The 72089-nt window shown below is 44.6% G+C and overlaps 3 protein-coding genes and 1 pseudogene across 4 annotated transcripts in view; all 4 read right to left on the bottom strand.

Moving 5' to 3' along the window:
* Positions 1-18814: 18814 nt before the first annotated feature.
* On the bottom strand, positions 18815-22536 carry LOC133897840 (PHD finger protein PERSISTENT TAPETAL CELL 1). Its single transcript, XM_062338669.1, has 3 exons — positions 21050-22536; positions 20396-20678; positions 18815-20306 (listed from the first exon to the last, which is right to left on the bottom strand). Exons 1-3 carry the CDS (start codon positions 21354-21356, stop codon positions 18896-18898), a joined length of 2001 nt encoding a protein of 666 aa, XP_062194653.1. The 5' UTR covers positions 21357-22536; the 3' UTR covers positions 18815-18895.
* On the bottom strand, positions 22521-25921 carry LOC133896980 (uncharacterized; annotated as a pseudogene).
* Positions 25922-50226: 24305 nt separating this feature from the next.
* Positions 50227-52323, bottom strand: LOC133896615 (uncharacterized). Of its 2 annotated transcripts, none has more exons than XM_062337213.1 (5): positions 51972-52323; positions 51776-51879; positions 51521-51653; positions 50802-51035; positions 50227-50697 (listed from the first exon to the last, which is right to left on the bottom strand). In XM_062337213.1, exons 1-5 carry the CDS (start codon positions 52174-52176, stop codon positions 50381-50383), a joined length of 993 nt encoding a protein of 330 aa, XP_062193197.1. In that variant the 5' UTR covers positions 52177-52323; the 3' UTR covers positions 50227-50380. The 2 variants fall into 2 exon arrangements, with proteins under 2 accessions (XP_062193197.1, XP_062193198.1); XM_062337214.1 differs by having other exon boundaries at positions 50227-50694; positions 51972-52319.
* Positions 52324-67962: 15639 nt separating this feature from the next.
* The window catches only part of LOC133897870 (probable potassium transporter 17), a 12577-nt gene continuing 8450 nt past the window's right edge, over positions 67963-72089 (bottom strand). Inside the window, 2 exon segments of the mRNA XM_062338698.1 lie at positions 67963-68371; positions 68373-68417. Coding sequence (XP_062194682.1) covers positions 67963-68371; positions 68373-68417 — 454 coding nt within the window.

The following is a 72089-nucleotide window of genomic DNA, read 5'->3' as shown; positions in this document are numbered from 1 at the left end:
CCCTCACGCCTGCACACACCATCCTCGCCAACTCCCTCGTCCACCTCTATGCATCATGCGGCCTCCCCGCCGATGCGCTCGCCATATTCTGATAGCCGGGAACGGGGACCACCTGGGCGCACTCGACCTATTTCGTAGATGCAGCATGACTAGGCTGACCTACCCCCTGACGCCTACACTAACTTGGGTGTGCTCGACCTGCTCAATGCCTACACAGGTGCCGAAGAGCTCTCGCTAGGGGGCTCCGTAGTGTAGGAGGCGGCGATGGTGGTGCCACGGAGGAGGAAGACTGTGGTGGCCGAGGCGAGTGCAAAGAGGAGGGAGTGGTCAAGTGGTCGAAGGTGTGGTCAAGGGAGCTGTCAAGTGGTCAGAGGAACATGTGCAGAAACTGGAGGAGAGGTTGGATGAGGTAGAGAGATAGAGAGAGGAGGGGAAGAGATAAGATAGAGAGAGCGGAGAGGAAGAATAGATAAGATGGAGCATATGACTTATAACATGTATCAACTGACAGAACAGAGCGGACGCGAGGATTGGCTAAAATCCCATTGAATGAAAATTTTGGGTCTAATCTACTTTAGCAATCATTAGTGTCAGTTCTTAGCGGCTCCATCATGGTTTGGGTGCAGGAAATTAAGAATCGACAATGATACATTTGAACTGCCGGTTCTTGCACAACTGGCGGTGATGAGCCACCATCTATGGTTGGTTCTGTAGTAGTGTGTTCAGCTTGGTCAGGAGATAAGAGATAGAAAAGTCAAGTTATGCCCATACAGGATGCATGGTTGCACTGAGGTGGCTTAGCATAACGGCGTAATGATTCGATACTTATACGGCCAGGGCAGGCATCTTCTAACAATGAATACCACATAGGTAACGCAAGCTCCAAGAGCATCCTTGACCAGAGGACTACTCTACTTGCCTGCATCAAAACAGTTTTCACCCATTTTATACACCACCCGCCATATCACGTATGACATCAAGGATTCCACGATCATCAAAGATTCATGGCATATGAGTTGAAAAGATTTAAACAGTGAAGCGACATCTCTGAGGAGATGTATTCCATCCTAAGAATACTAGATATCATAGCATCATCTGATATGAATATAGATAACGATAGGTTAATCCTAGAGTGATATGTATTCTGGATAAGATAATAAGCCATGGCAGTTGTTTGATAGGATTTAACTACTACAACAATTGAAATAGCGCAATACATAGAGCATGTGATAGTAAGTCAAGTTTTTAAGTTGATCAATTAGATTATTGCAAAACATAGGTGCAAAATAATTCAAGGAGATAGGACTTGCCTTCTTCAAAGCCTTCTCCTAACCCCTGGTTGAAGTCAGGATCCTCCGGGTTCTCCGTGAAACCTTCTGGATCTGCATACGTGTTTACAATCAATAACAACCTCTACCAGTGAAGAATCAAATAATGTTAAAAGAAAAACCAAATGAGACCTAATGGATATCACACTATAATAGAAAGGTTGATCTCGAATTTAGCTGAATTTAGGCAAAAGAACCACCAAAATAGGGATAAGAACGGAAAAGTTATGACTCCAGGAAGATTTAATCTAAAATTAAATTAGAAAAAATATAAAATAACACTATTCATAATTGGGGCCCACTGAACAGAACTGTAAGAACCAGTGAACAGTGTGTTGGTGGGTCCACTGCATAGTATTGGGTTAACCTAGGCCTGGACTTGGGCCTGGGCCAGGCTGCAGAGTAGTCGATTCACTAAAGTCGGGCCGACTGGTGCCGTGGGCTACGGCAGCTAGGCCAGCCCACTGGGGCATGACCCCCAACTGTTGGGGTTAGCCTAGCAGGTTGGTGATGCGCGGAACAAGCCATGGTCTACTCAACCGGGCTCCACAGGTGAGGCTGGGGACTAGCCACGTGTGCGTGTGCGTGTGGGCTTGCCGGCAAGGCGAAGGGGGAGCAGTAGCAAGAAAATGTAGCGGAACCTGCGCCAAAAAGCTCGTTGGTGTTGCATTATGGTTGTGGCTCGGGTCAAGGTATTGGGGCCGGTGGTTTACGCGAGCATGTGGATCCATTTGGGGGTTGATGACGTCAAGCGGCCACCGGAGCGGGCCATAGCCAATTTGGTGGCGGCAACCAATGTGGGACCCCTCTCAAGATCGGCTATAGAAGGCTATGGTGGCGGCAATTTGGTCGTCGATGGAGGAAAGGAAAGGGAAGGGGAATCAGCTGGCTAAGAGCTACTACAAGTGTGGCATGATGCGTGGAGTCTAGCTAGGGGGTCAAGGGCTGATGGCCTAGCTGTGACCCAGCAGGTGGCGTGATGTCACTGTGGAGAGGTGCGCTGACGTCGGACCAAAGGAAAAGTCATGCTCGCAAAAGAAGGAGAAGGGTGAGGGAAGCTCACTGAGGCTAGAAAGGGCGAGAAGGTGGTCGGAGTTAAAGAAGGGGTGGCGGTCAGTGATGGGACGATGGCTCGGCGTTGGTGTCCTCCACTTCGGGCTCCGCAGCAGGTCGATGTAGAGGCAATGGTGGCTTTGGGCGGCCTTCATGCTCCTTGCTCCTCGAATCCCGGCGTCATGAGGGGTGGCTCACAGTGGTGGTGGCAGAATTAGACGGTGTTAGATTTGGGAGGAAAAGAGGGGAAAATGACAATCGGCTCCTTGTTTTATAGAAGGGGGGAGGGAAAGAGCAGAGAGGTGGTGCGGCACTTGTGGGGTCGTGCTGTCCTCGGTGAGTAGGATGGTCGGTGAGGTGGCACCCACCTTAAACCGCACGGCATGGCCTCTCTGCATCAGCCATGCACGTGCGGCGGACAGTGAAGTCACAGGGTGTCAGGTGGCTTGGGCTGCATGTGAGGGAACTGGGAGAGGGGAAAGAGAGCAAGAGCACGGAGGGATGATGAAGATTGGTGGCAGCTTAAAGTTACTGGGATGGGCAGCGACCAGGAGCAGTGCGGCAGTGTCATGCTAGAGGAGGGAGACGATGGTCGGCTGCTACCTACGTGGCACATGGGGGAGAGAGAGAGAGGCATTGGCGACCCGGTGCACCGGACTGCTCAGGCGCATGTGGCCCACATGCGGTGGGTGCAGCGGGGCTAGGGTGTACTAGGCCGATGGATGGGCTACGTAGAGGGGAGAAGGGACAATGGCCCGAGAAGAAAAAGAGAAAGAAAAAATAGTTTGGGTTTGAATTCAATTGGGGGAGTTGGAATTGGATTTAGTTTTGGCATAAATTCAATTAAGAATATTTGAATTATGGATTTGAATGTGAAGTTCTGACTTTGGGAGAGGGTTTGGATTAAAAAAGAATTAAATTCACTAGATAGTGAATTCAAATAGGAGGTCACGTAATCCTTTTTTGAAGCACCATGATCAAGGCTCTTTTCACCGGATAGTGTCCAATGGATGTCACCCCCGGAGGCACCATATAGCTTCCAAGGCAACAACGGGCAATGGAACCTCTCCGGTCACGAAAACTGGATGGCGACCCTGGAGCTCCATAACAAGATCATATTACATAGCTGGGATGACATATGGTACATCCTAACAGGAGCAAGGGACTTTGCAGGCCTTTGCAGAGGCTGCATTCACTTCCTCAAATGGCTCAATGGCCAAGGCGGAGTCCAATATTATGTATGGCAATGGGACGTTGCGGCGAATGCCCTAGCCATCGGCCAGGCCATCCTTGTAGCACATCAGTGGGCACCGGCACTTGGTTCATCCCAAATCTGGAATATGCTACCTCGCCAGAGGAGGAGGAGCATCAGCCTTCGCGCCAGGCATGGATATATTGTATAGGTCACGCAGAAGTCATATCTGAAAGCCCATTAGCAAGTACTCGAAGGGTTGACGCCATCAAGTGATTAATATATTTTCTTTCTTTTTCCACCGCATGATTTATCTAAATATATATATACAATATTTTTGTGACCTCTGTTTTATAACAGGCTAAGTCGTGTCGTTTTGGGGAATTGACTTCTGCCGACTGAAAGGGGGAGACCGAGGCTAAGGTACCACCCCACCGTCTAAAGATTCTCAACTTCAGCCCCCCAAAATCAGAACCAAAACTATGAAGGGGCCATTGTTGGAGGAATGGTACCACGTGGGCCCCCGTTTGTTGACTTCGGTCACAATGGTCAAATCCCAAAAACTAAAATAGAGAGATTGACGTCAAGGTAGGGACAGTTCCCTTCATGTTTTGCAGGAATTAGGCTCGATAAGGTGCAGCAACCCAAGGAACAAAGCTCGGAGGCGAAGAGATCGAAGGGGTGCAATGAACTCCGAAGGGTGAAGAGCGTAGCAAATCCCTGATGTCGAAGGGGTGCAACAAAGCCTGAAGGATAAATAATATAGCGAAGGAGTTAGGCTCGATAAGGTGCAGCAACCCAAGGGATGAAGCTCGGAGCCAAATCCCAAGAGACTGAAGGGGTGCGACAAACTCCAAAGGGTGAAGAGCGTAGTGAAGCCCCGAGGTCGAAGGGGTGCAACGAAGCCCGAAGGATAAAGAATATAGCGAAGCCTCAAGCCTGAAGGGTTGCGACGAAGCTCAAAGGAAGAAGGATCTGGCACAGGTCCTGAGATCGAAGGGAGGCGATACGAGACCCTTCGGTAATAGAGCGAAGACTAGTTTAGATAGAGACCCGCAAGCCAGCCAGAACGCGATGAGGGGGTACCTCAAGGGAAGATCACTAGCAGTCCTGGCGCTAAGGGTCCAATGTGGGACCCCTCAAGACACGTGTTAAGATTCTGTTACTTAGGGCAATGTATGTACATAATGACTATAACGTCATTGAGGATACCTGGAATATTCCTTACTATTATTAGGAATATTCCTGTGAATAAAGGGGAAATGTGTAATGATAACAATAGTTGTTAAGATATGCCTATAAATACCCTCACTCATCCATGTAAAAATTAGGGACAATTATTACATCAACGATTATTATATTGTTCCCTGTGTTGTGATTACAACCTTAACACTCGTTCATTAGCTAACATGTTGCGTTGGGAACTCGTATCAGTGTTTTTTCTTTCTGCGAATACTCATGGTAGCTGATTTTTTTAGATAATGGAAAACAGGTTTCTTGTCTCTGCACTAGACAAATGGACACAACCTAAGTCGAAATTACATCCAGCTACTCATGTTAGCTGATGAGGCTAGACTGACTTATATTTAGAATCGAATGGAGTGGAGTAGCTTTCTAGCAGCATTAGGACACCCATACGTGATACAAGCGAAGGGTGATCATGGATCATGATAGATAGGTAACTGTTGCAGAGCTGTCAGTTGTCAACACACCAGAAGGGTCCATGATTTTTAATCATTTGATGAGCTTTCCATAGATGGCTCCATGACCTGGACAGATGAACGAAAAGTTTCATCACCTCTACCGTACCAGATTTTGCTAAAGGCCAACCTAAAACGTTCAGAAAAGAATCCTCGGTCCAAAGGGAGCAAACGAACGTGCAAATGCATGCAGATCCTACTCTCTTCCAAGATGTCCTTCCCTCCTCACTTCCGCATTTCATTTCTCCTCCCTATCTTTAGTTCATCACTGACCAGTGAGCCAGTGACCACGCACAGACGGCCAGTTGCTGCTTGCTCTCCTTTCCTTTTGGTTGATGAGTCCCTTTTCAGCCGAGCGCCACCGGAGCATGTGCCCCCCATCGCCCTCACACCATAGTGGTGGCTCAGCTCGGCATGTCAGGACCGGGACACAGATTAATGAAACAAAAAGAGACAGGGAAAAGATGGAGATGGCCATGCATGGTGGCAGGAAAGAGAAGTGGCATCTCAGCTCAGGGTGAAAGAACCCTACAGGGGTCCTCGCCTCCCGTTGCAATACAAAAGAACAGAAAGCAGGAAAGAGAAAAGGCTAGCTGGGTTGTCTCACTAGGGACACAGGACAAATGGGGTTCCTCTTGGAGAGAGAGAAAGCGAGGCAGCTTTCTTTTAACCTTTTCATTTGCTTCAATGATAAGTCATTTGTTTGCTACTATTTCTTCTCCTCTTTTTCCCCAACCTAAGAGCTACTATCTCTTTGCTGTATTGATCCAGTTAATAGTGCATTAGCAATATTTTCACACCATTCTCACATGGGTATATATGTTACAGGTTTTGTGTATCTGAATTCTGCCTTGTACACTAATATAGTGGGTAAGTTGAAAAAAAAAACCAAATCTGAATTTCTGCCCTTTACTGCATAAGATGGTGTCGCCCCTGTTGGTGAAAGAGTTGAATGGAAAAGGATTTGCTCCTCAGAGAACAAAATATTTGAAATATTTCAAGCCTCCGTCAAAAGTGAGTCTGATGCATTGGTTCATTGGTTCAGTGAACTTTTGTGTTGGTGGGCTGATGCATGTTTCTTCCCATGAAAGTTACGCCCGAATCATTCAAGAGGTTAGTTGGGTCCTCCCAAGTCCCAACCCGGTTCTGTTTGGCCAAGCTACAGCTACTGCTGATCTTCTTCTCCCCTGGGCACACAAATGGAGTAGGGACTAGCTAGTGTGTATAGGAGAGAGCCCTTTCCCAAAAGGACTTCCATGAGAGATGATCGAGATGAGATGAGACCACCGGGTGGTGGTGGCCCTTGAAACAGGCCATGTGAGTGCCTCATCACTAGCTGTAGTGCCGTAAGGTCAAAACAATGGCGATGTGTAGGCTGATTTCGGCCTCCTTTTCCTCCCCCGGTCTAGATAGAAAGGGAGTCCCACCCTCTGCAGGTGGTCACTTGCCAGTTCAGTACTACAACTCTACTCGTAGTAGTTTACTTTTACTTATCGTTTGGTGCAGCTTTAGTGGCCAGTGAGTTGATCTGCTGACATGAACTCACTTCGAAAATCTTATGTATGATGGGGAGATTCTAAGGTAAATTTACGATCCTATGCAAGTTTCGATAGCTTTTGTTGTTTCTTTTGAAGGCAAAGTCCCTTGCGGAAGCAGATTACTTTGATTCCAGCTATTATGCAATGCAGGAAGGAACTATTTTTCCAGTGTTTCTAACACCATATATAGTTATGAATCCATGTTTAGTCTTTTTTCCTTTTCGTGAGAGATGAATCCGGTGTTTCTTACGATGGCATGATCTGGCTGCTTAAAAAAATCGCGAAATCTTTCGAACATGCTCACAAGGTTTTTGTTTCATTTTTCTGAACAACCAAAAAATTTCTCCATATTTTCCAGAGTCTTCCTGATTTCTGGGGTAATTCTTTTTCAAATTGAAAGAATCCTCTTGTGCAAACCAGTTCACTCCTCCAGTCCTAAGTCCTAACCGCTTGCCGGGATGGGTTTTATTTAATGGTAGTAGAAATTTAAAATGAGTCATCGATAAATGAAAATTTTGAATTTATCAGAATTATATCGGTGTTAGATAAAAATTTTCAATCAAAATTTAGAAAAAGGGACTCAGCTTCTTAGAAAATAACACCAATGGTCTTCAACCCATTTAACATAAAAATACACATAATAATATATAAATGAGAGAGTATCACTAATCCAGATACAATAGTAATGGTGTATTGGTATGCTGCTAGACAAAAATTAAAAAAACAAAAAAATTAGACAGTAAAGAAATTTACCAGACCTAACCATAAAACGGAAATATATAATGCCGATAAAAATTTTCCCCGCCATCGCGCTCGCGCTCCAGTGTTCAGTCCTGCCGGCCCAGCTCTTGCGTTACGCCTGTGCGCTTCAGCGCCTAGGGCTCGGGCCTGCTCCATAGCCCGCTCAACCGCCTAGGCCGCCACCCGCGTACCCCGGTCCAGCACTCCAACTGCCTCGTACCCACTGCCGCATCCCACAGGCCTGTGGTCGGTTAATCAGGAGCTCATCAGCGGCAGCATTCGTGCTACGGGGAGGCGTTACATGATGCCTAGGTTGCATTCCACAACTGCAGCACCTCGCACTGGCACCGCCATCCATCGCCGCCAGGGGTGGGTCCACGTGAGGTTATATGTGTATATGTACACTAAATTTTTGTGCAATTTATATATATATATACACTAATATGTATTAAGTATTAGATAATAAACAAAATAGCAAGCCCACGTGGCTAAATATGACCTAGCGTCTCAGCTGCCCACGCCTCACCAAGCCACCCATCGTCCCACACTCTCATCTGACGGCCCAAGCCCACGTCGGCTCCCTAGCTAGTCCTCACGCGATCACACCCACATGAATAGCTCCACATCTCATGAAACCTAGAACTAAAATCGATATGATGGGCGCGAGTGGCGGAAGCGGGCACGGCGGGGGCGGTGGCGGAGGCGAGCACGGACTATGCGGAGGCAGGCACGGCGTCGACGGCGCACACTATATGAAAAACAGATAAATGAGACATGAAATTAGTGATGGATCATAACATGATCCTCACTGATGATAATAGTAGCGGATCATAGTTATGACCTATCACTAATAATGACTCATCAGTGACGTGTCATTCTAGGCTCATCATTAGTGACAGATCAAGTTGGGACTCATCACTAACGACGACTCATCAGTAACGGATCATCCTAAACTAATTATTAGTGATGAGTCGTCCTAGACCAGCCATTAGTGACAAGTCAATTTGTGACCAATCACTAATGATGGTATTTTTCTTTTATTTTTCTTGCGCAACATCAATTACTTCATTTGTGATGAGTCACTATTACGACATGTCACCAATAACTTCATTGATGACAGATCACTATTACAACACGTCACTAATAACTGATGGATGAAATAGGAGGAAAGCATGAAAGCTCAATCTTGATGAGAATACAAATGTGACAAATGAGTATTTAATTGTAACAAAATATGAAGGTATTTGAGCCGATCATAGTCAACAAGTTTTTAATCCTAGTTCGTGAAATATAAGAATTTATCCACATATAAGCATAATCAATAACATAACAACGAAAAAAGAGAAAAAAAATTGTGATGGGAGAGATATATTATTAAATCGTTTGGGGTCTTTATGTGATTGCTCGTAAAAACTGCCTGAGAAATGGACTACATATTGCAATATAATGAGAGTATTTAACAATTTCAAAGTAAATAGTTTTAACTTCAATAGAATCACCACAAGATTTTCTAGAGGAAATAGCTAGCCAAGTTATTCTATATTCATTAATGACCAATCAAATGGATATAACTTTTTTTATAGATATCCGTAGAGTTAAAAAAAATATTAAAATCGAAGTCTGTATGCAAAAGTTATACCTGTTTACTGAAGGCACTCCGAGTCACCTATCAAATTGCTATCGTTTGGATGAGATATTCAGAAATTCATAAAATATGTACAAATTTAGATGAAGAAAAAAATTAGATGTAAATTATAACCCTCGATGAAATTTGATAAAACCAGTCATCAGTAACAAATTAAAATTACAATCCATCACTAAATTTTGGTCATTAGCGACGAGTCATGATTCTGACCCATTATTTATGACCTTCGGCAAAGAACCTGAAGGTTAAAAGGATAAAATCTCCGATATTTATCACAATTATGTGATAGGTGAAGTGGTAAGCGAGCTATACGCGTGAGGGGAGATCACGAGTTCAAGGCCTATAAAATGCAAACTAAAAAATAATTTGAAAAATCTTATGACTTATAAGGTATATATGATAGGCTCCTATGTTTGCATGGCTTGGGCGAAAAATATATTTTTTCAACTTTTTTTTTGTCTAAAATATGAAATTTTTCATCAATCTTAAATGACGGATCGTGTTTATCTATTACTAATGATAATTTATTAGTGATATATTCGACACCACGGATACAAGTTATCACCTATCATTGAAACCCTTTTCACGTAGTGGCGGGCGCCAGTAGCGGAGGCAAGCACATCGGCCGCGGCAGAGGAGGGCACGTCGGCCATGGCGGAGGAGGGCACAGCATCGGTGGCAGACTGGGCGGAGATGGGCACGGCGTCTGCGGTGGAATGGGCGGAGGCAGGCACGGCGTCGACGGCGTGGGCGCCAGCGACAGAGGCGGGCACGGCGTCGGCAGTAGAGGAGGGCACAGCGTCGAGCCCGTCACAGAGGCTACGACTTCTTCACAATCGTGCGCGTCTCTGAAGCAAAGCTCAGCACGCGGCCTCCATCAGATTGCTGCCTCCGGTGGCCAGGTAGGATCTTCCGAAACAATACACGGGTTTTGATTTATGATCACATCAATTTATTTGCTTCCTCTTCTCCCTTGCTCTCTCCGTACAGGCGAAGCTCTCAGTGTGTTTATTCTCCCCGGACTGGGCCAAAATGGAAATCCAATTTTCCATTGTTCGATTCCGTTAAAACAATTAATGTTTCCTTTTGTTCTGCATGAGGACTCATAAGCCGATCTTTCTATTAAACTTGTTAAAATAAAGAAGAGCGACACTTTTAAAGTTATTTATAAGTTTTTTAAATTGATGTTAATTCTTTCTGTAGCAATAGCTAATGTTGATAGAGTGCTTTCTTCAATAACTTATGTGAAGAATAAGCTAATAAATAAAATAGGGAGTCAATACATGAATGATTGTTCGGTCACATTTATTGAGCGGGATTTCTTTTTGCAAGTTGAGAATGATGTCATCGTAGCTGCGTTTCAAAAGATGAGGAACCATAATTAAATTGTAATTTTGATTTTTTTAGTTCTTTTATATTATCTTAGATGTTGTCATTATTACGAACAATTTCTACTTTGAAGTTTGGATCTTGACATTGTTTAATATTTATGGTTATCAAAAAAAGCTCAGCTATATATAATATCGTATGTACACTCAAATTAAAAAACTAGGCTTGTTGCTCGTCGTCAATCCCACTCCACCCCCCACCCCCCTCCATCGGGATCCTTTCCTCGTCCTTATTGCTCCTGCTTGTCTAACGCCGGCTATGGGGAGCACGCCATGGTGAGAGAGGAAGAGGGGTACACCTCCACCCCCGCCTTCGCCAGAGCTGGTGCAACGCCCAAAGGCCGCACCAAACTAAGAAACCAAATTAAAATGTGTCTTAACTTATATGTGATGAGTGATTGGCATTGGAATTTATTTGGTTTGATAATCTTCGATTTTGCATGAGCTTTGATATGCGGATTCTGGTGAACCTGGAACTTTCGGTCCAAACTCGGAACTTCCAGTTGAATATCCAATGTTCAGAGTTTTTGTCTCATCGGAGCTTCCGGTGTTCAGTTTCAGCAGCCAACTCAAAACTTCTGGTCCAAAACTGGAACTTCTGGTGTCATGGAAAAACTGAAACGAGCCCATGTCCGGATTGAACTGGAACTTTCGGGTACCCAAGTTAAAGTTTAGATATCCGGTGTTCATGATTCTTTTTTGATATGATTTCAACTGAGAATTTTGATTTTAGACTAACTAGAGATGGAGTTAGAGAAATGTGTTTGCTTACCTCATGATGTGTAGGTAATGAATATAACTTGGTGGTCAACAGCGGGATGATAGGGACTAAGCGGGGTGCTTAGTGTCGGACGATCAAAGAGGTCAGGTAGAGTCAAGGGTGATCCTAGCTATACACGTGGAGGTCAAGCAAAGCATGGAAGATGGATGGAGATGGTATGTTGACAAAGTTAAGCGAAAGAGATGCTAGTGCAAGTGACAAGACGGCCCAAAGGATCGGGAGCAGGAAAGACTTGCCGGCGGTCAAAATCATAAGACGAAGTACACACATCAACATCGGAGCACTTGCTTATGGTGTGAGCAAGTGGTGGTGAGTCAAGCTTTGAGGAGCGTGCAAGGGGTTTCACGGTTTGATCTCAAAACTGTGGGAATGATGAAAGTGTATATGGCATCATTGCGAAACTTACATCAAGGCGAAGCTAAGCCATGAAAGCACCACGACCGTTTGATGGATGAAGGAGAAAATAGATGAAAATACCCTCGATGGTAGGTAGGAATGTATTGAAGAGTGGTAGGTAGGAGGGGTACTTTGGGAACAAGAAAACTTGGCATCCAAGTAAGTTCCCTAGGCCTATAAATAGAGGGGTAGGGTTGCATGAGAGCTTTGATCTAGCCACTTGAGTTTGTATGCTAAGATTTTAGAGGAGAGCTTAACCTTTGTAATAGGTGAGAGCTTTTTTTGATGAAAATCTTTGTATTCTGCCTAAAATAGGGTTAATCTCTGCAAGCAATGGAATTTATGTTTCCTTTTGTGACTGTATTAACCTCCTTCTAGTTTTCTTCTCTTGGCTCTCTTACTTTGTTGCAAGTTTTCGGTGTTTTGTTGCGATTTTTGTTTTTGGTTAAAAGCTGATTTTTTTTTACCTTCTGAACTTTTTCTTTTTGTTACTAGAGATATAAAATTCACATACAAATATATACAAGTATGTCTTAAATTCTCTTGCCTCTAGATCATCAACTTGGAGGATTTCCTCACCCGGTGTTCTTGGTTCATTTTTGTGTTCTTGGCCAAATCTACGAAATCAATGGTGAAATCTTGATCTTCTTGAAAAGATCTTTTGGGGCAAAGATTCATCATGGACGTGCTAAGCTATGGCTAAAATGTTGTTGGATTTGGACCACGTCTGGTTGGATTTTGAATTTGAATTTTGGGTTCTCGTGCTACAGTTTTTCCTCTAGAACTACTCAACCCGAAACTTCTAGATCCTTACCGAAATTTCCGGATTATTTCAAATTTCCATCCTAAGGCTCTTCTTCCGATCTCAATCTGGAACTTTCGATAGGCCAAAACTTCCAAATCCAACTCAAAACTTCCGGGTTCATCTGTTTCCGTTGTGTTTTTGCTTTTGCATTGCACTTTGTTGTAATCTATTTTTGAGGTGTGTTGGGTGATAAAATAGAAGAAAGCCATCTTGTGAAAAGAAATTGTTGAGGCGCCTATTCACCCCCCCTCTAGTCGTTGTTCTCGGTCCTACACAAACACAGGCCTCTCGCCCGCTCGCCCCATGAACCACTGTAGAAGACATTGAGAGTTGCCTGCCATTGCCGATTTGTCACAGACGAGGTCGTGCCCACTATCGTCGACGCTGCCATTGCAGCCGCTTCCCTCGTGCAGGTGGATTGATACAATCTGGTGTCTCCTAAGTTTTCTCTGCTCGCGGTGAATGGTAGAGAACAAAGGATTGGACTTTGGAACTAAATGGTCACCATTTTCGAAGGAGCCCGAGGAAATCGTTGTCTGAGCCGCGGAAGCCAACGATCCTGTGGAGGAGAAGGAGATCACAATTTTTACCCATTCTTGGAGAGTGATAGGTTTTATTTTTCCATACCGTAATAGAAGAGCTCAGAAGAAGCACACAGCCGGGAATAAGAATAATCCGAAAGTCGCTAGATTAGGAAAGCATAGGATCGAAGTCTTTCACGGCCAGCAGAACTGTCTCTGAAATGTTTGCAACTGCACAAGCCAGAGAGGCCTTGCAACTGGATCCACAAGTTGGCACACACGGTTTTAGAGCATGTATAATACGAGTGCTCACAAAAAAATGGTTTATTATTTTTATGACTTCATATAGGATGGGTGTTTATAGAAATGAATGAGTGCTTAACTTTGCTTCCAGGTGCTTAAGGTGGGTAACAAGGTGGTTAGACCTATTTAAGTATCTAATAGTTGAATACCGTGCGTTACAATGAGAACTAAAAATTTACACACGATAACATTGTTAACTCCTCTAAAACTAGCCACCAACTCCGAGTAAAAAGAAATCGGTTGAAAAGTATTGTTAATAAAAAACTTTTAGTTACAAGTTATCATCATATTGTGGCGCTCGTCCTCTAAAAAGATAGTAGTGCTAGCACCTCACTTGGCACCTTGGTCGAGCAACTAGCAGATGTAGAAATGAAAGGATTTCTATTTCAAATTACATGCAACATGGATATAGTTAATGTAAGACCCCAGCTACCGGGATCTCCTGTGCCTCCAGTATCAGTCCCTAGATTACGTAGCTAATACACACAATATAATAGTCATAGTATCACAGTCAAATTTCGATAAATCATAGAGAGGTTCAGTATTCAAAGGGTTACAATCCGTATTACAATTTACAAGCTTGGCCCAGCGGCCGTCAAAATACACAGCGGAACAAAAGCCCAAGCCACAAGCAGCGAGGTTGCGGACGCAACTTTTAGAGACTACTCTTCACTCCTGGTTTCACCTTCGGCGAAAAAGGCATCGGCTTCTTCATCTGAATGACAGTAAGAGTGAGTACAGAAGGTACTCAGCAAGCCCTATATTACTTCAAAATGTTGATAGGTGCATAAAGGGGTATTTCAAGGGCAAGGCGATATGGTTTTAGTTTTTCTTTGCGTAAAGCCGTTTTATGTAGGTGATCAGTGGTATCGTCATCTAATGACTTTAAAATAGTTAAAAAGTTTGTAATCCAGTAACAAGCTATATCTGGGGTGTCTTGGTCCTGGGATGGGCTATACCTCACTCTGCAGTCCCTTTTATCACATCTGGTGTACCTTTAGTACCACACAGCTTCTGGTAGATTGAGCTAGGAACCACATCACACGAACTTCTAGTCCACACACTCACTCATCAAAACACACACAGCCTGAGTCTAGTCAAATGGGGTCATGCTTCGCATGTCCATTACCGTGAACATGGCTATTCAAATAGATTTATACTCTGCAAGGTTGTACAGCTTTACCCACGCGATATGCTCAGCCTCCAACCGTAGCTAGCGGAGGAGCGAATCATACCGAGACTCGCCAAACACCTTTCCTGCCGGGCTTTTCCACGAGACACGCCAAGTCCTAGAGCTGTATGTTCCGAAGACCAGCATCCCATTTTAAGCTTAAGAAAGCCTCCAAACAGCGGGACAGATGGACCCTTGGCTGCTTGTTGCTCTCAGCCTCCTGGTATGATACCCAACTCGGTCCGGTGAAAGAAAAGTCAAGTCCTGCCCATACAGAACACTTGGTTGCACGAGGTGACTAGGCATGTCGAGGCAATTGACTCGGTCCTTAAACGACCGGGGCAAGCATCTCCCGCGTTGGCAATGAGTATCACCTCAAGCCCCCAACGTATGAGATAGCCTCCAACTTTCAGAGGACTACCCCGCTCACCCCTGCCAAATCAGTGTTCACCCACCTTTATACACCACCCTCCATATCCCACACGACATCAAGGATTTCATAACCATCACGGAATTCACAACCATCAAGGATTCATGGTATATGAGTTATTATGGATAACGGCAATCTTATCTCCGAGGAGAGGTGTTTTAAAAGCGACATCTCCGAGGAGACATATTCAATACTAAGCATGCTAGATATCATGGTATCGTCCGACATTAATATAGTTAACGACAGGTAATCCTAGGGTGACAAGTATTCTGGATGATAATATTCAAAGACATGGCATGTGTTTGATAGGATTAACTATTACAAGTAGTTTGTAAAAGCGTAATGCATAGCACATGCGATAATAGGTCTGGTTATAGTTGATCAGGTATATCATTTGAAAACATAGGTTCAATATGATCAAGGAGATAGGACTTGCCTTCTCCGGAATTTTCTTCGAAGTCTTGATTGTAATCGGGATCCTCCTCACTCCTGATGCTTCCTGCGCAGCACTCGCAAAACTCCAGTTGCCTTGCATTCGTGACTACAATCAATAACGGCGATACTAAAGAAGAATCAATTAATACCAAATGGAAATCCAAATAAGTCTTAATGGATATCATAACATGAAAGATGAGTAGATCTCTATTTTAGATGAATTTCGACGAAAGAATCACCGAAATCGGAGCTAAAATGGAGAAGTTATGGCTCTTGAAAGATTTAATCAGAATTTAAATCGAGAAATTACAAAATGGCACTGTCCATAGGTGGGGCCCACAGGTGGGACCCACTAAATAGTAACCTAGCCCCACATAAATAGTGATCAGTGGGGCCCACATGAACAGTACGTGCTTGGGCCAAATGGGCTTGGTTGGGCCGGATCTGGGCCTAGATGGGCCTAGGCTGGGTTTGGTATACACAGTAATGGGCTGCACAGTACTAGCCCACTCGGGTCTTGGGCTGGTGGCTAATGGGGTAAGAAAGCTGGGCCGACCCACGGCCATACGGCCTTTGGCAGCCAGGCAGGCCGAGTAGGCTAACCGACCTGGTAGGCCAGCCGGCCCCTGGGCCAAGTCGTGGCCTAGTCAGCCAGGCCGAGCCACGGCCTGCGGCGGTTTCAAGCGAGGCAAGCGGCGGAGGGGAGGGGAAAGTCGGCCGGTGGCGAGAAATTAACGGCGGCGCGCACTGGGAAGCTCACGGGCGACGCGCTCCAGCCAGGGATTCGCGACTACGAGCGGGCGCCGGAACACTACACGACACAACGGACTCAAAGGGGTTCTCGTCGACGATGGACGGCGGCGAGAGCACTCCCAGACGGCAGCTGGAGGAGAGCGCGGCGGTGCGAGAGAATCGGGCAGCACCTCCCCTGCACGGGGAGGTGCCAATCTGCAAGAAAAAGAGGCTCGGTGCCTCTTGGTAACATGGCACGATGGCCGGCCACATCACAGGACAACAGCAACGCCGACGGCGAGAATTTAACGGCGACGGAGGCAAGGGATACGGTGGCATGCGGCTACGCATGAAAACAAGCTATAGGTACGCCTATATGCTATTTATGTGAATGCGAGGGGGATCTTGGAGGCTCACCGGCGCCTGGGTAGAAGGAACGGGAAGGCCGGTGGCGAGGGAAGCTTCAACGGCAATGGCGTTGGCTTGGCTACGTGCGCGAACGGCCCTCGTCGGGCTTCCAGTAAACTGACGGTGGCACGGTGACGGTGACGGCTCCCTGGTGCTCCCCGGTGGCAAGTTGACGGCGAGTCGGCAACGACGAAGTAGGGGTGAAGAAGAGGGGTGTGGTGGCAGCGAAATGGGAAAAGGGGAAGAATATGAGCTCCTGGCGTGCTATTTATAGAGGAAGGCGGAGATGGAGAGAGGCGGTGTGACCCGCTGGCATCACGCAACGTCGGTGGCGAGGTGGCGATCGGCGCCCACCTTGTTTCAAGGGCATGGGCGTGCTTTGCGCCAGCCAAGCGTGGATGTGGGCGCGAAAGTCGCACGATATGGCGTGGAGCATGGCAGCAGCAGAGAGAGAGAGAGAGGAGAGAGGAGAGAGCGTGAGAAGCGGAGGAGTGTCACGGCTAACTCGGTGAGGCAGCCATCGCGGTGGCTCGCGACAGCGCGGTGCGGCATCGCGCTGGAGGAGAGCGGGGAAGGAGAATGCGTGAGCGTGCGCCGATGCGTGACATGTGTACGACGTAGATCACGCACAGGCGGATGCGGGCGGCAGGCCGGCGCGCGAGAATGGGCCGTGCATGTGGAAGCTGGGCCGCACAAGGCTGCGGCAGCTCGCGCGCGCGAGGTGGGGGAAGAAAAAGGAGACCGGGCCGGTTGGTGGGCTGAGAAAGAGAGGAGGGGAGAAATTGGCCCAGGAGAAAAGAGGAAGGTATTTTGGGAAATAATTCAAAATGGAATATTTTGAATTTTGAATTTTGACTTGGGATTAAGATCAACTCTATTTGGAATATTTGAACTTTAATTTGGATTTGGGTAAAGATCCTTGGTAGGGGCTTTGAATTGAAGGAATTTTGAGCTGAATAGAATCTGAGATTAGATTTAAAAATTGAGAGACATTCAATTTCAAATCTCCATATAAAAACCACAAAACTACACTAATGCACAACTCACAAATATGAGGGTATGTATATACTGGTATATACACCACCACATACCTGTTTTCTTAATCTTAGATAGCGTAATTAATCTTAAAAAGTTTTAATTTGGAGTGAAATCTACAATCAATTAGCATGCTTAACTCAGGTTGTTACAGTTAACGAGTTAAAATGAAAACAACAATTGCATGTTATATGATTAGGTGTAGTGCTCTCTAGCTTTATCTCTTCGAACAGGTCAAGTGCCTCATTGCCACATCCATTTTCTGAAAGCCCTGAAATGATCGAGTTCCATGCAATAACATCCCTCGTTTGGATCATTTGGATGGACGGAGGAGGACAGGTGGATGGTCTGCCTGGTTGAGAAACGACCAGGAGACCATGAGGTGGCAACCCAGCGGTGATGGCGGTGCAGCAAGACGGCGGTGGCGCTATCAAAGGTAAATAAGTCGGTAGTTGATTTTCCTTTGAATTCAAAGTTTGATTTATGGAGTACAAAGTTGATTTTTATTTGAGTTCAAAATTCGATTTGTCAAGTTCAAAATTAATTTTCCCATGAGTTCAAAGTTTGGTTTTCCGATGTCAAGCTAATTTTCCTTTGACCTTAAAGTTCAATTTTTTGAATCTCAAGTTGAATTTGTTGTTCACTGTGGGTGTGTGAGTAAGAAAGCGAGGATCAGTAGGAACTAAGAAAGGGGAATGAGATTCTCTGATTTCATCTTGACTTTAAATGGATGTGAACTATTAGATCCAAAGTGAATGGATTAGATCGGATGCTACAATAGCGATACATTATTTTATAAACAGTAATTTCGTCCACAGTACCCCCGTGCTACAATGAATAAAGTAAGAGGAGTTTCCATCCTCTCACGATTTACTGTTTACCTCTGACTTGAGAATTTGGATCCCTCGCAAGGTGGTGTTACGTGCACGCGTAAGACGGATCTCCCAAAAGGATTTCCCTCTTTGTTGCTCCAACTAAGATTGAAGGGTAGGAGAGCAAACCCGGGGTGAAAGAAAATCAAAGTTATAAATTTATCCCGTCCTGCCACATCGGCTATAGTAGTTTCTTTTTTTAAGTATAAGTCGAACATAAATATACATTGGTGCACATACACTATACTCATATAGACACTCGTTTTGATCACTAAACGTACTCACATGTATATGTATTATTTATCTTAAGATTTAATCTCAAGAAAATGTGAACACCGGTGTCGAGTAAGACTGAACTCAGATGAGCAGGTTCCACGACACTATCCGACTAAGCTATGCTCGGATCGCGGTATAGCAGTTTCTAACAGTTCAAGGAAGGTAACGATAACACGTCGTTGTCGCACCGGCTGCACAAGAAGACGTGCGGGACGTCCTCGATGTCCTTGATCCCCGCGCACCGAGTGTGCTGCCACACCTCGCAGATGTCGCAGCACGCCATGCGCTCGCCGTCGTCGTCGTCCGCGCCGCACGCGCAGTCCACGACCCTCTCTCGGTCGCCGCCCCCCTCGCTCACGGCCGCCACCTCGTTTCCCTGCAGGACGCCTTCGTCCGCCAGCTGCTGCTGATGCTCGCCGACTCTTCCTTCGACCACCACGGCGCTTCCCACGTCGATCAGCTCGAGCACGGGGCTGGCATCCTGACCGACGCCGACCCCGCCGACGGACTCGGCCGTGAAGCTCCTCAGGCCGAGGTACATCTCCCTGAACAGCCTCTGCACCTCCCACTTGAGCTCGCCCACCGTTGCATGCGCCGGCACGGTCACCGTCTCGTACGGAGCAACTAGTTCCGGGCTCCCGTTCCTGACAAGAAGCGTGCAACACAGGTTGATGTGGACGTGTCCAACTCCACCGTCGTTGATCGGAGCGGAACCTTCGTAGTAATCTTTGACGAAGTGTTTGGTGTCCAAGACCATCCTTACTGCCACGGGGATCGCGCCGAACCCGCCGGTGGTGAGCGCCTGGCTCGGCTCCTTCAGAACGTGGCGGTAGAGGTGCGTGAGGTCTCTCATGAGCTGAGCCCTCGTGAGCTGGAACCGCACCCTCATCTTGCCTCCGTTGCTCGGCACGCCGCCGACCGCCGGGAGCACGCTGGATACGTCCTCCAGGCAGTACTCCAGCACCTTGGTCACCGGGTTCATCGCACGGCGCACGACGTAGTTGCCGACGATGTGGTTGCCAAGGGACTTGAGCACGAAGTCGAGGAGGCCCGTGTCTCCAATGTAGGCGCGCGCCGCGTCGCGCACCTCCTGCCGCGTGACCCACCGCGCGGGCGGCTCGGACCGGCGCAGCGCGTCCACGACGGCCCGCGCCGCCATGTCTACGCGCTTCGCTGACCACCGGCACGAGGCCTCCGACATGATGCCACGGTAGTCCATCGCAGTGACGGAGGTCGCCGGCAGGCGCGTCCGCAGCTCGAGCATGAAGCGGAGGAGGTCGCCGAGGTTGAGCAACTTGTGGCCGTTGATGGCCTGGTACTTGATGACCACCATGGGGAGCTCCTGGCTGAAGCACGAGAGGTGCGGCACGAGCACGCAGAGCGGTATGGACCGGAGCGCGTGCAGCGACTGCTGGTACGACTGCAGCGCGACGCCGTAGCTCGGCCGGCCGAACCTGTAGCCCCAGCTTCCGAACCATGTGTCGCCGTACGCGACGCCGTGCAGCAGCCTCAGCTCCATGTGCCCCTTCCTCGCCGTGTCGACAAGGCTCACCTCCCTTGCAGTGCGCAACCAAACACGAGTCGTGCACTCATATGAAGTTGACGGGACGACATAAGGAACGTTGCAGTGGCGCACGTTACACACCTGACGTGCAGAGAGGAGCATATGCGGTCCCAGAGATCCATGATCTGGTGGCCGGAGACGAAGTCGGAGCCGCCCTCGAAGCCGTGGAGGCCGATGAGGTGGCCGAAGCCGTTCAGGTGCACGACGCCGTGCAGCAGGTGGCCCCTGGAGGTCGCCGTCCCTTTCGACGCTTTCTCCGAGCCGTGGTGGATCCCGTAGTGTAGGCCGTCAGCTTCCACCAACGATTCCCTCTTGGGCAACACGAAGTGAAACCTCTTGCTGCATATCAGATGCCGACCCCAACCTGCAACACCGTGAAATGGATTCTGATTCTCCTCGCAGTGAATATATCTGACCGAGTTGCTCGGTGTGGTTTTCTGAAGAGTGCGGTTCGTTCTTTGTACTACTTGATAAAAGAAAACTGGTGCTTTTTGTTTCTAAATTTCCGTGTTTCTTCAGATTAAAGATAGGATTCAGTAACAGTGGTGAGAATTTCCTCAACAAATAAATGACGCCATATGTTTTCAGATGATTGATGTATCTCATACACGTCCCCATGTTGTATTCACTTGTAACACAACACTCTAAACTTGCCGTGTACGTGCGTTAGGCGTTGATTGCATGCAAACGTTCAGAAAATATGGGATCGATAGATACAGCAGTAACGGTGAGTACCGACGTGACGGCAGAGGTGGCACTGGCGGTGCGGCGACGCGGCGACCTCCTCCTCGACGACAAAGAGCCTGACGACGGTGGGCGGGTGGCGGTGCAGCTCGAGCTGGAACGACCAGCACTTGGTCTCGCCATGCGCGCCGGCCTCCAGGTGCGCGAGGCCGAGGAGCGCCCTGACGTTGTCCCTGAAGGCGCCCCCGGCGAGCGGCGCCGGGTACCCGGGCTGGCAGAACGACTCGAACCGGAACAGCATCTCGCCGCGCTTCCTCCGCCGCGAGCTCCCCAGGCTGATCGCCGTCGTCTTAGCCATGTCCCCGGTGAGCCAGCAAGCTAGCTAGTTGGTGGTGCAGGTGTGCACCTGCACTTTATGGCGTAGAGCGTGAGGGGTCGTAGCGGTAGCGGTTCCAGTCCATCGGCGTCTCACGCGGTAAGTGCCCAGGATTTAGAAAGCTTCGGCGGTCTGGTGAACCAGTGTGCGCGCGTGATCACGATGAGCTCTGTAAACAATGTGGTTCGCCATCCTTCTAGACATGGCGCTCATAACATGGTTCCTTTGCTCTGGAGAATTCGTACACATAACCTTTTGTTTTTTCAGATATGCTAATAGATACTTGTCTACCTTTCAAGTCTTAACCAAGGTGATAACGTTCAGGTGAGTGTATTAGCCAACTCTTCTCATCAGTAGAAGTACTGAGTTTCATGCGCCGACCAATTCACCAAATACTTCTGTTGAGTAAAGCTGGGCAATATGGAAAAAAAAAAACCCTTCAAATCCTAGCCATTAGCAAGTAGGCACTTGATGAATTTCAGGATCATTAATTCTAGCTCTCATATATAGGAAGCAAGTAGGGTGCCACATGCAAATTATGCCCTGTTGTTTGTATAAAAGCATGTCTTAGGATATGGCTGGAATGAGCATCAAGTAATGTCAATGAAGTATGCCTTGCCTAACTGAACAGGAGGGAATACTTTAAGATAAGGATAACAATATTTTACACTATTCAACCGGAACAGAGTGGAATGCATGCTCTACAACTTCGGGCCCCCGTGGAAGTGTGAAGCGGAAGTAAATTCATTCACAACTTCCGCGTTCACAGAGTAGGTCGCCCAAATGGACATTGTGAGCTCTTTGTTAAATACTACTCCATCTCCCTTGTCACAATTAGGTAATTTTTGCTAAGCTTTACGTCAATTCTCACTAAGGAAGTAGGCTATGAGCAGGGAAAATCCTATTGTTGCTCTGTCCCTGGGACCTAACATCCTGTAAACCCTCTGTCACTTCTGCACTTCCATGAGCAGCAGAGCTCCTCGAAAGTCAGAAAGTTTAACCTCATTGCCCCGCGGAGCAGTGCACAAGAATTCACGAATAATGATCTTCATGGTTAGAATGTACTGTATATGGCGGTAACGATCTGCGAGATCAGAATGCCAGTTAGGCTTGCCCAGTAATGATGGCATTCACTCTGATCATTCTTCATGAGGTTCTATATAACATGGCTATAGAGACCAAATAATGCCACGCACGAAAAGGGACCAAATGATGAAACAACGTGAACTTCACCTGAGCGAATGCATAAATTGCCTGCACAATCCTAGCATAATCCGTCCCCAGCATTTGAATCACAATATCAGCCAAGAGCGTTCCCCACATTCTGTGTAAAGTTAAGTGCAAAAAAAAAAAGATAATAGACTAACAAGCTGTTCCACATTCAACAGAACTACACAAAATATTACAACATGGAGGGAATTCAGATTTGTATGAGTCGTGGTCCAAGATAGATATTGAAAGCCATAAATTCAGAACTGAAGGTTTAAGAAGCAATTAAAACGTCATGCGTCCAGCAATAAAAATGCAACAGTTTAAACTGTTCAAAAAAGAAGCAATCTTTGAAATGTGGAAGAACTATTCAGAACCTAATACTGTTATTTTTTTTTAGAGAGAGAGAGAGCAGAAGTAACAGTTTCAAAATTTACTATTAGAAGAAGCATACATTTGTCCAAGAAACGTCATGACACTACTAAGTCCAACATATCTCGATGCTGCACGAGCCAAACCCTGCAAAACAGTCAAGAGGACTATTCAAACATGACATCCTGAATGGTGCAGTCTTAGATAGAAGCGTGGGGATTGGACAAAAGTAATTGCTGACAAAAGATCATATTACCTGCCTAGCTGCAAGCAAGCCAACTCTAGACTCCAGGCTAACAGCAGCCAACCGCCCACCCTGGAAATGGAAAATTTCAGTACACGCCTACGTTACAAAATTGTGATAGTAGCAAATATCAATTGCAACTTGCAAGTGTGGTCTTTTTAAGTCAAGCTTTGCCAATGCATTTGTTCAGATGCAGATGGAAAGCAAAAGCTTATATTAAGATAAGAGACACTAATCAAGAGGAACAGTTGAAAGGATATATTGCTCAGTTGAAACAATTTCCAAATGAGCACATAAAAATCAGGAACATTAAATCAAATGTTACCAATACAAAAAGGTATACCTGCTTAACAAGTTCTTTCTTTATCACATAGTTAGCAGCCTCCATCAGCAGCTTTCCAGACAGTCTATTGGCTAACTAATATAATGGTAAGTAACATTAATGAAAACAACAATGCAGTGAGAAGCAACAGAATTCAATATGTTGACACTAAAACTGTATTTCTTACCGTTCATATATCGTTTTCACAGTCAATGCACTACCAACCTTCCATAAAGTAGAAAAATTAAATTAGTCAAACAATTAGAGGGTCACAAAGGAGAAGGATAAAAAAATGAGGATTGCAAAGAACCTTGAAGAATGTACTTTCAGTCCCTTTGCTCCAATCCTCCAAGCAGCATCAGTAAGCACCTTCCACTTGTTTACTCCAGGGCTAGATATTTCTTTCGGAGATTTCTGTTTATCCCATGGAAATGAAACTGGGACTTTCTGATGGCCGATGCATGGGAATTCCCAAAAAAAAAAAAAGAGGTTTAGTGTTAGAATAGTGGATTGCAAGAGGATTCACAGGTAAAGAGTAGATACAGTTGTATGAGATGATTACTAACATAGTACTATGTTGTATATGTGGATACAAAATTTAATGATGTTTTCATATGTCCCAAGGACATCTTGCTTTGTAGTTTTTTCTTCTTTTTTTAGACCAAAGGATTCCTCCCTGCTTGTATTGAAAGCCATCCAATGCTTTGCAAGGTACATAACCTGATGGGTATGCCAGCTACACATTACAGCACAGAACTCAAAAACATACCACCCTAAACAAATCCACTACAGCTCCGGTACAACATCTCATCAGAAGTCTAAAGACAAATACTAGTAAAAGCGTGGCTTCTTCAATAGATGTTTTGTAGTTTCGTTTATGGGTATTCTTTTAATTTTGCGCATATGTAAGTACCTTGAATATTCATTCACAAGGTGAAGACTGCCTCAAGGTCTGCAGTACACAATTTGCTAGAGCACCGAACAACAAGTTTTCTTCTTACTCTAAGCAAGACATTTCTGTATGATGGCCTCCATCCCCTGTGAAGAACAATTGGTAAAAGCGCAACACATTCTTACAGCAAGTTGACTTAGAGGGCAATCAATCAAATCAAATGCCATGTTTTAATTAGAGATAGGGAGACAAAAACACTGCTTCACTGACCTTATAATTAAGCGGGCATCTGCAGCAAGATACAGGAACCTCGACTATAATTTTGAGATGAAAATATCTCTCTCCTCGATGTCATCCAAAACAACAGAATCTGAGTTCGGTCTTTTTGCAATTGATTTTAGCATTGGACTAAAATAGCTGCAAACAAAGGAAACGCAAAACAAGTTTTTATTTTGGGAAGGTGAAACAGTATAATAGTATGATAAGTGGATCTGGTGCCACAACATTTTTATGGCACTCCCATGTCAAAAAATCAGGTTAAGTGAGCAGGTCAAACTAAATAAGTGAGCAAATTAAAGAAAGAATCAAGAAAAAGGAAATAAGGAAGGTCTACTCTTCTTCAAATTTGTAACACCAGAACCAATACGCAGAAGAAGAAACCCCAAAAAAGAGAAAATAATTTATTTTTAACATAAAAATGATATAATTGCCCACTATCTTACATAAATCCACAGTCCTCGTCATCTTTGGCTCATAAATGATAAATTAGAACGCATGAACTAATTGATGTTACTATTTTTGCAATCATGTTGCATATTTACAAGCAACTAAATAGCATAACTGGAAACATACTTCAACTTATGCAGTATTGAATCAAGCTTCTTTGTAATAATTGCTTAACTTTTAGGCATGGAAATTAGCTAGCACCAAATACAAACTGTAATATGGACCTGTACTGGCACAATGGCATAACCACCAGAAGGTAGCACAAGAGAAATCAACCAAAACAACTAGTATCGATTTGCACTTGCATGTTGGATACATACCACGTCACTTATCACAAATGCACACTATTATAAAAAATTCCAAATTAACCAATCCAATTTTGTATTAAAACCAAAATATTATAACCCAAACGAAGTTACGAACCAATCCAATCTCAGTTTTGAACAGGCAAAACGCAGCACGAGAACATCTGAACACAATCGAACCTTGTGCCGTAGAGGATCTCCTCGAACTCCATCAGCTCCTCGTCGGTGGCGAGCTCGAGCACCAGCCTCAGCTGCGGTCAGACATGCCTTCAAAAACACACAAATTTAACGACATCTAGGCAACATCGCACCAAAGCACCAATTAGTTCACGGCGACTCGACGAGAACTGGGCGCGACCGCAGGAGCGTGGCGGTCAGCGCATGAATAGGAGGTTGCGGTCGGCGCATGAATAAGGTGGTGCTGCTGGAGGTGGTGAGGAATGGGAGGGGTTTTGGCATCGCGCCGGCGGCGGCCATTGGCGGCGGAACCGATCGCGGAGGAATGGGAGGGTGCAGCGGATGGGCCAAAGTCCAGACCCGCGACGAGGTTTTGTGGAGCGGCTGTGAACCAGATACGGCGTTACAGAAAAAATCGTGTGGCCTTCCTATACTTCCCAGATTTTTTTTATTTTTATATTCTTTTATGGAAAAGACTAAAGTGCAAGCTACGTCCGCACGTCTCGGTAGCCACCAATCGGGAGTCAGGACATCGTGTGATTTATTTTAGTTATACTATAATTACTACTGTTTTGTCTTCCACTTCGTTCGCTCTTACTCTCGCTCTCTCTCTCTTATCTCCAGGTACACCTCGCTCTCGCTCTCGCTCTCGCTCCCCTCTCATCCTTTCCCCTCGCTCTCTCCCTTTACATCTGAAATTGTTCTTATTCATACGGCTAGGGTTTAGAGTCGTGAGGGAAGGCTGTGCCACCAATTTAGTTGCGATACGAGGGTCACGAGCCTATTGTTGGGAGCCCTAGATCTGTGACTGTGATATGGAAACAGGCGAGGAGGGGCTGCAGGATGGGAGTGAGGCTACATTAGCTTGGGAAAGGGGTGCCAGAATTGGGGGATTTGATTGCTGCATAGATGGGGAAGAGACCAAATGTTCGTCAACATTGGGGGATTTGATTGCATCTGATTTTTGCATTATCCCTCATTAGTGTTACTCGAAGGGGTTTTGAGTACACATCAGAGGATATTTTGATATATTTTTAAAGGTAAATGTAACATCCCGAGTTTTAATATTTTAAAATATAATAAAATTTCACTTTAATTTAAAAAATTGTAATTAATTAAATCAACTTAAGATCAAGGAAATATATATTGGAATATATATATATATATATATATATATATATATATATATATATACATACTTATATGTATATATACATACTTATTATTTTGGCTAAGTATTTTAAAGAGCACCAAATTAATTTCTAAATTAATCCCTGCAACAAATTGAAGCAGATGCACTAGTTTGATTGTTTTTATGGATCTTTGAGTGGAGATTTGAATTTGAACTCAAAGTCAAATATAGTCTTAGATTCTTTTCAAATCAAATCCAAATTAAATTCATCCTCTTCCAAATCTTAGATCTTTACACGCAAATCCATAATTCAAATACTTTTATTGAATTTATTCCAAATCCAAATCCAACTCAAAATCTAAATTCAAATTCCCCTTTTGAATTTATCCCAAATCAATCCAAAACCTTTTCTTTTCTTCTCGAGCCACCTGTTCTTCTTTTCTTTTGGCGTAGCCCAGCTCCCTAGCTGTTAATACCCGTCCAAATAGTATTCGGATTAATCATTAGAGTGATCATTTAATAAGATGAGAGCTAGCATACATTCGTCTCTCGACGCGCCAGTGCTAACCCACATCTCATTATAACAATCGTAACCACTAATGATTAATAAAAATCATATCATGACAGTCCCGATATGTGTGTTTCGATAATTCCCAGAAGAACTATTATCCACACACATATCTACCAATATATATATCACAACATCACAAATAAACAAGATTACAAGTTAACAAAATAAACAAGGGCAAGTTTTATCTAGCATACATAACATAAATCACAGCGGAATAAACATCTAATGAAAACAAAGATCGGTGGCGCCATTTGCCCACAAGACAACCAACTGGGGTTAGTAGTAGTATAGTAACTACTCGTCGCCACACCGCTCGCGGTGAGGTACAAATAGCCGGCACCTAAACTTTATATGTAAAACAATCAACAAAGCACGGTGAGTACGAAGGTACTCGCAGGACTTACACATATAGGTATATATATTTCCGACTCCAAGGATGATGCATTTAGATGAATTAGCAAGGAATAGAACACTAGGTTAACTGAATTTATGAGAAAGACACCTTACCGACATAGACATGAGAGCACCTACATATCTTGACTCTTGGGCTATTCTTGCCTAACCATAAGAACATAGCCATAAACAACATACCAATATGGTTATCTCAACTTGGAACATAACAGAACCATCTCATCTTATCAACACATACTCGAGTCACTCCCAACATACCATAACAACCCAACATCAGAACTCTATGATTGATGCGAATAGACAGATGCATGCTCATAACCGAGAGCACGGCAATTCGAATTGATCTTACACCCTACAGGAGTACTTCTTTACCCATACGACATGAGACCATTCAGCTTGTGCAACCCGTTAGCTATACAAGAGGGTACCATGAAAACCTTTCCCAATTAAGCCCCGGCCATTTGGATCATACGTCTCTTGGTGCAGAGGCCACTTAGGTCTACTCCCGAAGCAACCTCAAATGTCTCTACAAGTTCTCCCGCTCATTTTTATGGATTATTCCCACCAATTTGATGAACATAGACGTTCAAGCCCAAACAATCATAGCTACAAGAGGTATTCAGCTTATCTTTACCATAGTCGGATATGTGAAAAGTACGGATAAGTGCTTAAGCCAACGACAAACAACGGTCAGTGCTTAATCGATGCGAGCGGTCTATGGTATCTGGGTTTCTCTCTCGACCTACCCATAGAACCCCCACATCTCATCTCATTCTCACAAACTCTTCATCCTAATATCATTATCATCGTGGAAGTAATTAAGTCTTATAGCTCATGAACGATGTAATATTTCACCGGTCGACTTCTACCAGTGACCTATGCATTGCTAAGTATTTTGAATAATTTTAAGTTAGATAAGGGATAAATGCAACAAGATAGGTGCTACCCGATTCCCAATATTAACTAGCTAAACATACATATACGACACAACAATTCACCAAAACATAGGAGAAATATGATAAATGCTTGTCTTGGTTCTCTACTTTACAAACACGATCAACCACAAGAAAATACCGCAAGAAAACCCGTCACTCTCCAGAACATCGTTCACTAAAAGAGTAGAAATAAATCGCAGTAAGCATATAATGCATGATCATGAACAAAAAAACAATGAGACATATTGTGATAACATTTTTCCTAGTTAGAACAAGTCATAAGAAGTCTAGAGAAATTGGTTTCACTAATTTTGGACTTATAATAAATTAATGGTGAATTAATGAAGCTTTAATCTAATTAATTAATCTCAAATTTTTAATTATTTAATGGTTGTGGATATTTTTAATAGGTATAGGAGGTTATTATGAAACAAAAAATCAGTTTCATAATTTTTGGAGCTATATAGAATTTATTATGAAATTTACAAGTGTTAGCAAACAATAAACTACACTGAAACGGTCTGAGCTGACCGCGGTTAGACACAAACATGAGGAGTCAGACCGCGGGCAGTGGCGGTTGGACCATGGGGCAATGCGATTAGACTCTTGGGAAGAGCGTCGATTTGATTCCTGACGGTCATACTGGCCTGAGGGGTGATCCGACTCCTGGAATGGTGATTAGACCACTGTACTCAGTCGATGGCACTTGGTGAGCTCGCTAGTAATGATTCTGGTAATGCCTTTGATGAAGTCCGGCACCTAAACGCTCCATGTAACTAGTGGGATCTATTTTAGTGGGTTTGAGCGATATTCATGGGGCCAAAAGCTTGGGCCCCATGGATCGACGCCCATGGCTAGGTGGAGCTCAGTCCTATGGCTGTGGGGAGTGGAGAAACAAGGGGGAAACTTGGGGAAAGGGGTTGGAAAGCTTCACCTTAGGGTGGGGAAGCTTTCTTGAGGGTTGACCGGTTCCAGGGAAGTTCCGATGTAGAGATCGGCTCTGGGGTACTCCAACCAACCTAGAGGTGAAAGAAGACTTGGGGCTTGCTCCGGTGAGGGGAGGCATGGGGATGACATGGGGAACTCGTGGGCGACTTTCTCTTTTGATCTTCGGCTTTCATGGAGCTTAAGGTGGAGGAACGGTGAGGGAGATCTCCTCGCTCTCTCTCTCTCTCTCTCTCTCTCTCTCTCTCTCTCTCTCTCTCTCTCTCTCTCTCTCTCTCTCTCTCTCTCTCGCTCGCTCGCTCTCTGGTGAAGATGAAATGAACAAGTGAGGAGAGGGAGTGGCTAAGAATATCAATGGATAGACTTTAAGAGGCCTCTGAGCTCTAGCGGTCAAACCGCAAGGAATGCCGGTCGGACCGTGGGCAGGGTCCACGTGCTGAAAGTCTCCTTTCTTTTCCATGTTTCTTCATAAATGGTTTTGGGATATCTAAACTATTCCAAAGTAATTCCCACTTGTAAACATATGGTGGAAACACATATGGATCGATCATGTTATAATTTTGAAATGTGATTAACTACTCTAATTGAATTAACTACACTAAGCATTATGTTATGATGCGTATGCATGCTTAATGACGGGATTATGGTTTTCGAGGTGTGACACTAGCCCATCCGTGCAGCCTAGCAGGCCAGCGAGGCCGCTCCCCTCTCCCACCGGGCATGCAAGTCACCACGCACCCGCGACCCAGCTCTCTCGCGTGTGTGTAAGCCTGCAGCCGTCCGTAAACACTCGTCTCGCTAACACGCAGACCCCATCTCCAACGCCTTCTCCCTCCTCCAGTGCGACATCGTTCATTTCATCTCTCTCTCTCTCTCTCTCCCTCCCCCCCCCCTCTCTCTCTCTCTCTTAGCTCTCACATGCAACCCAAGCTACCCTTGACACCGCGCGACTTTCAGGGTTCCAAACTCATAGTGGCAACTAAATGGTGACCGTTGCACATGCATGACCGGCACAGAGCTACCATGCCATGTAAATTAAGGTGGGCACCGCCTCGCTGCCATCCTGTTCATCGAGACACCAAGCTGTCGCCTCTCTGTGCTCCCTGTCTCTGAGGAATCGGTCGCATGTATATCCCCTTTTTCCCTAAATCCTCCATCGTCGCCCAATTTCTTCCTCGCTGTCGTCACCTCTACTTGAACCGTCGTCGTCCTGCTAGCCAGCTGCAATGAGGGCGAAGAAGGACCACCACCCAAAGTTGCCGCCGCCTCTGGATCGCCTTGTCGCCAAACCATTCCTTGTCACTGACCATCGCCTCTTCTTCAACTTCGACCACCACCTGACCTCGTCGTCAATTCCACCACTGCAACACCCCTTCTGGCCAAACAAATGCACGATGAGTATCCCCTTGCGCTCCTCCTTCCTTTGCACGTGTTGTTTTTTTCCTTCGGCCTGACACCGACCCGCATCTCTGCGGTGACCAAGTGTTGTTGTGCCTCGACCGCATGTCATCGGCCTAGCCACAATTAGGCCCTCGGCCCTTGAACCCCCTGGCCAGACTCCTCGTGCTGCGCTGGACCTGTAGCCACCCTTAGCCGGCTGAATCTCCCTCTCCTTCTTCTTCTCCGCCGATGATCGAGCCGCCGCCACCATGGCCATCTCTAGGCGTCAACTGGGCCCGTTCTGGTGGCCGAATGCCGCCATTGACCCACAAAAAGAGTTCACATACTTGCGTAGATCACCGGCCCTAACTCTTATCCCTAGCCATGGCCCCCAGCACAATTTCGGCGGGACTCCGACACGAATCCATCGTGATTCCTCGTCGCCTTTTCCCCCTTCGTTGTTATGCTTCGTAGGCAAACCTGCATGCAAGCGCAAGCGCTCATGGACCATGACCCCGTCAACACGTGCAGCCATGCTCGACCTGGCCATTGGCAAGCCGACCCACTAGCGCAGCCTACGGGCATAGCCCAGTGGACAAGGCACATCTACCATGGGACGCACTGTTTAAGCCCAGCTACTGTGCAGCCCAGGCCTAAGCTCAAGCCCAATCTAGCCCATATTCGACCCAACCCTGGTATTATTCAGTGAGTCCCACCTATGGGCCCCATCCATAAATAGTGTCATTTTATATTTTTCTTGATTTAATTTTAAATTAAATCTTTTGAGAGTCGTAACTTCTCTATTCTCACTCCGATTCTAGCGATTCTTTCACCTAAATTCATCTAAATTTGAGATCTACCCTTTCTATCACAGTGTGATATCCATTGGGGCTCATTTTGTTCTCTATTTTGGTATTATTTGATTCTTCTCTAGTATAGTATGATATTGATCATAATCGCGTTTGCAGAACCGAAAGACTTCACGGAGAACATGGAGAATCCTGACTTTAACCAAGGTTTAGAAGGAGACTTTGGAGAAGGAAAGTCATATCTCCTTGACCATTTTGAGCCCATGTTTTTCAATAATCTAATTGACCAACTTAAAACTTGACTTATTATCGCATGTGCTATGTATTATACTATTTCAACTGCTTGTAGTTGCTAATCCTATTAAATAATTATCATGCCTTAAATGTCTTATCTAGAATACGTATCACTCTAGGATTTACCTGTCGTTATCTATATTAACGCCGGACGATGCCATGATATCTAGCATGCTTATGATGAATACACCTCTTCAGAGATTTTGCTAGTGGAATACATCTCGAGAGATATCGCTCCACTGTTTAATCAATTCAACTCATATGCCATGAATCTTTTGTGATTGTGGAATCCTTGATGTCGTGTGGGATATGGCAGGTGTGGTGTAAAATGAGTGAAAATTGTTTTGATGGGGGCAAGTAGAGTGGTCCTCCGATAGAGGATGCTCTTAGAGGCATGAGTTGCCTATGTGGTATTCATTGCCAACTGAAGATGCCTACCCCAGCTATTTAAGTACCGAATCATTACGACGTAATGCTAAGCCACTCCAGTGCAAGCATGCATCCTATATGGGTAGGACTTGACTTTTATGTCTCTCGACCAAGCTGGACATCATACTAGGAGGCCCGGGGGCAACGAGAACCCAAGCGTCTGTCAGGTGCTCTACATAGGTGTTTTCGACCTATCCACACCGATGGTCAGTGGGGGAGTGCACTCTATACGAGACCTGGAGCACTTGGGGTATCTCATAGAAAAGTCCGGCCAAGAAAGGTGATTAAAGTGTCTCTATATGATTCGCTCCTCTGCTTGCAAGGGATGGAGGCTGATCATATCATGTGGGTACAGTGTACAACCTCTGCAGAGTGCAAATCTATTCGAATAGCCATGTCCATAGTCTTGTACGTGCAAAAGCAATTACCACATCGATTAGACTCACGGGGTGTGTGTATCTTTGATGGGTGGGTGTGTGGACTAGATGTCTGTGTGATGAGGTAGCTGGCTCAATCCGCCATGAGCTGTATAGTACTAGAGGTAGACTGGACCTAATGACAGGGACTGTGGAGCGAGGTATAGCCTCTCCCAGAACTGAAAACCCCCAGATATAGCTTGTTACCATGTTTTGAACTATTTCAAAGTTAAAACAGTAGATAATACAATTGAATATCTGCATGAAACTATTTTACGCTTAAAACTAAACGGTAAAGCATTGTCCTTTAGATATTGTTTATGCATCTATCAACACCTTAAAGTATTATAGGATTTGTCAAGTACCTTTCGTACTCACTCTTGCTTTCATTCAGATGAGGAAGCAGATGCCAACTTCGTTGGAGATGAAAGCGCGGATGAGGAGTAGATTTAGTTGTCACATTCGCACCCTAGCTGTATGTGGCTTTAGGTAGTCGTTCCGCTGTGCTTTTGATGGTCATGAGGTTAAGTTTATAATATACAGTATGGTTTGAAGACCTTTTGTACTTTGTAACTTTAATACTTTTATGTATGATGTATAACTGTGATGCTATAATTTTTCTACTATGTGTATCAGTTGCTTAATACAGGGACTGATATAGGAGGCATATGAGATCCTGGGAAAGGGGTCTTACAGTAAAGGCTAGTGCTAATCCATTTTTCTTAGTGTTGGAGGATTTTTTTTTTTCACCCTCATTTTACTGTGATTGTTTGGATATGCTAATCTGGCAAGATATTCTTTGGTAAATTCCAAAAGGTATATTGGTGTCGGATTTGATTTGTTTTTCGCCACATTTTTCCAAGAGTGGGTTGCTATCTTGAGAAACCGAAAGACTACCGTGTGTTTTTCTATCCGAGGGTGATTCCTTCTCATGAGTTAATGTGTCTTTTATGCTTTTGATTGCCCTAGGATTTTGCCTTTTGATGATTTTTAATTCTTTTTCATATCATGATCATTTTGCCAAAGGAGATCCATAATTGGAAGGGCACAGGTTTCAAAGGTCAATTCCCCCTTTGTGGCACAAATCCTAACTTTTTATGCGATCGTGAATTATGTGAGGAAATACCTGTTTCATACATTGTTTAAGTGAGTCAATTTATTTTTGATATATGGTGGAATTAGATTTGTGTAATGACTAGTCTATTAAAAAACTAGAAGTTTGTGTACTTTCTAGAAATCTCTATTTTACTATGCTATATTTGCCAATTAGGTTTCAAGCATCCTAGATGCAATCTTAAAGCAATTTATTAGTTATGCTGGGGGCTCATTTTTTGTAAGTAAGAAGCATTTTTGTGTTGTTTAGTAGCAAAATAATCTTCATTTTTTTAATCTCAAACAAAATTGAAGAATACTGAAGTGTCTTGCTTGTTTAATTGACTATGTATACGGAAAAGAGCAATACTGCAATAAGATAAGCATTTTTTTTTCTCTAAGTGTTAAGCAGCCTGTAGAATGATGCTCTTACTACTAACTCAAGCAATTTTCCCGCTTCATAAGGGCAGTTGCTGCTTGAAATTTAATCAACTCAGCCTTTTGCTCCCTTTTTCTATGATAAAACAAAACTAAAGAAAAGAAAAGAAAACTCTATTAGAACCTTCTTTGCTAGTTTGCGCCTGTAAATGAGCAATAGTGGAATAAATGTCGGGCTTTTTTTCTGAACGTGCTAGGCAATTTTGTATTAGTGAATGTATGTGATATCGTCTAGAGGAGGGTGAATAGACGTTTTCTGAAAATTAAAACTTCATAGCGGATGACAGATTCTGGATACTCTGGGTCAATCCGAACTCTTTGGTTCGGAGGTTCCGAGCTCAACTCGGATAGTCCAGATAGAACAGGAAATTAAAAACTAAGAACACCTAAGCAAGTATAATTGAATCTAAGGATTACCACAGGTTTCAAAGGAAGCTTAAAGATAATTTCACTAACCACCTGCAGCTACAAACTCGCAAACAAATAGATCTGACAAATTGCCCCAAAGATCAATTAGAAAAAGTAAGTATGCAAGAAAGTAAAGGAAATACGAATTTGTTTTCCGAAGTTTGGATCAAACGATCCTACGTCTCCGTTGAGGTGCTCACAAAGACATGGGTCTCTTTCAACCCTTATCCTCACCAAGCGACCACGAAGATCGAGCATCTTTCGTTACGGAGGTGAGAATGACCTTCACAAACTTTATGAGAAACTCTACAAGCTTGGGTGCTCTCCTGCTGATGTCTAGCTGTCTAGGAGCTTCAAGAGTAACGAACGTAAATCGATAGCTTGATGATAAACTCAAGTGCTCAAAGGATGAATTTATGCTCACTAGCACTCAATCTCACTTTCTCAACCCAACTCTCAAAATCTTGCAAGATTTGATGCACTAGATGAGTTAGAAAGACTATTGAATGGCTACGAATGTGTTTGTCTCGAGTTGGTTCAGCAATAGCAGCATCTTAAAGAAGAGGGTGAGGGGGTATATATATTCTCCCCTTAAAAAACTAGCCGTTACAAAGATTTTTTACTGACCCAAAGTATCCGGGTTATACCCAGAGACTTTGGGTTAACACTTAAATACGTAATTGAGAGTCCTGTCCGGAACCCAACTCAGAGAGTCCGGATGACTAACAGAACCTAGAGTATCCAGATCAACCCGGAGACTCCGAGTAAAATAAAAAAAGACTTAACAGAGCACCCCTACCGGAGCTGAATTCGGAGACTCCGGCTGACACACTAGAATCCAGAGTATCCGGGTCAGCCCAGAGACTCCGGGTTCAGACTAAGACGTTTAACTTCCCAGTGTTCGAAGGGTGATTTGTGTCTCTCTTCTTTGGTCTAGATGTGTACTTCGAGCACTGATACATCTTCAAGTTAGTCTATACGCATCTGTCTTGATAGAACAGTATACCTATACTCAAATTCAAAAATAAATTAATTTAAATCTATTGAGTGACTATATGCCACTTCTCTTTTCTTTTTAAAGACGCCAACGCTATTTAACTTCTTTGATGGGACTACATGTTCATAACTTTGATAAACTCATTAGTCTCTTAATCATTTGTCATTAATTATCTAAAATCCACATAGAGGCCTAGATATACTTTCAATTAGCACATCTCTTTTTTTGCATTTCATCTGAATAAACGAAGTGTGTTACTGCCATAAAAAATAACTTAGTTTACAATTTGGAAGCGAGTAAACTAAAATCTAAAAGAAAGTTTACATTAAATACAAAGGAATTTCCAATCTGTCACATAACTAGGAAAGGGAATCTTCGATGAAGTAGGAAAGTTTGAAGTGTTTCCAACGAGTTCTGTACAAACTCCTGCTAAAATATCATCAACGTCAGGAGCTTGAAGATTTAGATCCATCTAGGATATATCTGGTTTGTGTATTATGTTCTTTTTCTTTCTTCATTTCATCTAAACCTAAAAGCCAAGGAAATTTTCTCTAAGATGGAAGCAATTCTTTTAAGCCATTATGCAGCTCTAGTTATGCAAACTAGTCTAGTTCATGCTTTTTAATTGTGTCTGGAAGTATATAATTGGTGTTTTCTATTGTGATATATTAATAGCAGTCTTGCTTTTACTAGTTAAAATAATGAAGAAACATTTCTATGTGTCCGTATATGCATTTTTAGGTTGAAGAAGAAACAACATTTCACAAACCACAAGGCGACCTTTTTATATTTCTAATTCCTTTTTAGGCAATTCAAGAAATTCTAGCAGGCAAAATATCTAGTATGTATAAGCAAACTTTCATAAACTTTGTATCTCTTTGTGCAATTCCTCTAATTGAAATTCTGATCAATTCCTCTAATTGAAATTTTGAGCAATTCCTCTAATTAAACTTAGATTGTTTGTACCAGTCTATTCATGAACTCCAACTAGAAAATCATAATCAAAATCAAGTGACAGCTAATTAAGATCCATAAGATCCTTTTATCTTTTTAATGGATGTTGCATTACCAATTGTTTGAATATGTGATGGAAACGCAATTTTCCCATCAAATGTAGCCTAAAACTTTCCGGAAAAACTTGATTCTTCTACATATTTTCTTGCATTTAAATAAAAATGAATTGATGGAATAATGAATCACGTGTTTGTTTTTTACAATAGAATTTGGGACTCGTTGCTACAATGTTGATTCTGCATGTTCCCCAATTTTTCGTAGACACAAGTTTTGTTGACTCCTATGGATCAGCATAATTTCAATTGGAAATGGTGATGTGGTATGAAACTTGTGATGTGGAAAATCGAAACTAGAGTTGGAGGTGAATAAAGTAATTCTGCATAGTTATATTTTCTACAAAGAAACAAATGAAAACATCATGTTTTGTTTGTGGTTTGCAGTAAACTAGTGTTGATCCTTGGCATGTTTCTCTAAGGACTAGTGGTATTTAGTCAGAACTACCGAATTGTATGTAACTTTTCTCATAGATGTATTTGTATATGTGTATCAATTGCTAGGAAAAACAAGCAACAATATTGTACAGAATTTTGATTTTTTGTTATGTGTTTTTCGGAAAACTCAAATGATGCTTCTAGGATGGATAGGCAAATCTGATACCAAGTGAGAAGTGGTAGTGTAGTTGGCTAGTACTGGGGAAGGAAATATCATCTAATTAGATCTCAACTCAAATTACTTTATGGATCTCTAGACTTTGATCAACTACTGAAACATATTGTTGTTTTTGTCTTTGCAAAAATGCATATACAGAAGTCAGGAAAAGTAGACACTGAGAGGATTGAGAGTCTAATATACATCCGTGACACATGCTTGATTTGCTACATGTGGTAGTAAAATTTGTTGCTTCATGCAGGCAGCAATAGTGATCCCCTAAGCCTTCAAATCCTATGAAAAGGTTGCCTGCTTTTTCTCTAGAGTCAGTGGCGTTGGTGATAGGGATTAGTTTAGCGATTCACAGGATGAATGAGCCTAGGTAGTGAGCATGGTAGGGAGAGCTTTGGCCATGCTCATTCACGTGCATAGGGGTGGGGGACAGGTGAGTAAACGGATTGGCCCAAAAGGATAGAGCGCGAGGGGGCATGCCTAATCCGGGTGCGTAGGCTGGCAGACTATAGGATGCACAGCCATACTGTAGTCGGTCCATTTTTATTTTGGAAATTTGTAAATATATGCACCTGTTTTGAAAAATGGCACATCTAACGAGCAACAAGAACTAGGTGATAGGTCTATGTGGCCTGCTAGGAAGGACATGGCTCAATACCTGTCGCCCGTTCAATGGGCGACACGTACTGATGCATATTTTCTAAATAAATGAATTACTTAGAAAAATTTAAGTTATATGAAACCAAGAGTAGAAGTCAACATTTTAAATGTCTACAATTAATACAAAGTTCACAGTACATGGTTTTAAATATTATAATACCGTGGAAAGAACATGGATTCTACTGTGTGGGATAGGTATATTTCCCTCTTCTCTTACGTGCTGCTTTGCGCTCCTCTTCTTCTTAGCGACACAGGAGAGCTTGATGTATCTGAATTAGTTATGCATGCCTCTAAAGTTTGGTCTCATGCCTCCTTAAAAGGTCTTCTTAGAGGCGACGTTCCTCCTCCCACCTTTGAAGCTCCTCAGCCTGCCACTTCTGTTCATATTCTCTCAATTGATGTTCCTATTCCTGCTCCTGATGTGTCTCCTGCCTCTGGCTTGCTTTATCCATCCTGATCTCATACTCCCATTTAGTTTCGGCTTCTCGGATCCATGGCTTGCTTTATCCATCCTGATCTCATACTCCCATTTAGTTTCGGCTTCTCGGATCCATCCCCCATCGTATGATGGTCTCACCATATCGATCCATTGGCTTGAAGTGATAAGGTTGTGGTTGATAAACATGACATTGACAGTCTAGTTTAGAATATGGAATTGACCAGCTCAAAAGAGTTGGAAAGAAAAACACACCATGAAATCAAGGTCAATTCCGGGACATATGAAGAACTTTCTACCAAAACTTTCCATATCGAAGGATGTTGACATCTGGGATCAGTTACCACACTAGAACAATGGATGCTTATGCCAATGTGGCACTCCGGGGGGTGGTTCCTCTGGGAATCCATGACGTCGTGATAAGATGTAACATCTCAATTTTTTACATTAGTAAAATAATAATAATAAATAAATAAATAAAGTAACATAAAAAGCAATGAAACAATTATACCAAAATAATTAAATTATAATTAGAAGTAATTGTAAGGTCGCCTTAGGTAAATAGAATATTGAGCTGCTATTTATCTCCCTGTGTCATCTATTTTCTATTTGGATGGGACGGTTGCTTAGAGTCTTCTGTCATGATGCTAATGGAGGACTGAAGCTGGAAAATGAACCGAATGTAGGATACTAACATAGTAGAATAAGATATGCATAATATCTAATACAAGCAACGTAGTTCCTAAACTACTCCCTAAATGTGCCCCCACTTCGAGATGATCCCCCTGCACTCATAAAGTCTTGGTGCTAAATGGCCACGTGCTCTCACATGGTCTGCTGCATGAGCAGGTCTGGCGAGAAAACTATCAGCGAGGGCCGACCGCTAAGAGCAAGCATTGCGTACTCATTGCGAGTCTGCTATGTCGGTATGGGAGGTGCACCACTTAATTGGGAGGGCCCGATCAAGTCCTGCGTATGACCCAAGCTAAGCAAGGTATCAAAGTCACCCCCTCGTGTGTGGAACCCTCCCTGATGAAGCGCTCCAGATACGCCACATCTAAGTCCTCAAAATCATTGAGCACTGCATAGGGTTTATGGAGTAAAACATGTTAGCACCAATTGCGACTGTGAATTTTATGGAGTACATAATCAACTCTTGATAGAGGTACCTAAGTTTTGGGGAGAGACGTGCGATGATGACCCATCGACATTTGTGTAAGATGGCCTGGAGGAACTACCGCCGTAGTGTTGAGCATACGTCAGATGTGGGGGCAGGGGAGGCCAAGCTGGAAATGTCACTAAGAGGTGAGGACTCAGACTAGTGGTCATCAACAACGAGGAGGAGTGAGGAGGCCGAACAGGAGGGATCCAAAAGGTCTAAATCGGCCAAGCAGTGGGGGGTCGAGCAGCAACATCTGAACTAGACCTGCTAGTGAGCATCTTCACGATCTTGCTCGCCTTCTCGTAGATCATGTATAACGACCAATGCATCTCATGGGCAGGGCCATGGACTAGCCGTTGAATACTAGTAGTGACATCCACATGTATCTGCTCCACGAGGTCCATCTGATAACAAACATTATGTAGGTTAACACAAGTTCTTTAGAAGTTAAATTTAGGGTACAACTATAGTTGGTGTCAAAGAAATGTACCGTCAATGACTATGTATGGTCCCTATGCACCGGGCACACGTCCCGCATGTGCGTTGCGTGAGTCGGCACCTTAGACAATGTGTACATGACCCAGGTCCATGTCCGAGGCAAAAACCAGACTGGAAACTCCACTGAATCCTCATTAGAGTGTGGTCGATCCTCATGAATGATGTCCAATAGCTCTTCATCATAGAGTGTTGTCCACGGCTCAACACGTGGCACCCATAGGGTAGATGTTAACGTACCCTTCTGTGACATCCTGGAAGACAGGTTATTACATAAGGTACGGTGCAAGAATAAAGATTGGAAACAATAAATCGTAACAATTACCTATGCAGGTGAGCAGGCATGATCTAGACGCGCAGGGGAGTAGGGGTACTACTAGCATACACCAAACTGGCGCATCCCCCGATATGGCACGTGATCCTCGATGAAGATGTCAAAGACAATAGCCTTCTTCGTCATCAACTAGTCATTGTACCGCATGCACAATGAAGATAGGTCGAGTGGGGCATGACTATGGATGTCCTCCTCATTGTATGGTGTACACCACATGCCGCGGACAAAGAGGTCATCGAACTGGGCTGTGAATTTGCAGTACGCCATGTGAGTCTGGGCATTGTCCCATGTCGGTTGTGTAGGAAAGAATCTTCAGACATATACATTTGTGGAATCAAAGTAAGAAATATGTGAGAGGAACACATTACGTAAGAGATCATATGTATCATCGGCACCACAGAGAATCCATGGTGGGATCCGTCCTTGCCATGAGGCACAATGTTGTACAGGGTGTGGTCTACTAGCAGTCGACCCATGGTGAACCATTCGTATGCCCACAACTGGAGAAGTAGGGGGCAGCCGCGGAAGATGGCACCCAAATTGCCTTCATGCAGGCTTCGCATAGACCCCTGCAGGTCACGACCAGCACAACGGAAGCCCAACTATATTGGGGGGGACCTCCCCTAGTAAAGTTAATACCACATTGTGTCACATTTGTTTTAATTGAGCTAAGCCTGTCACATTGCATGGCCGACGAGGTTGCAAACCATAGCATAGAGAAGCAGCCACATGGCGATGGCATCATTCACGTAGTGGGGTAGCGAGATGATCCTAGCTGCCTCCCATGGCTAGCCAATCACCGCCTATGATGCACTAACGGGTGATGTCATGGCCAAGTAACTGATCATCAACACGCCGCGGCATGCCCTTATTGTTTCCACCGGTATCGGCACGTCGTTCATCGTGATGTCTCACGTCCACCCTTTCACGGGAGCTGACTCAATATGCTTGCTCCACTGGTAGTCACCGACGCTCGCATGCGAGTTGTCTACCCCCGAGCCCGTCAGTCTATAGTGCACCCATTTCAATTGCTATATGGCCAAGGAGATCTGATTGAGTATTCTTTCTTGGGCAAGAACTGAGGTGATCCTACCGCTAGATGATTAATCTGTTGGTGACCGATGATGTCTATTGCGCGGCCGCCCAATTCCCCTACCAATAATGCCAATGGTGATGTCATCAAGGCTTCGGTGAACGCTAAAGCTAACACAAACCATTTTCACCATCGAAGATGACCTAGTTAATAGGAGCACCAATCTCTGAGAAGAATAGATGTGCAAAATTTTGCTGTAAGGTGACTATAATATAGCAAGTCTATACATATTATTTACTGGTTCACGTCGATCATATAGATGGAACGTATAGCTAAAAGCCTGAAACAGTGTACTCGTACGAATACGGTGAGCTCTATAGTGCTATAGTACACTACCTAAGTCACCTTCATGGGGAAAAAACAAAGAGAAGTGATTTCAATTTTGTAAGCGTGGCTATACCTGGGATCGGCCTATTTGGGCCACATGCGCGTCTAGGATGCTCACCTGCACCCCTCTCACTGGTGGGCCGTTGCACGTGCACATGGTCACCCTGTTGGGTCTGGCCCATGAAGGGAAGGGAGTGGGATTCAAATGGGAAGAGGAAAAAAAATCCCAAAGAGAAATAGGAAATCATACAACCCCACTAGGCCTAGGCGAGGTGAGCATCCCAGATGAGCATGTCGCCCCAATAGGCCCATCCCAGGTATAGCCACGTTGGCAAAGGTGAAATCACTTCTCTCTATTTTTCAACAAAAGGTGACTTCATTTTTGTTCTTTGAGAGGAAGTAGAAGGTGAATTGCACAATGCATGTGCTCCGAAGGTATGTGGAATATGTTACCCTTATAAATTAATATCGATAGACAAAATGCCATTGAAGAGTAAAGCTTTCTTGTAGCAAGTTTTTAGCATAAGCCATTTTTAACTAAAGATAGCTTGCTAAAGAGAGGATGGGGAAGGGGTCAATTTTTGTCAGTTCTTTGGCAATTTATAGCATTTATATTTAACCTGAAATCATTTAACATGGAGCAATGCATTGTAGATAGTTCGCAAACAAAAAGAGAGCAATGTAGACAAGACTGGACCTACATGGTATTAGGTTCTCAAAGCAAAAATAGAGACCTACATTGTCTTAGCTAGGTCCTACCTTGCAGGCATTTGAAATTACTGGTTACATGCACCGATAGTGCTACTATTCAACAAAAGTACCACTCACCCAATAGAGTGCAGATAAATAGTCCTTATGAATCAAATCACATCAATCATTCACCTAGAAACCATAGTACATAAAATTATTGGAACATTTCAAAAGCTAAAGACCTTTCTTTTCAAAAAAAAAAGAAGAAAAGTTGGCGGACTCTTGCCCTGTTATCTAGCGATGGCAACAAGGTCAATCCCCACCGGGGAATGCTTCCTCATCTCCATCTCCATTTACAAGGGTGGTAATTTTCCTTATCGGATCGGGTCCCTGCAGTTTTCAGACCCGATGGGGGCGTGTTTGGGGGTAGAATCCACCCTGTAGGGCTATCGGATTGGGACCCTGATCTGAGTCGGCTCTGGGTCTGGGTTTGATATTGCACCCACGGGGCACCCGCGAGGCCCGAAAACTCGAGTACCTCACCTTTAACTGCATCTTCCGTCTCTAATATTCCATTGGACCCTCACAACTCACGCCACAGCTAGATCTAATCCACCGATGCCCTTTCCCGCTCCGCTGCCCCGAGCTGGCTTCCTCCCTGCCACCCCTAGCCAGCCTCCTCCCCGCCGCGTTCAGCCGCTCCAAGCCGACCCTCCCTCTGCTGGTTTGCTCGCGCGTACAAGGCATGGAGGATGGAGGAAAAGGGTGGAGCCCCTGTTGGTGTCCTGTCGGGCCCTGCTACCGGCGCGCATGTGAAGAACCGGGCGGAACCCGTGTAGCCGACATACGCGTGTGGCCAGAGGCTTGGCCGCCGTGCGCAAAGGGAGGAGGAGACCGAAGGCCCTGCTGTGGCCGCGCTGCCCATTGAGATCACGGAGAGGAGGCTGCTGAGCTCCATGTATGTGTATCCCCTCCACTTCTCCATGTGGTTCGACCACCGCCATCGTGTTGTTGCGCCACATTGAGCTATGTTCTGTTGCTCCGGCCATCGAGCCATCGAAGCAAGCTCCGGCCGGCCACTGTGTCGTCACCATCGAGATTTTGTGGATGCTTATTTATTACTCCGGCCCACCTCACCATGATGTCATCGAGACTTGGGGGTGCAAAGCCACAGACCGGGAGCGAGAAGACAAAGGAAGGAAGGCAGAGGCATGGGGAAGACGTGCGGCAGGCGGATCCCGCGCATGAGCAGGCACGGGGCGCCATGGGGATGGGGAGTAGGCGGGGGACGGGGCGGGTCAGTGCACGGAGCGAAGGTTTCAAGTCCCCGTCGGGTCTCGGGTTCCCACCGGGGCTAGGGGCGGGGGTGATTTTGAACCCGATTTGAGTTTCGAGGCCGGGTTGAGTTTCGGGTCACATGTGGGCGGTCAAAACCCGATGAGGGCAGACCTATTGCCATCCCTACCCATTTAGCTATTGGGAGAAAGTTTTGTTCCATCCCTATCTCCGTTGGGAATTTTGCGAGACTCAGGTCCCCAATAGAGATGTAAAATTGAATCATAGTTAATTATTCATATATATTAATATTATGTCCGTACTATAAATAAGTAATTTATTGATGCATACGAGGGTAATTAATACAAGATAGATTAAATATCGTAGGTTAAACAAAAAGTATAAGAGTAATTTATTATTTTCACTACGTAATATAATGTTTGTACTTTTATATATTAAAAAAATATGTATATATATGATATTAGGGATATAGATAGGAGCGGGGATAAAAACATCTTTCCGTCCCCGTCCCTATATAAATTTGAAGATCAAATTTTCTTATATTCATCCCTTAATACAGGAATTCGCTACAGTTTACCGAGAAACGGAGCCCGGACAAATGCGGTGTGTCGTTGTGAAATAAACAACCTGATTAATTTTTTTATGAAGAGCAGAAAACGGTGGGCGTAAAACCTTGAAGGTTCTTTGCTGAGACGAAAACACATGCGTTCTCCACTCCAACATTTTCTGACGGTCCAGGCAGTATTCAGCAGCGCAGAGTCGGCAGAAACAGAGAAAAGCTCTCGCTCAGCAGACTGAAACTCTGAATGTATCTGCACACGATGCAAACATACCTACCTACCTACGGTCTCGCAACGTCCAGAGCAGCCATGCATTGCCTGCCCCGTGATCACCATGAGAGCGGAGAGATTGGTAGCTTGCGGCCCCCCTCCTCCGTGAAGACACAGTGCCCGCCCAGCGAAGACAGCAGAGTGCGCGCAAAGCAGCGGTGCAGCAAGCTCTGCCCATCGTCTGCAGTGCCAAAATCGCCAATAATTGTACCGGCAGCACGTGTTTGGGGAGTGAGAAGGGACGGGAAAGGCTGCCGTTGGCTGCGAGTGATTTCTCGGCTCGGACTGCCGCGGCCAGGATCGGTCGACAGCCCGAAAGCCAGACGGGGGAGGAGGGCCACGGCTGTGGCCTGTCGCAGGCCTTCGAGAGAGAGTGTCAGGACGTCTGCAAGAGTAGGCTGGGCCGGCCGTGCTGCTCTCGCCTGTCAGCTTGATCGTTTGAAATCTCGCGGCGAGTGTCCTCTGTGTCGCGTGTCACGTCCCGCGGCGGAGCTGCCCTACCGGGCCTCCAGAGCGCGTGCATGGCCGGATCGCCAGTTTGTGAGCGAGGGCATGTGCAGTTGTGCATGTTGACGCAGCGTTGATCGGTTGATGCATGATGCATTCATCGATCCCTGCTTAAGCTTCAAACGGGCGGACGGACGGACAGATGGTGTGAAGAAACGGCTTGAACACAGGTCATTTGACTCGAAAATTATCGGGTGCTACTGTTATGCTACCAGCGTCCGTGCCAGAGCCCGGGTCGCATAGAAAAGCAACCCACGCAAGCCTAATGCCAATTCATCAGGCCCGTGCGTCCACCGGCACAGACGACGCATCGCCACGTCGCGCGCCCCATCAGACGTCTCAGCCCGGCCGCGGCGGCACGCGCCGGGCCCCGCCGCGCCGGTCCGGAAAAGCGCGAACCAGGGTTGGTGGCTTCTCGGCCGTGCGACCGCGTGCGCCCCCACGTACTCTCTGTAGGCCGGCCGCGTCGGGCCAACGGACGGACGCCTCGGCATCTGCGTTCCCACCCTCCTCCTCGCTGCACGGCACGCCGCTTTACCTCGCCTGCGTCTGCGTGGGGGACGCAATCATGGCCTCCCCACGACGGAGGGAGGCCGGGCCAGACGGACGCCGTGCGCGAGCGCGCGGCTAGCTATGTGCCATCACGTCCGCGCGCGTCCTCGGAGACGGCCACGCGAACGGCGCTCTGTCTGCCTGCCCTCGCCGACACGGCCGATCCAGCCCACCCATGCATCGAATCATGCATGGAGATGGAGGCACAGGGCTTCACCAGTAACCCCACCGATCTTTGTCTATGGAATCTGTCTGTTCGTTCTCTGTTCATCATTTTCGATGGGAGGTTGGGAGATCATCGGTCGTCGCCTGCCCGCTCCAGTCCAATCGAAGCTTTCAAAGGTTTCCTTTCGATCTCGACACGGTACTCGCGATACGACATGTGTTTGTAGGCCATAGCATGATCGTGCATGTGTTTGTGATCACCTGACCTCGCCGATTGATCGATCGGCACTGACTTCTGGGCGTGTACGTGCGCTGCATGCATTGCGCTAATCGTGCTGCGTGCTCAGCACTAGTGTTCCCCTCGATGACGCTGCGAGCATGTCACTTTTGTTTGACGATGGTGTCGATCGGGTACATACATTGCATGCCACGATTTCAAAAAGTTTGGTTTGTCATGATCGCGATGATCTTGGAGAATCCATGGAAACCTGATTGATTGACATATATGTATGCTGGTATTCTTCTCGGAACTAGTAAATATGGACATCTCCCGAGCAATCTAACCAGTTGGCCCTAAGAGCTCGAAGTTCCGGTGAACCTAATCCCGAGCCTTAACCCAAACAACCTCCACGGAAGAAGATGATCTAGCCGATCGGAGCTGGAGTCTTCTAGGAGATCGGAAGGTACAAAATTTCACTGTTCAGCAAAAAAAAAAAGATCCCACGTGACGTTATATAGCAAGGCATGCATATATTTTACTGGTTCCATGTGTTTTCGTAAGAAAAAAGAGCTCTGCCGATTCAATTAGGCGAGGAGAAAGAATTTGAATACAACACAAAGTACACTGCTTCAGACGAAAAGCAGAGTACACATGTGCATGCACCGGGCCCAAGTGTCGAGAGTTCGGGTACACGGCTTTCGCTATGCGCGTATAGTCTATAGTGGCGGCGTCCACGGTACCTACCACCGAGAACAAGTGCGCGGCGCGGCTCCTCGACGAAAACAAACTGAGCCAAAAAGACGTGCCTGCGCGAGCAAGACTTGCATTGATCACCATCGCTGCCCGTCCATGCACGCAGACACAGATGCAGCCACTTCACCGCCGCTCTGCGTTTGTCTCCGATCGATCCGCGAGTTGGTATTTCCTCGTCATCTCAGGTGGGGGCAGCAGGAGCCGGTACGCACGCACGCGACCAACCCTGGTAGAGAGGTAGGCACGCGTCGCCAATGCTGTCACGAGAGGTAAATACGAGCTGCTAGTAGCGTGCACGGGCGGCGTCCACTGCTCCACATGCGCGCGCCAAATCGAGCCCGCGCCGGAGGCTCCGCATGATTGGCCGGCGAACCCAGCCTACAGCACCGAACCGTCTCTCCGTCCGGCTCCGGCGAGGCACGCGGCGCATTGATCACCCGCATGAACCATACAGACCAAACCAACCCGGCGAGGCGGTAAAGTGGCTACTGATTTGTGCGCGGTTGTTGTGTGGTGACGAGCTCGTGCAACTGCGTTACTGCCCGGCTTAATTTCGATGCGAGCTGTCTGACTTTGCGATAGATGGCTCCCCGTGTCACTGCTGCTATCTGCAAGAGCTAGCTGCTCTCAGTCATTCTTGTCGGTTTCTCGTGGGGAGATTACAGGCAACGATTGACAGGAGCCATTTCAAAATGTGGGTGGGCACCGGATCATCTGGGAAAAGCTGTGGTTTGACTTCTATGTGAAATAGGGACTGACGGCCAGACAGATACTCAGATAGTGGCCGCTCGGTGACTGATTCGTAAGATTGTCCTTGCGTTGTCTCAAGCCATCGATCTCTAATATAATACGTGCTTATGATGGCGCTTATTACAGGTGAGAGAGTACGAAACATAGTTCAGCTCCCATCTATGGAAGCTAATCCTCTTCTCTTTTTATACATAGTGATATACCGCCAAAACTCACAAACACCAATGCTTGGATTTTTATACTTCCCATTGCTGATATATAAAAAGGAAAACACTTTTGAACCATGAACTCTGGCTTTGGTTCGCTTGTCAGCCTTAGAACTTTGAAAGCATCCGATTTGCAATCTGTAACTACGAAAATCATTCCAGTTTACTCCCTCTCTACCTTGACCGTAATGGTTTTGTCTGATTTGATGCTGATGTGGCACCAACATAGCCGGTTTCGGGTTGGCTTGGATGCAGCGTATCAGAAACCGCTATGGTTTAGAGTGAGGACTGTTTTAGACGCTTTTGATAGTTTAAGGTTTTTAATTAACAGTTGACAGGTCAGGGTAGAAAATGAACATGGAAAATAGGTTAGGGTTAAAAATAGAATTTTTCCAAGATTAAACTACCCCTAAGCATCTGCTACCTTAGACCATTGGAGATGCCCTCTACCGTGTATGAATAAGCTTCATGCCTTGCTCAAACGTTAGCCTGTTGGACACTATTAATAAGCTGTCAGCAGTGTGCATGCAGCGATTTCAGCTCGACTTTTTCTGGCCTCTAGTTGTCATGTGCATATGTCCTGTCAGAATCTTTCAAAAACAAAATCTACATTAGATCACAATATCAGAAAGGCAAATGTACATTTCAGATGTAATTATGTTGGCGGCCCTAGCTCTTCTTTACCAAAAAAAAAAAAAAAAAAAAAAACAGCGTCACCAGCCCCTTTGTAATAAGCGAAAACAGTGCAAAACAGACATGACTAGTTTGTAGCCCCTTGCAGTAAGTCTTGCGTCTTTTTTTCCTTTGCAAGATAGACCAATTTGTAGGTGCAGCGCTACTGAACTATACAGATTCTGCATGCTACCAAAACTTAGGACCGAATCATGACCCATAAAGTTCAGTCCTAAAAAAACTCATAAAGTTTTCCACATTACTATTCGCATGCAAGATCACGAGTCCCTTAAAGAATTTTGTTCCCTAGATTTGTCACAAAGGTGGAATTGGAATTGCCCATGAAATGAACAGAGCACTAGAGCAGTTGCTGGGCCTTTAATTCAAGTCATGCCTGCCCTAACTTTGGCAAAACCACAGTGCCCCCACACATATTTACAAGGCACCAACCTCCACACCGTTTGATGCCACGAATTCAACAACCACGAACTGCTTTGACTATACAGGCTCACAACACCCACACGGAACCGCCCGAATTTTGTCAACAGGCTTGCGTTCTTTACGAACTCCAGTACCAGACATACCCATTTTCTTCCTGATAAGTCACGTGGTATATTGAGTTCTTCACTCTCAGTCGCTCTGTGTTGACTTTCTGTACGTAGTATCATCATCCCCCAGCTTCTTGTGTATCGCGCAGACAGCCTTTGTTTCAGCCATTTTTCTCCTCTGTTTTGAACAGACTCTGTTTCGAGGTTGCGTTTGCCGTATACGCTACAGTGCCCAGACGCCCAGCCATTCTTTGTTCTGCTTTTGCGTGGCCACAATGATGAAGCCATTGCACTTTGCTTTGGGCGCAGCTAGGGCACCAGATGCTCCATGCTTTCACTCCCTCAAATCAAATAATCTATCTTCCTCTCTCTTTTTTTGTCCTGCTCCTCGCCTTGCTAGCTTTAGTTTGATGATTTTGTTCTGTCCTGCTCTACCCTGTCTTTACCTCATCCGTATATTCTCTTTGCTGAACAAGCTTAAAACAAAAGAACAAGAGTGGCGAGAACCTTATACGCATGGACCTACTCGACTCTCTCTTCTACGGGCTCACGTGGTCAGCTTTGCAACAACTCCCATACATGAGCGTACGTCTGAATGCCTGGGTCTCGGAAACAACAACGCATGTTAAGTCAAGCCAGCCCAAGTGTTCTTAATCTTGTCTTCGTGCTGTGCGCGGCATCGATCGGCCAAGCCATGCATTCAGACGCAGCTCGAGTTCGAAGCAGGCATTCCTTCTCTCAAAAGCAGGCATGCAGGCAGTAGGCAGGCCCCACGTTGGTTGTACAGACAAAAGGAAAGCTTGCTGCCTCCAGCTTTTTGGAATGCAAGCAGCCGTAGCACCACCTGTTTGTCTACGAGCACAAGAACAGGACGCACCAGCAGGGAAGCTTTGCCCCGGTCCCCTGCAAATTCCAGCGAAACGATCCAACGAAAGAAAGTTGTCTCAGTTAGATCGTGTCCCAGAGCAAAAGATATCGTTGGAGAGGAGGAGAGATTAGAGACTTGTTTATTGATATTTTACAGTCAAGCATGTAATTACATGGCGTCAGAACTTGAAGATCTAGTCACTTAGCCAGGCTAATCTAGTAACCTGCAAGCTAGTTAGATGCTTGGACGAGCACACAGTCATGATCAGCCTCTTGTTCTTATGATGGTTATGGTGCCGCGTCCGGGGGTGTGCAGGCGCGTGAAGCTGGACACGGTCTTGCCCGATATGCCCGGCTGGTCCGCGGACACGCGCGGCGCGCACGCGAACTCGCCGACGGGGTGCCGCACGGGCCGCGCGGGACGCATGAGGATGCGCGCGTTGATGTCCGCCAACGTCGCGCCGCCGTCCAGCCCGTCGGGCTTCAGCAGGGCGAACGGGCACACCACCCCCGCCGGCGACGGCGACTCGGCCTTCCTCCGCTTGCTCACGCTCTGGCTGCACTCCGCCTGATCAGACTCTGCTGCGCAAAGACAGACCCAACGACGGCGTCGATTATTAGCACGAGCAGCATGATTAGCGCGAACGAACTGTGCGCGTGCGCGCCGTGACAAGACGAGACCGCACCTTCGCGTGTCGAGCGTTTCAGCGAGGCGGAGCTCCTCGGCACAGGCGGGGCCCGCGCGGCACTCGGCGTGGCAGCGGCGCCCTGCACCCAGGCCCCGCCCGCGTCCCCCAGGTGTGGGTCCCCGTGACAGTTCGACGAAGACGAGCTGAGGGGCTCTGCCGGGGCCTGGAGCAGAGCTTTCTCTGCCAGCGTGGGCGCCGCCGAGAAAATCGAGCTCAAGGGGTCATCATCGTCTGCAGGAGAGATTGGTTAGCCACTTAACCAACCAATCAACTGGTTTTAAAAAATGAGGAGTACCGAAGAAGATTAGTAGAATCTTGGGCGGTACTAGTACAATCTAAACACGTAAAACCCAGATCTGTCTTTGCTTAAAAAGACGCGCCCTGTGCGCCTACCAAGTCAGACGCAGGCATCATGCTCATTTCCATTTCATAATTCATACCAGTATACTACTACGACTATAATAATATCGATCCATGCATCGATCATGCAGAAATCATGGGGCCGTGACAATTACGTGGTGCTAATCTGCCATGGGCCCCACGATGGCATGCATTGACAAGCGCCGTTGTTTGACACTTAACTCTACGACTTGGCTTGTCCTTGCCTCGTCGTGAAGCGAGGCGCGGGACCAAGAGGAGAAAAACTATGCCGGTTGCAGACGAAATCAGTCAATTCGGACGGGGAGCGGAGGGATTCAAACAAATGCTCAGCTCACAGGGGAAGAAATAGTTGGTGGTGGTGACAGTGCTACTGCTCTTCTCGTGCGGGACGCAGCAGCTGGAATTGAAGGCGGCCTGCACCTGCTGCTCGCCCACGTCGCCGTCGTTGCAGCTTGCGTCCCAGAAGTTCTGCAGGAGACAAAGGAAGCAAAGAGATATAATAATAATCGCCGTACTTCAATTCAGAAGACGTGAAGAACAGAATGGGTTGCTGGCAGCTTGCTCTGTAATATTTTGACTCTTGCACGCACCAGGAGCAGCTCGTCCAGCTCCTCGGGCATCGCCACCGCGTCGTGCGCCTGCGACGGGACGGCCGGCGCCGACGACACCGGCAACGGCGACTCCATGTCTGCAACTGCACCCCAAGAACCGACGGGATCATCAACTCCGAACAACACGCTGGGAAAGAAGTGAGACACCCAAACGGCCAAACCCACGCAGGCGTACACAGAGGGAAGAGCTCGTGGACGTCGGCGGCAAGGACCCCGAAGCAGCCGAACGGCGGCTGCTCCCACCCGAGCACGAAGCAGTCGCCACCGCTACCGCTGCTGCTGCTGCTGCTGCTGTAGTTGCTGCTGGTAGTCGCCATCATGTGGAAAGGCCACGCCTGCCTCCCCTGCAGCTGCACCTCCCTTTCCTGGGCTGTCTCCATGGCTCAACGGTGGCGGCAGCAGCAGCAGTAGTGAGAGACCGAAACTGAGAGTGTGAGAGGAGTGAGAGGCTAGAGAGGACCAACGCGTGCTTAACTAGGAGGCCTTTTTCCAAGAGGCGTGAAAAGGAAAAGCGCCCAGCATGTCAAGTCCACCACTCGATCGCGGTTACTGTGCAGCAGTGTCACTCGTTTATGTGTGCGTGGTGTACGCTTCTTACTTGTACGTACTTTCGTTTACTTCCTCGGCTGGGGGCGACTTGTTGGGTGGGCGCAGTCAGTTAAGATAAGAGTGCGGAAAAAAAAGTTACATCAGAATACCAGATGCGAGTACAAAGTCCAAATGAAGCAACGAAAGCAAAAGATGGGAGTGGTTGCGGGAGGGCTCTTTCTCGTGATTCGTTATGTTCTTCATTCTCGTGCCACCGCTTTGGTTCTTCATCCTTCATCTCCTTTCTTTATGTTTCTTCTCTCTCTCTATATATAATTTGCTTTTGTTTTTCGTGTTGATTCCATCGGTTTGTTCCTGGGAATCACCAGCAACTAGTTCGTAAATTGTCGGCAGAGCGTTCGTCTGCAATTATGGGTTTGTTTAGTGAGCTTTTGCATCTTTTCCTATCACACATCACATGACCTCTAGTAATTTCTTTATAGGCTTTTTTTGGCTCAAAGTCTCCTGTTAGCACGTCGTTTTAAGAATGACAATATGCCAAATGGAAGTCTGTTACTCCCCAATTTTTATATTTCGGTGTCAGTTACAAGTAGGTCAAAGCTACGCGGGTACTAGCCATCACTCTAGTGAGGTCACTGGTCAGAGGGTATCAGGGTAAGGCTGAGCTGGAGTATATCAGCATATTCGTCAGAGGGTAAGACCTGAAAACACGACGAGGCAGAAGCCCAAAATACCTGCACCGAAAAAGATAGTAACGGTTTATCTCCGTACCTACTTTGAATCCTGCTTGAGTTTCGGTTTGAACTCTCTCCGTAGAATAAGACAGGTGACTAGAGAAAGTGAATAGGTATTTTGTAAATTTATTGTGAAATTAATAATATACTCCTATTTACTTAACGTTTCTTAGAAACGTAAATATGAAAACATAAACTTTAAATAGATAAAACGAGAAAAAAAGTTCCAAGACAATACGACTCTATAGATAAAATATGAACCATATGCTCTATTCAAAATCATTTCATATATCTTTGTGTACAAAAACTTGAAACTTAAATGAATAATAAAGCAAAAAAAAACAGTCACCGAAAGAAGCAACTCTTCAAATTAATAGTCTAGAGACAAGGAGATTCAAGAGATTCTCAAATATATTAGTATATGAACGTTTATATCTCTAACAATAAAAAAAACAACTACCTAATGTTGAAAATTAGCAGTTCAAAGGAAAAAACGAAAATCAATAAGAAAATCACAAAGGAAAAAAGAAAAACTTCCAAACTTACAAGGTAACTAATAGAAAGAGGCTAGAAGGAGGGAAATCAAGCATATGCAAAAACATAAATTTCATTACTTCAGCTTTATTTTAGACGGATTACAAGGATTTTTCTCTTAAAAACTCTCAACTATTACATAGGCTAAGCACCCATCTTCATCTCCTCTAAAACCCTAACACTAGGCTCTCAAATGGGTAGCACAAGGGGCTCAAGCGGAAGGTTCCAACTCTCCTATAGTCCTACCCCTCTATTTATAGGTCTAGAAAACTTAACCTCTAAGTTTCATAGCTTGTTACTAAAATATCACTTTCTTATAGTACATTTCTACCTACCACCGAGGATATTTTGATTCATTTCTTACTCCGTCCATCGAACGGCCGCGACACCTTCACTGCTTGGCGGTTAGACGTCATCGGTGAAGCTTGGAAGTGCGCATGGAGACAGATGGCGAAGTGGATGTCCTGTCTTGTCGTCGTCAGGTACAGGAGGGAGCCAATCATGCTCTTGAACTCCCGCTGGTCCACTGCTTTGTCATCTTCATCTTGATCAAGTACAGTCGAGGTAGCCATCGGTATCGTCAATGGCTTTACGTCGCTCATGTCGAACTTGTTCAGCAGCTCCTTGATATATTTCGACTAGTGGACGAATGTATTATACTTGTATTGCTTGATTTGAAGTCTAAGAAAGAAGTTGAGCTCACCTATCGTCAACATCTCGAACTTCCTACTCATAGTTTCTGCAAACTTGGCCGCAAGTGCATGAGAAGAGCCACCAAAAATGATATCATTCACGTAAATCTGAACAAGTAGGAAATCTTTGCCATGCCTGAGAGTGAATAAGGTTTTATCAACTGACCCCATAACATACTCATACTCTAACAAGAAAGATCTAAGCCTATCATACTAAGCTCTAGGTGCTTGCTTAAGCATATACAAAACTTTCTGAAGCTTGTATACTCTATAGGGGAATTTGGTGTGTTCAAATTCTGCGGGTTGCTTGACATAGACCTCTTCCTATATGAAACCATTTAGAAACATACTTTTAACATCCATTTGATACAGCTTGAAACCCTGAGATGCCGCAAAAGTAAGAAGGATCCTAATGCCTTCTAGCCTAGCTACCGGTGCAAAGGTCTCTCTAAAGTCTAATACTCTATTTGAGTGAAACCCTGAGCCACTAGTCTAGCCTTGTTTCTCACTACAGATCCATCCTCCTCCTGTTTGTTTTTAAAAACTCATTTTGTGCCTATAGTGTGAACATTATGGGTGGCTCTACAAGGACCCAAACATGATTTCTCTTAAAATTTTCAAGCTCTTCATGCATAGCATTGATCTAATTTAAATCAGATAAAGCATGTTCAACATCATAGGACTCAAAGAAAGCAACGAATATAGAATCAGTAAAATGAGCATGGTGAGTGGACTTGAACCTAGTTACCCTCTCATCAAGATCATCGATCATCATGTGTGGAGGATGTCACCGCTGAATATGTTGAGGAGCCTCACGCTTTGAGAGAACCTCCCCCTCACCAAGACCTAGTGCAGGTTCGAGAGCAGCTGAAGTGCAAGTAGAGGCTGCAGGACCCTCTGCCAGAGTAAAAGAAGCAAAAGCCAGCTTTGGAGCAGGTGTGGTCGAGGAAAGTAATATATCGTCCTCTTCGTCACCAAGAGCTGGAAGGTCGCTATCTAAGAACATGCTCTAGCTTATCTCCTGATCACTTGCACACTCAAAGATAGAACTAATACAGGGGATTTATTCATCAAAAGTCACATCACAGATTTTATAATGGTGTTAGTGTCAAGATTGTAAATCCTATAAGCATGACTATGAAGAGAATACCCTAAGAAAATACCATCGGAAGAACGCGACTTGAACTTGTCAAGATTGCCATGCTTTAGGATGAAGCACCGATAACCGAAAACTCTAAAATGTGAAACCTTGGGCTTCCTCCCAAAACGCAACTCATAAGAAGTCAAATTCAAGATCGAGCGCAAGAAAAACCGATTTGAGATGTAGCACGTTGTGCTAATGGCCCTCGGCCCAAAACTTTCTAGGAGTCTTATGTTCATTGAGCATCATCCTAGGCATCTCTACCAAAGTCATGTTCTTTCTTTCAACCATGCAGTTCTGCTGAGTAGCGCGTGGGATAGAAAATTGATGCTCAATACTATGTTCATGGTAGAAAGTATCAAAGAGATAGTTCTTGAACACGGTGTCATTATCAATGCGAATTGCTTTCAATGCACCTGGGAGTTCTTTGAACAATCTCAAAGCTAAGCTCCGAAAATGTGAAAACACTTCATCCTTACTTACAAGAAAGAAGACACAAGAGTAGCAAGAGTAATCATCAATAATAACAAGTGTATACCACTTTCCACTCACCAAATGAACCCGAGAAGGACCAATAGTGTCCATATAGAGAAGTTCTTCTAGTCGTTTAGTCATCACTAGATTGACTGGTAGGTGAAGAGCAGCAACCATCTTGCCATGTTGACAAGGAGCACAAACAAGATTCTTCTCAAACTTAAGCTCGGGCAATCCTCAGATCAAGCCTAGTGTACTCAAACAAGTAAGCAAATCAAAACTCTTGTGCCCTAGTCTCCTATACCACATTCAAAGCTCAGAAGAAGGTTAAGCATGTAAACACCGAGAAGAACCAGAAAACTTAGAAAAATCGGCTCCAAAAACTCTCTCAACTCGAGAAATCTTGCAAATCAAAGTACCAAAAGAATCAACAACTCAAAAAGTATTATGCTTGAATCGCACTTCCAAGTCCTCATCTAGCAACTGAGATACAGAAAGCAGGTTGTATCCCAGATGCTCAACCAAAGCCACATCTTTGAGAGTGAAACTCTCATTTACCTTTACAGTCCCTTTGGTCTTCACTCTACCTTTTCCATCATCCCTGAATGTGATGTACTCGTGATGCTTCGTTAGTGTGAGGCTGGAGAACCATGATGAATCTTTGGTCATATGTCGCAAACAACTGGAGTCGATGAGCCACTTGTTCTCCAGGCCTCCGCCTGCCACCTATATATGAGAAGAATAGTAGGTGGATGGCTCAATAATAGGGTTAGTCAAAAACCTCTTGGGAATCCAGTATTGTGTCATCTACGCTGAAGCAGAAACAATAGGTGCATACAACTCAACACCAACACACTGAGGGCGAGTACCACGATGAGGAAAACGTGGTCCGCCAAAGCACTGGGACTCAAAATCTATTATACATGAACCAAAACCATATTAGTCATAGTAAAATCCATGCCGAACAACGCCTCTACGAAAAGACTAAAAAACGCTAAAGACTCATGGGTAGGAGCAGGGAAAAGGCTCATATACATTAATATAAGGGAGGTACATGTCCTGGGTACTCCACTCCCACTCACGCCGCTCATCTCTCCTACGGTGAAAGCAAAACCCAACCAAGTGATCTTTCCTCTGACAGTAGGTGCAATGGTAAAGTCTCTCAGAAGCTCGACTATTGGTCACTCTGGGCTCTCTCACAGATGCCCTCATCTTAGGCTGTGGAGCTATCTTGGGTGTGGGTTTCTTCTTTATAGGATGAGTTGTAGACTTGTTCTTTTCTAGCATGGGTTATGAGCCATTGATCTTGGTTTTCTTCGACTCTAGGGTAGTGGGTGAGGTGAACACAATATTGTTAGAACTGGTGTAAGCAACTCTCTCAAAGTCCAAACCTAAAGCTAACCCAGCTTTATCAGCACACATCTTGGTCTTGGCCAATATCAAATTCATTTTGCCCTTACCTTCTAAGCACTTCTCCACAAGAGAAAGGAGATACTTATTCTCAGCCATGAGCTTTTCAACTTGCCCTTTAACTCAGCTGAGCTTGTCCTTAATGATCATGTAGGTGGGACACTTTGGCTACATATCTGTAGAACTCTCAGTACTCCCCAATCTAGACTATAGCTCATTTATACGCTTGTCCTTCACATCATATCCTTTGAGAGCAAAGGGCAATTTTTGCAAGCGTCTAAGAGGGTAGGTCTAGACTCCTCCTCAAAGAGATTCTTCTCGACAGTCTCAAGTCGACTGGTGACTTGAGCATGCATAGTTTGAAGCTCGACAAGCTCACTTATGACAACCAAGCAACTCTCACAATTCTCATCTTCAACCTTGGACCTAGACCTAAACAACTCAAGCTCAGAAGAAATAGACTCATACTTAGGCTTAAGCTCCAACTCACGCACAACTTTCTTAAGTAACATATCCTAGCTAATGAGAGCATCATTCAAGGTATCGACTTGGATGGAAAGCTGGTTGTGAGAAGGTAATACCTCGGAAGGATCAAGCTCGGGGTTATTGTCGTTGTTGTCGTCTGCAATAAAGCAGAGGCTGGTGAAGTCCTTGGCTTTTTTCTTGTTCTTCACTTGTGGTTCCTCCTCCTCTGAGCTTGAAGAGGCATCGATATTGCTGAGAGCCACCACGAACGCCCTAGAAGCTATCTTGACCACCTTCTTGACCATCTTTTTATAGTTCTTCTTGAAGAAAAACTTCTTGTTCTTCTTCTTGTGCTTATCAAAGTCGTGGTCGTGGTCCTCCCTCTTCTTGAGCTTGAGCCAATCCGCCTTCAAGTGAGTGGTATCACCACACTCAAAACAAACATAGGAGCCCCCTCTCCTCTGGTCTCTTCTGTTGTTGTAGAAGTGATGAACTTCTTCACAATGATAGCAAGGTCATTATCATCCAGTGCATTCACCTACTCATTTGTGATAGAAACTAAGGAAGACAAAGTAAAACCACTCGGTGAAGTGTTAGCATAAGAATAGCTAGCTCCAGTCTGATTGGCACCATTAGGTCTAGAAACCAATGTCATGGTCTGAGACAGGGGGTTTCCGAGGTCTATCCGAGTCACCTTAGCTATCTCGGTAGATTTGAGTTTGCAAAAGAGTTTATCACAAATTATCGTGTTGTAACTTGGTGACTCTTCGATGCTTGAGATCTTCACTTCCCATATGCTACAATCAAAAGCATAGAAAAGCTTGATCGCCCTCTCATGATCAGAGTAGGGCAAACCACCAATGGATCTAAGGTTGCTTATAATTCCATCAATATGAGCAAACACAACATCTAGAGATTCACCAGACTCTTGCACAAATATTTGATATTTTTGGTTATATGTGCTTTGGTGTCTAATCTTAATCTGATTAGTCCTTTATGAAAGATACTCAGAGTAGTCCAGATCTCCCAGGTAGTACAGAGGTGTTAGAGCCTGTCAAACTCATTCTGACTCAAGCTTGTGAACAAAATATTTCTGATCTTGTTATTGGCCTCATACTGTTCGATTTGAACCTGAGTCGTGTGAGCAGCAGGGGCTACATAGTTGGAATCAACTATTTCTCATATTGCACTTCTTGGATTAGAAGATAAGCCTCCATACGCACCTTCCAGCACGAAAAATCCCGACCATCAAATAAATAAATCTTTCCACTTCTCTCCATGTCATCTACAGACCACAAAGCTAGTTAGGGTCAATAAGTGATCAAACCGGCTCTGATACCAATTGTAGGACTGACTATTGAGGGATGAATAGACGCCTTACAAATTTTTGGGAAATAGATGACGTACTCCTTGTTCACCAAACGCTCCTAAAAAACACACAAACGGAAGCATAAACTTTAGAGAGACAAAGCGAGAAAGAAAGTTCCAAGGCAACATGACTCCACGGATAAAATATGAACCATATACTCTATTCAAAACTATTTCCTGTGTCTTTGTGTGTAAAAGCTTGAAACCTGAATGAATAACAAAGCAAAAAGGCAGTCACTGAAAGAAGCAACTCTCCAAGTTGACGGTATAGAGGCAAGGGGATTCAAGAGCCTCTCAAATACATGAGTATATGAACGTTTATGCCTCTAGCAATAAGAAGAACACCTTCCTAAGGTTCAAAAATCATAGCTCAAAGGTAAAAACAAAAATCAACAAGAAAATCAAAATCGAAAAAGGAAAACTTGCAAACTTGCAATGAAACCAATAGAGAGATATTAGAAGGAGGGGGATTCAAGAATATGCGAAAACATAAATTTCATTACTCAAATAGGTCAGTCCTATTTTATGCGGATTACAAGGATTTTTCTCTCACAAAACTCTCACATATTATATAGGATCTTTCTCTACTCTAAAACTCTAGCACTAGGCTCTAAAATGGGTGGCATAAGAGGCTTAAGTGGCTGATTTCAACTCTCTCACCGTCCTGCTCCTCTATTTATAGGTCTAGAAAATTTAACCCTTAAGTTCCATAACTTGATACCAAAATACCCCTCTCTTGGAGTACACTCCTACCTACCACTGAGGGTATTTTGATTCATTTCTTGCTCTGTCCATCGAACGGCCATGGTGTCTTCATGACTTAGCTTCGCCTTAATGTAAGCTTCACGATGGTGCCATATACTCTCCAATCAACTTATGGTTTTAAGGCCTAGCCGTGAAACCCTCTGTACGCTTCTCAAAGCATGACTCACCACTTGTTTACACCATAAGCAAACGCTCCTGACCGTCAGCAAGTCTCTCCCGCTCTCAATCCCTCGGGCCACCTTGTCACTTGCAACGGTATCCCTTTCGCTTGACTTTGTCAACACGCCATCTTCATCATTCGTTTCATGCTTTGCTTGACCTCCACGTGTACAGCTAGAATCACCCTTGCCTCTGTCTGGCCTCCTTAATCGTCTAGCACCAAGCACCCATTTAGCCCTGATCACCCGTCGTCGACCGCCAAATTATATCCGTCACCTGCATACCATGAGACAAGCAAACATATTTCTCCAACTCCAACTCCAATTAGTCCATAATAAAAATACTCAAACTAAGATCAAGCAATCCAAAACTCGATAAACCAAATCAACAACATTAGCAATCACTATCACATATAAAACCAGACATATTTTAATTTGATTTCTCACTCTATAATTAACAAATGGATTATTGCAGTTTGGAAAGAGCAGAGACACTGCATTTTTTGAGCACAGCTCTTACGTTGATCAAGACGTATATTCAGCAGAATAAATTACTGAAGACAGTCGTTTCTGAGTAGCATTTCAGTGAATGTAACCTAAAAAATTTGAGGTCAAGCATTCACACGAAAAAACTACTGCACAGATTTGATTTAGGCGTTTCTCTGCCTTCTCCTTACCCCACAGAAGCTCCTCTTTTTCTAAAGGACCCAAGGCTACTATCACAAGCTAGGGGCTTGGTGGCCAATTCAGACAGGTTAATTGTCCCCTTGCTCACCGCTGCTTCTTAGGCGATGAGCTAAATTATTGAAGCCCGTGATCAAGGGTTGGCCAGTCCAAATTTGTGCGCCCAGAACCCAGCCAAAAAGCTAGCGAGTTACCTACCAACCGGCCCCAGTGTCATCGGGTCAACGGCGAGGAAGCTGAGATTCCCCGTCATGATTCCCGTAGGTGAATTGCGCAACCACGCTCTAATACCCGATTACTCTCGCTCATCATAAATACTTATCGTTTTAACTAAGACCTAATCAAATTTTTAAAACTTTGAAAGTCAATAATTTTTAAAATATTTAATTTGAAAACATAAAAAACACATGTATAGATTTATCTTAAAGACTACTTTCATAATATTATATTTCTATTAAATATTATAACTATATTCTAATAGAAAATTATAGTCAAAGTTGCACGTTAAAAACCATGAAAAATCAAAAGTGACAAGTATTTATGACTAGAGGGAGTATTAAAAAAATGTTGACCGAGAGACTCACGAGAGTAAAAAAATAACTTTTAGATCCATTACTCAGATGGATGTTTGGAGACCACGGATGCATAGATTTGGTCAAGACATTCTGTTTTCCTATCTAAACGTCCCGTTCGAACACCCGGTTCATCTGTGACGAGTCCAATAAATCAAGAATGTTGGATTTAAAATGAATCGTATGTAACGGGATGGGATCAGTCACCATCACCACACCAATCTCATCCACTATCGCCCGATGTCACAGGAAGAAGAAGAAGAGGAAGAAGAAAGGGAGGAAAAGAAAAGGGTTTTCACGAGATTCGCCAGAATTCGACATCGATTTGTGATCTTTGTTACGATAGTGGATTAAGTTGGATGAAAGGATTAGCCGCGCGAGGTTTGGGTTTGGTTGATCTGATTGGCGTGTAGCGGCTTAATTTAAAAAGTGAGATTAATTGGTGTCAAATTCATCCATAAGATTAAAACAAACATTGTAGGTCTTGTCGATGTCCTTCCAATGGTGTTGGACTCGTTCATTTTGGATAAGTGATTTAGAAGAAATTTATAAAGTGGTGTTGTTGTCTGACTAGTATTAGGCTGCGCGATGTTTTTGTTCTTCCGTCTCTGACCTAGTTAGAGGAAGATCCCGCCCAACATCGTGCGAGCAAAGTGGTCGATATCTTTTCTGTAAACTTCGATAATGCCTTGTACGCAGGATTTTCAGGTGTAGGAGCGTGTGCCTTCTTTTGCTTATGTTGTTGCTGTGTTTTGGTGATAATTATGCGCTTGTTCAGGTGGTACCACTTTAGGACACGGCTAGTGCCTGCCTTCATTGCCGGTGAATGCAAGTGGATGTAGTGGTTGTGCTACGCTTTAACTTGTTATTTGATCACCTCTATCTTTTTAATTGCAGTATTTTCTAATAATCTATTAAATTGAATGTGAGTATGTTACCTACTTTCTATCTTCTGAAGATTTGATGTTTCTCTTGGATTATGAGGTAAAGGAAGTGGGATATGTCGTTTCTGCAGCTGTTCATATTCTTCGTATGCGATGCATCAAAGTATATACTTATTCGTTGATATTTTACATTTATCACTTTTATATTTTTACAAAGGAGACTCTGAACCTTTATGTTTTTACATATAGGTCCCTAATATTTTACAAATAAGCTCCTAGACCTTTCTATTTTTACCGAATAGTCCCTGTTCTTTTATAGAAAGACCCATATAGCTTAAAATCCTTATAACTTTTCTGTTATAGCTCCATTTTAGATGATTCTTGCACTCACGCGATCGTAGTGGCGTGTATTTTCTGCTAGTAAGCTTGTCTTAGCCTTTTGATATGGTTTAGTATACTATTTTTAGTTGTTTGTGCTTGCTTGTTTTCGGTGTTCGTGAATGCAATAGGAGACGAGCAGTGTGTGAGTTTGCAAGAGCAGATCTTTGATGTTTGTGAGCAACTAGCTGTTGAAGGCAAGTGTCCTTGACCACTTTGGTCCCATTGTAGGAAAGTGTGTCCTTTATTTGTTCAATTGCATGCTTGACAATATGAATCCTATGTTTAAGGTTTGCTAGTACTTTTCAAATTATCCTTGTGACCTGTGTTGGAGTCGTGGTGTCAAGTGTAGACTTACTTAGCTCTGTTGTCATGGATATGGGTGTGTTACTTAATAACCTGATTAAATTTTCTATGAAACATGAACTGGATTAGGTAATCTTTTGTTGCAACATGAATCATAGGGATCTAGACAGGTTAGTATGGCTGTTGTGTGCATATTGGGTAATGTGTGAATATCTACTTTAGATCCTAAGGACCGATTTGTGAAGCATGTAACCTGGCTCAACAATACAAACACAAGGCTAATATGAGTACGACATGGTTGAATAATTAGTGGTCTGCCTAACTCTGTATACACCAGTTGGCTATTGAGTCGCACAAGAGGAGGCCTCTGCAGTGGATGGAATCCCTGTTAGCGCTGAAACCTTAGTGGGTGTATACAGATTAGGAGGCACTTTGTAGTGAGACCCAGCTCTACATCCCGGAAGTGTGAAGCAACACGGGAATCACGACTCATGGGTAAAGTTGTACGATCTTTTGAGAGAAATAAAACTGGTTAATCAGCCGTGCTCATGGTCAAGAGCAGCTTGGACTTCTTCATGATTAGTGAGAATCTTGGATGGTTGGTTTTGGGTAGTCGGGTGGTGGTGACCTGATGAGTTGATAGCTGAGTATGGAATACTTGATGAGTTTGATAGTCGGATAAAATCCTATGAGTTGTACCTTTAAAGTCTTGTTGTCACTCATAGTAAATATGACTGCTATATCTTCTTGAGTCTTAAGTTAGAATGACTTAGTTATAGTAAACCAGAGTCAATCATTATCTTAAACCCTTATGTCATAGTTTTTCACACTTGCTGAGTATTCTATATACTCACACTTGATATACCCAAACAATATTGCTCAGTTGGGGAAAGATTTTGAGGACTTCGCAGAGGATGGTATATTCTAGGATGTGTTCTTCGTCGATTGCCTGTAGAGTTGCTCGAAAGTTTGAGGACTACGCTTAGTTCCGCTGCATCGCTGGTTCTTTTTTGTTAGAATGAAGGTACGTTTAAGTTGATGATATTGTTTTGTTATTTCACTTATGACATCACTATATATATATATATATATATATTACTTGATTCCGGTATACATATATGTACATTTGGTTTGATCTTAAAATCGGGTGTGATAATGCATCTCATGCATTAAAAGTTTTTGTCACACAGCGTTCACGACCGTACTGATACAATGTTGTATGTTACCCGAGAAGAGGTACAGTGTACACCCTTATGTTACCTGAGAAGGGGTAAGAGTGAGGAAGAGTATAGCATGTGCACACATACACATTCATATGGTGGCATTTATCACATCGATATTGTCCTTCATATTGCAAGGAAGTTTAAGTATCATTTTGAATGAGTTTGTTATGATGAACCAAAGCTAGTGGATGATAACCCATTGTTGATGTCGTATTGTCATGCTAGGTTATTCTTTTAAGATATTGTTAACATGTTAAGCTTCTTGTCTTGGTTAAAGATGAATGCCTAATCGACCTAGCTAAATAGCTTATCAAAGCAATTTGCTTGCTGACTATTGCTATCTTTTCAAGTACGCCTTGAGGTGATGGCGAGCATGCAGGATATGTAGCAGCACGTCTTTTGCACAATCATCTCTACCTTTTGTTTAGTTTGTTGTGATGCCAGTTTGGCCACCTCAATCATCTTTGATGTATGATAGTATCATGGTGCTATGGCTATGTGTTGGAGGTATGTTGAAAGGATCGAATGGCTCAAGAGGGGGGGTGAATTGGGCGCTAATTAAAACTTCTACCGCTTAAACAAATAAAACATTAGCCTAGATAAAAGAGAATGCGATTACGTGATTTAAACTAGGACAAGGCAACTAAATAAGCAAAATAACCAAGAGAGAGAATTTTAAAGAAGGACTCGCAATAGCAAAGATACTCAAAGTAAAATGCGAAAAAGTAAATAGTTGGAGAAGAGAACATCGATTTTTTTCCCGAGGTTTCGAGAAGTTGGCACTTCCCCCTAGTCCTCGTTGGAGCATCCACCAAGGATGTAGCTCCCCCCCCCCCTTGAGTCACCAAGACTCAAGTGCTCCCTCTTGATTGCCCCTTCTCCATCTCCGGATTGGCGGGCATCAAACCAAGTATATCATCTCTTCCCGAGGCTCCCACAAGTCCTCCAAAAGCTCACCGAGAAAACCTCCGATCACCAAGACCGTCTAGGTGTTGCCAACCACCAAGAGTAACAAGCCTCAAGCTTCACTTGACAAAGACCAAGCCTAGACAACAGCTAGATGCACACTTGTTACTGTTCAAGCACTCAAAGAAGTCCTTAATCTTCAACTAAGAACTTAGAATTGACACAAGTACTCTCTCTCTCTTGCTTCTAAATGACACACCAAGTGTATGAGCTGCTACAGGGTCGCAAGAGATACTGAGAGGTCCAAATGGGTGGGTATTTATAGGCTAAGGATCGAAAATTAGCCGTTGCCTAACAACCCAGAACTTTTTCTTAACGCCGGAAGGTCTGGTGTGAATAACACGCTTCACATCGGAATATCCGATGCTAATACTTCTGACAAAATAGCCGTTAACTGTTCTATTAGCCGTTAAACCTTCGGTGATTAATCCGGACTTACGGCGGATCATCCGGCGCATTGAAATGGGCCAGATGATAGTTTGCAACCTCTCTGTGTAAATTCATCTGGTGATCACGTTTTGCTTCGCCGGACTATCCAGTGAGTGGAATTAGTTCTGGACTTCACTGCTTTCTATTTCTCCGGTGTTCTCACCTCTCTAACGCCGGACTATCCGGCGTGGTCTTCAACAATTTTTCAAGTCAGAACACTTAAGAATTGCTCCGGTGAAATCACTCTTTATACAGAGGATCATCCGGTGAATTAAAGTTTCGCTGAATTTATCTATTTCAAAAACATTTTGAGTTCTACCTTCTAGATTCGGAGCCAAAAGCTTTTTGAGGTTAACCTAGCAATAGAAAGTCACAAGTGTGCATCTACTATGTCTAAACTCACCTAGGTCAAGCTACAACTCTTAACCCCTCTTTATAGTACGGTCAAAAGATTAAATAGAAATAGAACCTATAGTATTCTAAGTGTCCTTCATCTCCTTGTGACACTTAGAACTAGAAGATTCTTATCCTTCAAGTTCCGGTCCTTTGATCGTCCATATAAGATTTTTAACGGGCAAGAGTATCAAGACATCATTATCAAATAAATTTTTCTTTATCCTTTACACTGCTCAAAAACTCAAACGTTAGTCACAATAATATAGTTGTCATTAATCACTGAAACTCTTATCTCTTTCTTAGGGGCTTAGATGCTACATATGTCTCTTGCTAGGATGCTTGGTACGGATAGTGTGGTATTTTTATCTATATATTTATCTTTGTGTTTTTGACTTCCACTTTATATCTATTTTCAACGAAGATGCTACCGATTTTTTTTTGGCGGACCTATAGGTAGGTTTGTAGCACTTCAAGCTTATGGAGATCCTTAAGGTATTACACATTCAATCTATGCTTTTCACCAATTCTTCATGATTTGTTTTGTTGTGAACTTTGGTATTTTACTTTCGTTGCGATTTGCGTTTTGCTTGCGCTTTTCATAATGTGAATATTTCGTTTTTTGGGACCTGCAAGCCTCACTGCGAACCGAAGCATGGTGAAATTTAATTTTTGCAGCAGCACTGGTACAAACTTAGAAAACAAGCTCCTGAACTGAACTGGCCCCATGTCCGGACTGCAGGCTCGCAGTCGTTTGGGCCCAGCGTTCTGGAACTGCACTGGGCTCGCGACTCGGTTAGGAACAGTGCACAACGACACTACTGCTTTGATCAGGGCGCCGTAAGTGCACAACAATCTCCCGGCAGCGACACATGGAGACGTCTACGCTCTACAGTGATGTTTTCTTCTTCTTCTTCATGCTTTGGGAAAAGGACTACAGCGAGCACAATGTTGCAACGAAAAGACGTACAATTTGCAGGCAGTATCTCTTCTTTTCTCTCTTTACCGTCACTTTTCCGAGCCTGATTTCCCCACCAATCACGCCATGAGCTTTATTTTTGCTATTGCAACTGTTTGTCTTGTTCCTCAGTGGATCCAGACGTTTCTTACCATCTATTAGTATCTTCATTCCGGTGAAATTTGAGTAAATTAAGCTGAGCTTGACGCTGAAGTTCAAATGAATCTGTTTCAGTGCACCTGCCATGTTCCTCGAGAAACATTGAACTTCAGAAACTAAAAATGCAGACAGTTGAGCTCAAGGCAGACGCACGACTAAGGTGTACATACAAATTCTCGAAAGAGTCTTTTAGTGTTGGTTTTTGCTCAGCTTCACGGCGATGAATCGTGAATGCAAACCAAGATTTGGCTATGCACTCTCTTGCTTCCATGTCCGTAAGGGAATCTTATCCTGAGGATGAACCGTGTCGTGACATTAGGACTTCCGAACCGTTAGATCCGGAATAGACGTACCATATTAACTGCTACAGTGATTACATGGACAATAGAATTGCTACAGTAGATTATTACATAAAATAATATCAGAATACTGTTCACCAGATTCATATTACTGTATATTTCGACGACTTTGTAAAGCATGTCAGAGGATGAGCGTCCGTCCGCAAGTGCCTAGAACAATAGTAGAATCGCTCGCTGTTGCAACGATTAGACGCCAAAGGGACAATCTAAGCTAGTTTTCCGCGCCCCCGGAAGAGCTGATGGGATGTAAATTGTCCTCACGACACAAAACAGATGGTCTCCCTTTTGCATTCGACTGTTCTAGTTTGAATCATCCAACCAAAAAGCACTACTACGGAACGACAAACGATCAGTACCACTGAAAAAGGAACGAGGTTCCATATCACCGAATGCAATGACAAGCAGTAAATTCCGACTAAGACACAATTTACAAGGTTGAGGTGAATTTCTTATTTACCATTACACACCACGGGTACTCATCGACCCATCGTGATGGTGGATTTTTTTTACGCCCATTAGATCAAGGCAGCAAACAACACCGATCACCCGATCGACCAACAGCACGTCAAACCTTGTACAACATGCCGATCTCGACCCGCTGTTGCAGTGGCGTGCCGAGCGCTGGCAGGGCGGAGCGGCAGATGCCATGCAAGAACTCGTAGAACCCGAGCATGGCCCTGTCGAACCACCCGGCGTCCTTGCCCACGTAGAACCTCATCTTGCCCCGGATGTGCACCACGCCGGCCGACCTCGCCGTCTCCAGCTGCGCAGCCTCGGCCTCCGTCTCGATGTGCCGTCGCAGGCAGCTGGTGACCTGCGCGGCGAGGTCCTCGCCGCCCTCGAGGCCGAGGCTGTCGGCGTAGCCGTACTGGATGGTACAGCCGTACACCCCGTTCGGTCCCAGCCTACTGATCAGGGTCCTTTCACGTTGGTCGACCTTGGCGACCAGCAGATACCTCAGGGTGACGAAGACTGACCGTGTGCAGTGAGCTCATGTTCTTGATGTAATGGCCTAGGATTGTAGTTTTGAAATTAAATTGAAATATATATGTGATGGGTGATAGATAAGATTGTCGATTTAATTTGTCGAGTTTTGTATTGTTTGAGCTTGATTTGAGTATTTTGATTATGGATTAATTGGAATTGAAGAAATATGTTTGCTTGTCTCATAGTATGCAGATGACGGATGCAACTTGGTGATCGATGATAGGTGATCGGGGCTAAGCTGGTGCTTGGTGCCGGACGATTAAGGAGGTTGGACAGAGTCGAGGGTGATCCTAGCCGTACATATGGAGGTCAAACAAAGTATAAAACAGATGATGAAGATGACGTATTGACAAAGTCAAGCGAAAGGGATGCCGGTCCAAATGACAAGATGACTCAAGAGATCGGGAGCGAGAGAGACTTGCCGGAGGTCAGAATCGCAAGACAGAGTATACGTATCGATACCAGAGCGCTCGCTTAAGATGTAAACAAGTGGCGAGTTACGCTTTGAGAAGCGTGCACAGTGTTTCACGGTTGAGCCTCGAAACTATAGGAGGATTGGAGGAGTATGTGACACCATCACGGAGCTTGCATCAAGACAAAGCTAAGTCATGATGCATCGTGGCCGTTCGATGTACGGGAAAAAAAATAGACTAAAATACCATCGGTGGCAGATAGGAGTATACTACAAAAGAGAGATATTTTTGTAACAAGCTAGGAAACTTGTGGCTCAAGTTTCATAGGTCTATAAATAGAAGGATAGGGCTATGGGAGAGTTTTAACAAGCTATTCGAGCCTATTGTGTCACTCATTTGAGAGCATAGTGCTAGAGTTTTAGAGGAGAGAAATGATGAGTGCTTAGTCTATGTAATATGTGTGAGTTTTTTATAGCAAAATTTTTATAATCTGCCTAAAATAGTGCTTACCTCTAGGAGTAATAAAGCTTATTTTCTTTCTCATGCTTAAATTCATCTCCTTCTAGTTTTTCTCTATTGGTTCCCTTACAAGTTTGTAAGTTTTTGGTGTTTCTTTGTGATTTTTTGGTTTTTGGCTGAATTTTTAGTATCTTGTGAAGTCATTTTTCTCATTGCTAGAGGAATAAAATACGCGTATAATAATACAAATTTGGGTCGCGCATTGTCTTGCCTCTAAGTCATCAACTTGGAGAGTTTCTTCGTATGGTGTTCATCTCTTTGAGTTTTTGGTGTTTCTCCTAACGATCCAATTTTTGTGGGGGTTAAGTCATGGATTAGTTTGTTGTGGAATGTAGGGTTCAATTTCAACTATAAGACCCACCTTTGTTGGATTTTCAAATTTAATTTTTGAATCGGAATTTCTGGGTTAAGCCTGAATTTCTGCTGTGTTTTCGTGTTGCTCTTTGTGGTGATTCCTTCTTGAGGTGCGTTGGGTAAAAATAGGAAAAGACCATCTGTTTCTTCAAGAAATTTTTTGAAATGCTTATTCACCCCTCCTCTAGTCCTACAATTGGTATCAGAGCCGGTTTGATCACTTGTTGACCTTAACCGGCTTTGTGATCTGTATGCGATATGGAGAGAAATGGGAAGATTTTGTTATTCGATGGAAGAAGCTTTTCGTACTGGAATGTGTGTATAGAGGCTTATCTTCTAAGCCAAGAAAGTGCAATATAGAAAATAGTTGATTCCAACTATGCAGTCCCTGCTGCTCGCATGACTTAGGTTCAAATTGAATAATATGAGGCTAACAACAAGGTCAGAAATATTTTGTTTACAAGCCTGAGTCAGAATAATTTTGACAGGCTCCAACACCTCCATACTGCCCGAGAGATCTGGATTACTCTAAGTGTCTTTTATGAAGGCACTAATCAGATTAAAACTAGACGCCAAAGCACATACAACCAACAATATCAAATATTTTTGCAATGACCTGGTGAATCTCTGGATGCAATGTTTGCTCATTTTGATGGAGTTATGAGCAACCTTTGATCCACTGGTGTTTTGCCCTACTCTGATCATGAGAGGGCGATCAAGTTTCTCTATGCTCTCGATCGTAGCATATGGGAAGTGGAGATCTCGAACATTGAAGAGTCACCAAATTATGACACGTTAACTTATGATGAACTCTTCAGCAAACTCAAGTCCACCGAGATAACTAAGGTGGCTCAGATAGGCCTCAGAAACCCTCTGTCTTAGAATATAGCGTTAGTTTCTGGACCTAATGGTGGCAATAAGGCTGGAGCTAGCTATTCTTATGCTAATACTTCACTGAGTAGTTTTGCTTTGTCTTTCTTAGTTTCTATCATAGAAGAGCAAGTGAATACACTAGGTGATGAGGACCTTGCTCTCATTGTGAAGAAATTCACCCGCTTCTACAACAATAGAAAGGACCAGAGGCAAGGGGGCTCCCATGCCTATTTTGAATGTGATGATACCACTTACTTCAACGCGGATTGCCCCAAGCTCAAGAAGAGGGAGGACCACGACTACAACTCTGAAAAGCATAAGAAGAAGAATAAGAAGCCTTTCTTCAAGAAAAACCACAACAAGATAGCCAAGAAGGCAGCCAAGACGACTTCTAGGGCGTTCATAGCGGCTCTCAGTGACATCGACACCTCTTCAAGAGAGGAGGAGGAACCGCAAGTGAAGAACAAGAAAAAGGCTAAGGACTTCACCAGCCTCTTCTTCATGACGGATAACAACAATGACAGTGACCCCGAGCTTTATCCCTCTGAGGTATTACCTTCCTATAATCAGCTTTCTATCCAAGTCGATACCTTGAATGATGCTCTCATTAGCCAGGATAGGTTACTTAAGAAAGTTGTGCATGAGTTGAAGGATCTTAGACCTAAGTATGTGTCTGTGTCTACTGAACTTGCATTGCTTAGGGCTAGACCTGATATGGAGAAGTATGAGAATTGTTTAATTGTCATGGCTGAACTTACCGAGCTTCGAAATGTGCATGCTCAAGTTACTAATCGGCTTGAGAGTGCTGAGAAGAAGCTCCTTGAGGAGGAGTCTAGGTTTACTCTCTTATGTGCTTACAAGAATTGCTCTTTGCTGGTAAAGGATGTTGAATTGAAAGACAAGCACCTTAAGGAGATAAAATCTAGATTAGAGAGTGTTAGGTGTTCAAAGGATGTGCACCCGAACTGTTTCACCTGTATAGTTTTTCACGACAAGCTCAGCTAGGTTAGAGGGAAAGTTTAAAAGCTTTTGACAGAGAATAAATACCTCCTTTCTCTAGTGGATAAGTGCTTAGAGGGCAAGGGGAAAATGAATTTGATCTTGGCTAATACCAAGATGTGTGCTGACAAGACGGGTTTGGCACTTGGGGTTAGATTTTAAGAGTGTGGCTTACAATAGGGAGAGTAAGACTGTGTTCACCACACCTACTACCTTAGAAGCCGAAAAGTCCAAGATTGCTGCTACATCACCACCCATCAAGAAGAAAACCACATCACAACTCATCAGGAAGAAACCTGCACCATAACCCAAGAAGGCTCCACAACCTAAGGTGAGAGCCTCTATAAGAGAGCCCAGAGTGACTGGCAGTCGAGCTCCCGAGAGACTTTACCATTGCATCTATTGTCAGAGAAATGGTCACTTGGTTGGGTTTTGCTTTCGCCGTAGGAGAGATAAGCGGTGTGGGTGGGAGTGGAGTACCCAAGACATGTACTGCCCCTCCGTTGGTGTATATGAGTCTTTTCCCCGCTCCTGCCCACGAGTCTTT

The sequence above is a fragment of the Phragmites australis genome, chromosome 17 (genome assembly GCF_958298935.1).
Source record: "Phragmites australis chromosome 17, lpPhrAust1.1, whole genome shotgun sequence".
Lineage (NCBI taxonomy): Eukaryota > Viridiplantae > Streptophyta > Magnoliopsida > Poales > Poaceae > Phragmites > Phragmites australis.
This window is presented reverse-complemented; position numbering and strand designations above follow the sequence as displayed.

Bases quoted from the DNA above. Each gene is read 5' to 3' on its own strand.
- LOC133897840 (XM_062338669.1), bottom strand. From the start codon at position 21,356: ATGGCTAAGACGACGGCGATCAGCCTGGGGAGCTCGCGGCGGAGGAAG. The intron at 20,679-21,049 runs GTACTCACCGTT...ACGGTGTTGCAG, and splicing joins CCACCTCTGCCGTCACGTCG to GTTGGGGTCGGCATCTGATA. The intron at 20,307-20,395 runs GTGTGTAACGTG...GCGCACTGCAAG, and splicing joins TGCTCCTCTCTGCACGTCAG to GGAGGTGAGCCTTGTCGACA.
- LOC133896615 (XM_062337213.1), bottom strand. From the start codon at position 52,176: ATGGAGACAGCCCAGGAAAGGGAGGTGCAGCTGCAGGGGAGGCAGGCG. The intron at 51,654-51,775 runs GTGCGTGCAAGA...TGTCTCCTGCAG, and splicing joins AGCTGGACGAGCTGCTCCTG to AACTTCTGGGACGCAAGCTG. The intron at 50,698-50,801 runs GTGCGGTCTCGT...GTCTTTGCGCAG, and splicing joins GAAACGCTCGACACGCGAAG to CAGAGTCTGATCAGGCGGAG.